This window comes from Theropithecus gelada, chromosome 3 (genome assembly GCF_003255815.1).
Source record: "Theropithecus gelada isolate Dixy chromosome 3, Tgel_1.0, whole genome shotgun sequence".
In the NCBI taxonomy this organism is placed as follows: domain Eukaryota; kingdom Metazoa; phylum Chordata; class Mammalia; order Primates; family Cercopithecidae; genus Theropithecus; species Theropithecus gelada.
Genome location: NC_037670.1, coordinates 168,207,064 through 168,259,727, shown reverse-complemented (window position 1 = coordinate 168,259,727; position 52,664 = coordinate 168,207,064). Strand labels below are relative to the sequence as shown.

The following is a 52,664-nucleotide window of genomic DNA, read 5'->3' as shown; positions in this document are numbered from 1 at the left end:
CAGTGGTAATGAGTTCCCTCAGTTTTTGCTGATCTGGGAAAGACTATTTCTCCTTCATTTCTGAAGAAAAGATTTGCTAGGTATAGTATTCTAGGCTAGCAGCTTTTTTTTTTCTTCTAGTATTTTAAATATATCATCCCATTCTCTCCTGGGCTGCAAGGTTGCTGCTGGGAAATCTGCTAATAGTCCAATGGCAATTACCTTTTATGTGACTTGATGCTTTTCTCATGCTGCTTTTAGTATTTTTTCTTTGACTTTTGGCAGTTTGGTTATATGCCTCAGAGAGGATCTCTTTGGGTTGAATCTCTGGGATCCTTTGAACTTCATGGATCTGGATGTCCATATCTCTCCAAGAATTGGGAAGTTTTCAACTATTACTTTGTTAAATAAGCTTTCTTTGCCTTTCTTCATCTCTTCTTCTTCTTGTCAAAATGCAAACATTTGTTCACTTATGGTGTCCCATAAGTGCCATAGCCTTCTTCATTCCTTTTTTTTTTCTTTACCTGTGACTGGACTATTTCAAAAGGCCTGTTTTCAAGTTCAAAAATTCTTCTGTTTGATCTATTTTGCTGTTGAAGCTCTCAATTGCATTTTTAATTTCATTCATTGAATTTTTTGGCCCCAAGATTTCTGTTTGGTTCTTTCTTATGATATCTCTCTCTTTGTTGAATTTCTCATTCAGATCATGAATTGTTTCTCCGGATTGTTGAATGATCTGATTGTGTTCTTTCATGCCTCACCAAGTTTCCTCAAGCTCACTATCTTGAATTCCTTTTCAGGCAATTCATAAATTTTTATTTTTGGTTGATGTCAGTTACTAGATAATTATTGTGATTCTTTGGTGGTGTCATGTTTCCTTGCTTTTTTATGTTTCTTGTATCCCTGCACTGGCATCTGTGCATCTAATGGAATAATCACCTTTTCTAACTTTGTAGAGTAGCTTTCATTGGAAAAGACTTAACACCTGCCAATGTGTCCTAGCATGTTGGTTGGGTAGGGTACATTTGTTTTTGTTCTGGATGGATGCAGTAGTGTAGTCTCCATGCAGCTTCTTTAGCTGTAGTTAATGTCAGTATTGCCTGCAAGTACCTCAGTGGCCTTGGCTGCAGAAGTTTGTGTGACTGGTATGCCTACTCAGATGCTTGTCCCCTGAAGGCTGGGCACTGGGCTGTTCTGTTTTCTGAGGATCCATGGCTGGTAAGTTCTCCTTGGGTGCTTATCTTTTGGTGGCTGCAAAGTGAGCTGGTCTGTGGTCTAGGGAAGTGCAGGGCTTGTTGTCCAGTAGCTCTGTGGTGTTGCTCCCCCTTGTAGGCAAGGCACCAGACTGGTTCATACTCACTACCAGGTTTTTTGTGTCCTACTATCCCTAGTTTCTTGGTAGCTGTTCCTTCTCCATCTCCATTAACATTTCTGTCTGAAGGTAAATATTTGTATAAAGACCTTTTCTTACCTGAATTAGCATCTGTCCTATTTTCTATGTATTGTAATAGAGATTTATCCTCACAAATGGGAGTAGTTTCCAGATTGTTCATGTTATCACAGAAATAACCCAAATTATTTTGTCTTCTACCATACCACTGAGTCTGAATTCCTGTAAAGAGAAATTGAAATATGTCATGAGTTTACTTTCCTCTGTTGTCTAACTCCCATAGTCAACTGGAGCTCTCTGATGAGTATTGGCCTTAAAGCCAATATTCAAAGCAGTATTTATCAGAAATATTTCCTATCTCCTCTTCACGGGATTAATCTGAAGCAATGTCCTCACCCAAGGTCAAAACCTAAACTAACATATGTCCCTAACAGGCCAACAGATAACTAGGGATGGCTTTAGATGTTGACTCTTTTTTGCCAACAAAAGTAACATACTCTATCCCTTCTTTAAAGACTATTTCCCTCCTCTATTTTCTACTCCTTACAAAGCCTCTGTACACCTGCTTGGCTTCTACTTTTAAAATGATTTCTTTCTTTGACCCACATCATTGCAGTCAGTCTTCGATAGGGAGGGGGCAGAAGGTGATCTTCAGCTTCTCAGAGATCTTTCTTCTAACTACACAAAAAAACAACTTACCTTACAATCAAGAGAACTAAGAAATGCTTCCTATGCATTTGGATTCTTGTGCATCTGAGTGCTATAAAGAAACATGTCTTTGATAGGAAAGTTTGAGTAGCTTAAGTTACTGATGTTCTAGTCTGAGACTGGATGCATTTCATAGGTGCTCATTATATTAGAAATAAATAGAAGAAAGGGATGAGTAAATAAATGAAAGATAAGTAGAGGTTGGGAAGCAACTGCACCTTTTTGTAAAAATGTAGTGACCAATGATGACAGTCAGGAACGAAGGTTTATTTTAATTCAAATATGTGTACCTGAGGGTCATTAAAAAGTTACTTCTAAGGAACTCAAATATACATAATTGGTTAAGAAATCTGTACATGTACGTACTAAAAAATATTTCCATGAATTGCTTAGTGACATAAAATTCACTTTTTACATACTGCCAAAATTATTTAGTATATTTAAAGTCTGAGATAGTGCCCAAAGGGGGTTAGGGGAGGACAAAGTGATCAAACATACAATGTAAAAACAGTCTATAAAAGAGTCTAGAAGAGATCTCACAGGTTTAGAGAGAAGACCCCTCTTCTTCCTGAACAGACCCTGTAGGCCAGGACCCAGCAGGCTTACCCATTGTCTGTGAGCCAAAAACCTGAAAATAGGTTCTAAACCTTTTCTTGACCCTCCACCAAGGCAAGTGGAGCTTTAATAAAACAGAGTTTTTCCTTTTGTTCTTGCTGCTTGTGTAGCCTGGGAGCCAAAGTATTACAAAGGAGAAAATAATAAGCCTTAATTAAGGCTTTTGACATTTAATCACAAGACAGCTGGCACTCTGAGCTTGTGGCTTTCAACACCTACAGCAGACTTAAATCTCAGATCCTCATACAAAACTCGTGAGATAAACTATTTCAGCTGGCAAAAGCATTAAAAGGCAAGCCACTGACTTGTGTCAGTAATGTTAGAGGGACCTTTAACAGAAAGCCTGGTGGATCTGTAGCACTGGAAAAAGTACTTTTGGCTGTAGGGCATTATTAATATTATTAATGCATTAATAGTACATAATATTATTAATGTCCTACAGCCAAAGACCAACAGAAACACACCTATAATTAAACAAGTTGAATCTACTGTTCATTGCAGCTAGGGAAAATGCACACCATAGGGAACTGTGGGTACCTCAGTAAAAAGGTGTCAGAAAGAACCTATTACAGGCTGTGGGCTTTGGTTGGATAATTTTGGGAAGTGTCTGACTTTATTTTGGATGACATACTGTCAAGAACCAGAAGCAATTCTACGACTAACATCTCAATAAATTTCATATATAAGGAGAGCTGACTAAAATGAGCATAAAGGCTAGCCGCAGTGGCTCACGCCTGTAATCCCAGCACTTTGGGAGGCCAAGGTGGGCGGATCACCTGAGGTCAGGAGTTCGAGACCAGCCTGACCAACATGGAGAAACCACATCTCTACTAAAAATACAAAATTAGCCAGGCGTGGTGGTGCATGCCTGTAGTCCCAGCTACTTGGGTGGCTGAGGCAGGAGAATCGCTTGAACCCAGAAGGCTGAGGTGGTTGTGAGCTGAGATCATGCCATTGCACTCCAGACTGGGCAACAAGAGTGAAACTCTGTCTCAAAAACAAAAATAAAATAAATAAAATGAGAATAAAGCTGCGATTGGTTTCTAAAAAGTGCAATTACTCATTTTAGATAAGAGAAGGATAATCAGTACTTTGTGGGTTGCATGGTGATCTTGTATGTGCCTCACTTTGTGATGGTCTCAGAGTGACCTTGTCTGATGCTGATGTTTTCTGAAATTGTTTTTGTACAATAGGAGAACAATATGGCCTAGCTGTTAGTGCCAGACAAGTTTCTGGATGGCAGGGGCTGCTGCTTTTTTTTTTTTTTTCTCAGTTCAAAAGTAAAAAAGGGAGAAACTCTGCTCTTCTTACAGAGATTCAAATCTGCATTTCTCTTGATTGCCCACAAGGGACAGATGGAAAAAAAAATAATAGCAGAAAGTATGCATGATGTACCTTGGGAAAGGATGGTCCCTACAGATCCCCTAGACTTGGTGGAAGTCTTGGGGCAAACCAAAATGAAATTAAGACTATAAGTCTCAATATATAATGAAAAGCCTTGAGAAGGAACGATCTTGATGTCACAGGAACTTTGTAATAAATCCATTGGGAAATAATTACTTACATTTCCAAATAAGTAAAGAAATAGACGATAATAGGCACTGGTCCCGTAGGAGTAGGGATTCTGACTCACTCTCTGTAGGAATTTTCTTATATAGAATTGACCTACTATGACCCTCAATTCCCATACACTATCCCCCCGACATATTGATATCTACAACCCTTGTGGGATTGTGAATGAAGACATTTATATTACACTGATGTAGGTGCAATTAAAGAAAATTGGATCTATTGAGCACCTGTCCAATGAATCTAATATTTCAAAGACAGAAAGAGAAAAAGGACAACCACTCTCATTCCTGGGCTAACTCAGATCCACTGGCTCCCAGACAACTAAAATCTTCAGGACAAAACCAAACTTCATGTCTGGTCTGGTCATGGAAGAAAGTTTAGAAATGTAAGAACATCTCTTCTCACCCCCACCCCAGCCATGTCCCTGACTAGAGGAAGAAAGTTTCAGCACCTCTGGAGTGGCAGTGATATGTTCCAAGACATCCTCTGTGATTGGAATATAACTGGCTCTTACCACGTATGTTTCGTACACTTATGATCCAAACAGAAAAAAAAAATGTATGCCCAAGTATATTTTACAAATATGCCAAAGCAGAATATGAAAGCTTTCATAACTCTGAATTAGGGCTGGCCACTTGTCAAGAGAAGCAACAAACTCCCTCGTTGCTTCAAAGTTCCACTGTTTTCAATGAAGAGGCAGGCAGGAACTTGCCCTTGGAGATAGACCATGCTATAATTGGAATGAAAGTTATTATAAATGTGCTAAAGTATGAAACTTAATGGGTGAGTGTTTCATAAATACTCTCAAGTTAGTAACTTTGCTTTTTACTCCCACTACAACACAATTTTAGTAATTATGCTTGAGAGATTTAAAGTGAGGAGATATAATTATGACAGTACTTGTGTTATTCTGGGTCCTCCAAGAAGCAAATCCAAGAGAGGATCAGATAGGCAAGAGATTTATTAAAGGAAATGCCTGTGAGAGAAAATGTGGAGGGAGCCAGAGGAGGCCGGGAGAGCCACCATTAGACTGCAATGTAGGTTTAACCCTTGGGAAGGAGAGAGCAAAGGAAAGAAAGGCTTCCACTGAAGTACAGGTCTCAGAGAGTTTCTTTCAGGATCATGAGGAGTCCTTGAGCCAAACTCACCCATCAGGAGAGTCCCATGTTTTCCAGGAATGGGCCTGCCTTAGGATCCTCACTACATTTAATCACCAGCCTGGAGAAGCCCTTGGCAGCATGGCCTTGGCGCCAAGGATTCCAGAGCACACCAGCTGGGGCCAGCTGGCAATTTCATACCCACCCCCTGCAGCTGGACATCCGAGAGGAACATTTTCATCACCACCACAGGACTCATTCTTAAAGCAGCTGTAGACACCTGTTCTGGATCATCTTAAATAGTGACTTAGTAAACCTCCCCAGTGACTCATAACAGTAAATGTCCATAGGTGGATTCATCCATCTCTGTTCCTAAATTAGAGTGTGCCTAATTCTTTCCAGATTCTTAAGGTCCTTAAAAGAAAGAATATATGGTACCACATTAAGTTAAGCTCATGACTGAAAATAATTTAAGAAGGAAGCCAGTGACTATTAATACTAGCCCACAATTAGAAGGCACATGTATGAGTTATCCCTGCATTTGGCGTAGTGATAAACTGCAATTACTGCAGCAATTTCTCTCTATTTGACAAAACATGGACTGATGTACCAGTGGTAAAAATAATATTTCTGATTTCTGTTTGCCTCTTGTATATGCTGGACAATGAAGTATAATATTGTTTATGTATATTTATTTTGTATAACCCAGAAAGAGTCTGTCATGGAAGCACAAAAAGTATGAGTTAGCCTGCCTGACTTAAGCAAATATAGATCTACCCTTGGAACTGGAGATGACTTCATTGTTCCCTGAATCTCATAAGGGAGAAGTGGATTATCTGATTAAAAAAAAAAAACAAAAACAGATTTTGTTAGAAAGGACAATAGGAGTAGTGTAAGGAATAGATGTTGAGGAGGCAACCACAGTGTTTACTAAATGGTGCTTTCAAAAAATCTTCCTCCAAACCATAGAATGGAATCCAAACTCCCTAGTATGGCATCCAAAGTTCCTCTAAACCGCGCCCAAACTTCTCTTTAGAGCTAGCACTATGCAAGTTCTGCTAACAAGTTTCAGTCACTGTGAATATTTTGTCTTTCTCAAATTAAGCCTTTCACATTCATATCTCCGTGCTTTCGAATATTATACAGTCTCACGTTGTAATACCTTCCACTCTTATCTTCCCACAAATATACATTTTTCTAAGCTGAATTTCTGTGTCACCTTCTCTGCACATTCTTCTCTAATCCTTTGATCAGAAATAATTGCTGCTGCTTTTATGTGCCCTTGCACCTAATTTGTAGCCAATTTTGGTATAGTTGTTTTCATGTCTTTTTTCCTCTCTAGATTTACTGACCATAAGAGCATTTCTATCTCCCAGAGTGCGTCACAGAATAAGTCCAGTAAGGAGATAAATGGCTTCTGTTTTCTCCCAAGTCAAAGGAAACATCTGGGGCCTGCACTTTTGCTTAAGTAGTAACCATTTCGAAGCTTATGCAACCTGCCTTATTTTTGTTGTTGTTGTTGTTGTTGTTCTGTTTTGTTTTATTTTAGACTTCTAGCAGCCTGAACTCATGGTTTTTAGTTTCTGTCTCTAGTGAAAGAAGAAAAAAGGGATGAGGAAGGGGTTTTACTCACCCAACCAGAAACAGAAACTAAGAACCCATGACTGTATTCTCTGTCAGACACCATTTAGGCAGAACGTAAATGCTGCTCCCTCCCTCCTATCCCTCCCTCCCTCCCTCCCTCCCTCCCTCCCTCCCTCCCTCCCTTCCTTCCTTCCTTCCTTCCTTCCTTCCTTCCTTCCTTCCTTCCTTCCTTCCTTCCTCTCTTTTCTTAATGAGCCATTATGTTGATCCTATGTTGTTAGGTTCCATTCCTCAGGCAGCTCCTGCTCCCAAATGGCAGGTACTTTCTGCTCTCTGAACCTGGAAAATCACCTTTGTTTAAAGCACTTTCTTCTATTAGAGCAACACCAAAATACTCTCAGGAGTTAATTTCGAACAATAGTGGTGCTTTACCATGAGGAGTGAGGTTGATGGCTGGAGTGCAGTGGCATGATCTCTGCTGACTGCAACCTCGACCTCCCGGGTTCAAGCAATTCTCCTGCCTCAGCCTCCCGAGTAGCTGGGATTACAGGCCTGCGCCACCATGGCCCGGCTAATTTTTGTATTTTTAGGAGACGGGATTTCACCATGTTGGCCAGGCTGGTCTCAAACTCCTGACCTCAGGTGATCCACCTGCCTCGGCCTCCGAAAGTGCTGGGATTATAGGCGTGAGCCCCTGCACCCGGCCCTGAGTCAGCTTTTAACGTGGAAGTTTACTGACCCACTTTTTTGATGTCCATCTCCCACTTCAACTCCCAAAGGTCTGTTGTTCCCTGATATGAAGCCTAAGAACTCAATGTACTTCACCACGCGCTGGATTTCTAACCTGAATTATTCCAAATTCTGGCAAGTCTTATCCACACTCTTTTCTGTGTAAGTTTCTCCTTGCTATTTGTTTCTGAAACCTGAATGTATTTGGTCCTCTGCCAATCAGATTTCCACTAGTCCTCCAAAGAGTCAGTTATTAACTCACTATTCGACAGATATATTTGGACGTTCACTGTATCCCTATTTATTTAGCATATATTTAGTTATTTATTAAGAAACTAAAGACTATTCTATGTCAGAAATGAAAATAGGCCATGAGGACCCAATGGTAGGCAAAATGCAGACAGACTACTCTTTTTTCCCTCATTCTAGCATAGTCATCACTTTCCTAGGAAAGACGTTCCTAACCTCCAGACTCCACCAAATCCTCCTCCTGACCACACCCTTCCACCTTGATTTTCACCTTCTGACCTCTCTTGCGTAGAAATTCGAGCACTAGCCACTCTATAGCTTTAGCTTAATTTCTCCAGCCATGCAAGGACGAATCTGTGTTAGTGATGCCACAGGCACGTTTCCTTCCCAGCAAGAATATCACTTACTGGGCAGCATTTCTGTGGATACTACCAGAGAAAAATGTCCTCCTAGTTGAGCGCCCGCCCCATGGCCGTAAGCATCCACCGGGCTCGAAGTGCATGGCCCGCCGCTGACCACTAGGGGGCAGCCCTCCACGCAGAGGCTCGAGCGACGGGGGCGACGCAGCGGCCACCGGCTCTGCTGAGCCCACCCCAGAATCAGAAGGAAGGGAGCCTGATTCCACGCGGGGCCTCCCCCGTGGCATACGTTGTTGTTAGGCAACTATTCGCCCCGAATATGGTTTATTGGAGCCTTAGGGTTTGCTTTTCTTATCAAGTGCGACAGCAACCTGGCTGGGTCCCCTCTCGCATTCAAGAACCCGCAGAGACTCTGGGGGAGCCGGTTTGAGGCCCCATGCAGGCCAAAGCATCCCTCCGAGAAGGCGGGGTCGCTCACCTGGTAGGTGCCCCGAGAGCCCGCAGCACGGCCCGAGGTGGGGTCCACCGATGGAACGGGAGACCACGGGCGTGGCTCAGGGCGCGGTAACCGCTCCCCCGGCCCGCCTCAGGGACGGCTCCGCCTCACCCCAGCCTGTGCCCCGCCTCCGGGACAGCCCGGTTTCCGAGACCTCCCAACCTCCGAGACAGCTCCGCCCCAAGAACAGCCTGGCCTCCAGGACTGGCCTGCCTACGGTACAACCCGCCTCCGGGACAGCAGGGCTGCACCTCCGAGACAGCTCCGTACCCAGGGACGGCCCCGCCTCCGAGACGGCCCTACCTCCAGCACGGCCCCCACCTCCAAGACCGCCCCGCCTCCGGGACCGCCCCGCCCCGCCTCCGACACGTCCCCAGCGCTCCACTGCAGAGCCAGTCCATCCGTCCCCAGGGATCCGCACTGCTCAGGGGTGAGTTTTCCAATCCGAGCGGGTCCTGGGTGGGGGCGGTGGCTGAGCACCTAGGGCACAGGGAGTCGCCGCAAAGTACTAGAGGCCCCAGGCCATTCCCGGCGTCAGGGGGCGTCCCTCCCTTCTTAGGTCCAGGTCTGGTTTCATTTCGTTTTGTTAGTCTGGTGCTATTTGCAATTTGTGTCAAAACACATTTCTCCCTCCTATTTGAACTTGTAAATTATGAATTTGACAAAGATGAGCATGGTGTGTGCGTGCACGAGGACACATGTCCTTGCGGAATGCTGGGTCAGCTTTCCGGGACATATTACTCATCTGAGGTTTTTTTGTCTGTTTTTGTTTATCCTGTCAAACTGGTTCTGCCTCAGAAGTGAAAGACGTCGCTTGTCTTTTGGAAAGTAGTTAGCAAGATCTTGAGCTCAGGCTTCCGGATCTCTCTCTCTGCTGCTTTTTTTTTTCCACTGGTAACTTCTAAGGCTGAGATCATGTACCCGCATTCTCAGTGCTCTGCCGAGTATTGGCTATCTTTTGTGAATTTCTTTCCCTCCAGCATTAAGAAAAAGGTGGTGGATAGGAAGGGAAGAGGGGAAGAGATAGAATTCTACAGGAAATGCAGGGCATGCTCAGAATGCCAACCTTTCTGAGCTTGGAGAGATTTCGTGGAAGAAAGTAGCAGGGAAAACGTCCAGTAATCACTGGCATGCCAGACCCTGGAGAAGTCAGGCTGAGGCGCTCTGCAAGTTTCACCTTAGAGAGAGTGGACGAAATGTAACGGTTCTTGTTAGAGTTCTTGTAGAGGACGACTGTGGATGAGAATACATCCCGGGGACTAAAACCAGATTGGTTTAGTCTAGAATGATTGCCAACTAAAGGGACTGATGTTTGAGAGCGATGGTGAGAGATTAACAAAATGAGGTGGTTGACTGCGTATGGGAACAGGAGGAAGAGAGGAAGGAGGCACGTGTGGCTCAATGGCTTGGTGTGTGTTTTAGTTTAGATTCTCCCCTAAAGCAAAGCCTTATGCAAGGGCTTACCTGCAGGTGATTTTTTTGCGGTAAGGGAGACCAAAAAGCCCAAATGAGGAAGTGGAGAGAATGAGACAAGGAAAAAGGGACAGCTGGGAGGGGCATGTGGCTGAGGGTCTTCCACGTGGCGCTCCGTTCCTTTGGGTGCCTTCCCAGGATCTCTGTGATGGGCGCCTCTGGAAAGCCATGGGGCACTTTTCTATGACTCCCTGCTCTACTGGGCGAAGCTCACCCTGGTGTCAACTCACTGCTACTTCAGGGCTGCCCTGTGCATCTGCAGAGGTGAGAAGCCATCTGAACACACAGGAAAGTCCCTCACAGTGGGCTCCTCCGAGATGCGCGTAGGGAGGCGACACAGGCAGCCAGGGGACTACTGCAGGACTGCAATCTACAACACTGTCCTCATCAATCCGGGAAACTAGAAAGGACAGCAAAGGGACAGACACTCTCGTTTATTCCTTGCCCACTGTGTGTGTACCAACTCCAGACAAGGCATTTTTAGCCGTATTCTTTGTTTTGTTCTATTCTATTCTATTCTATTCTATTCTATTCTATTCTATTCTATTCTATTCTATTCTATTCTATTCTATTTTTTGAGGCAGAGTCTTGCTCTTTTGCCCAGGCTAGAGTCCAGTGGTGCGATATCGGCTCACTGCAACCTCCACTCTCGCCAGGGTTCAAGAAATTCTCGTGACTCGGCTTCCTGAGTAGCTGGGATTAGAGGCACACACCACCATACCCAGCTATATTTTGTAGATTTAGTAGAGACGGGTTTCGCCATGTTGGCCAGGCTGGTCTCGAAATCCTGAGCTCAGGTGATCCACCCGCGTCAGCCTCCTAATGTGCTGGGATTACAGGCATAAGCCACCGTGCCTGGCCTATCCGTATTCCTTTAATCTTCAAAAACAATCTTCCCAGGGCTGTATTATTCTCTTTTTGTAGATGGAGAAACTGAGGCTGAAGTCATTTATCCAAGAGGATCTGCTTAAAGGGAAAAATAGGCTCAGTTTTAGGCACAGCAAATTTTAAAAGACCTCCGGAAACTGCAGAATGCTACCAAATAGAGGGAGGCCCTCTCCATTAGGGCAGACTTTATAAATTGGGGGGCACTTTCCAACTTATCAGAGCTGTCAGAAGATATGCATGTTTTGACAGGTCTATGACCTTTCTATTCAAAAAGATCAGGTACTGTGTCAACTCAGGCTCACGAACTTAACTACCACCTGGATCTACCAGCCCCACAGGATCTAGCCCCTCCTTCCCTCCTCCTAGGGTCCTGCTCTTCCCTGCCTCTGGCTCTCAGCCACCCCAAAATGGTCTCTTTGCTGGAATGCTCTTTGTTCACTGCATTTCAAGTTTCAGCTTCAATGCCAGTTTCTCAGAGGCCTTTCCTATCACCCAATCTAAAATAATCTTCCAGTTCCTCCATATCACATCATCATGTTTTATTTTCATCATAGTGATTGCTGCATTTTATTTATCTTTCTATCTACCTATTTATTCTTCTTTCTTTCTCCTTCTAAAATATTCAACTCACAAAAAGGGAAACCTTATCTGTTTTGTTTCTTGTTGTACTCCCAGTGCTAGAACACTGCTTGGCCCACAGTAGAGAATCCAGTAAAATTTGGAGGTGCATGCATTTAGTTGTTTGCTTTTTTCACCTGTTCCTTCGTCTGTTCTGACCAGCAGTGCATATCAGTATCTCTTAAATACATGAAGGTCTTTGCTTCCCCCTGCAGCAGCTGATAGAACCATGGCGACCACTGCCGCTGCTGCATTCGAGGCCCTCATGGATGGAGTGACATGCTGGGATGTCCCCAGAGACCCCGTCCCCAGTGAACTCCTTCTTATTGGAGAGGCTGCCTTCCCCGTGATGGTGAATGACAAGGGCCAGGTGCTCATTGCTGCCTCCTCCTACGGCCAAGGCCGCCTCGTGGTTGTGTCCCATGAGGGCTACCTGTTGCATGCGGGCTTGGCTCCATTTCTCCTCAATGCAGTGAGCTGGCTGTGTCCCTGCCCTGGGGCTCCCATGGGAGTGCATCCATCCCTGGCACCTCTAGTAAACATCCTGCAGGATGCTGGGCTTGAGGCACAGGTCAAGCCAGAACCAGGAGAGCCCCTAGGGGTTTACTGCATCAATGCCTACAATGACACCATGACTGCAACACTGATCCAGTTTGTGAAACATGGAGGGGGCTTGTTAATCGGGGGCCAGGCCTGGTACTGGGCCAGCCAGCACGGCCCTGAGAAGGTGCTCTCCAGGTTCCCCGGGAACAAGGTGACAAGTGTGGCCGGAGTGTACTTCACCGACACCTATGGGGACAGAGACCGGTTCAAGGTCTCTAAGAAGGTGCCCAAGATCCCACTCCATGTCAGGTGAGTGTCGGTTCCCCTCTTAGGGAGTCTGACTCAGGGTAAACAATAGAGTTGGTTCCCCTCCTCAATGAGCTTCCATTTTTCAATACAGGTGATTTTCCACCCAGTTTGGAACCACCACAAATCAAAAGCAGGATGATTAAAATGCACCAAGACACAAGAGAGGCTGGGCCCTCACTGCCACTCCCTCCTGTGGCCAAAGCTGAATAGAAAAGCTTGTCTTACTCACCACTCTATCTCCACATCTAGTGCATAGAACATAGAGAGTGCTCATCGGTACCTCTTAAATGCATGAAAGAATAGTTGTTTGCATGAGCACCTACTGTTGGTCACGCCTCATTCTGGATAATGGGGGTCTAGCAGAGATGGAGGCAGGCAAATCATGCCATCATGAGGTTTGTATTCCAGGGGAGAGATAGGCAATTAAGGAAACTAATGCATATGTGCTGTCAGGCATTGCTAAGATCCATGAAGGATGATAATGTAAGTGGATAGCGTGACAACTGGAAGGCTGATGGAGGCTATTTTATTTAAGGTGTTCAGGGAGGTCCTATCAGTCAGGCCAAGTTGGATTGGTCAGGATTTGTTGGCATTGCTAGCAGAAGGGATTTAGTGTGGGGAATTGACTATACCCATGATAGAGGAGCTGAAAATACACACAGGGGACAGCAAGAAACCCAGAGATCAGCAACAGCAGAACCAGCAGAGGGAGATGGTGGTATTACTGCAGTCCGGGTGCTGCGGCCACCGGGTAGAAGCTGAAGCCATGCTACGCCTTCCCAGCAGGTGCTGGAACACAGATGCAAGGTCTGTCTGCTGGGAGCTGGAGTCTCAGAGAAGACACTGTGGTTACCAGAAATACAGCCTGAAGAGAGAAGCAAACACTTAGCCTCCTTCCCTCTTCCTTCCTGATTTCAGTCTTCTACCTCTGCCTCCCATGGGCTGGACCCACCAGGATCCAGGGAACAGGGGAGCCACAGAAATGCAGTTTTCTGCAACACAGAGGATGACCAAGATGAAAGGGGAATGGAGATGAGTACAAACAAGCCCATAGCTAGCTTGGAAGGCTGGTCTGGTAGGTGACACTTGCAAGGAGACCTCAAGGAAGTGAGGGAATGAACCATGTGGGCATCTGTGAGAGGACGATTCCAGGCAGAGTGAGGAGCGAGTGTGAAAACCTGGAAGGGAAGCCTGCTTGGTACGTTCCAAGGGAAAGGGAGTGGCCCTTCTGTAACGTCAGAAGGCTCTACAAAGCCCTGGGGGAGAATAGCTGAGGCAGCTGTTCTGTGACCCTGAGGCAGAGGGCAAGGAGTAGGTACAAGTGAGTGTAGGGGAATTTGTCTTGATCAAACTTGTTTGAAGTTGTACAGGAGCTGACATTTGAACATCTGCACGCATGATGTTCTCTGAATGAGGAACAATAAATGTTAGTCATTTACGGATCGTGTAGGCTCCAGGCTTTCGGTATTACGCCTGCAGTAAATAAAAGCAAGCAGCTTCAGCTTCTTGGAGCTACTCTCTGGCCACTAGAGCCAGGCAGTCACCTAGCTGTTCTTACACTGCATACCTGTGTCTGAGCACTCATTTCATCCATCAGCCAGGGACACACCTGGCAATCAAGGAAGCCAGAATGATGGGAGCTCAGTGAATGACAGCTCAGGTCATGTAAGAACTGACAGGCCAGGAGTAGAACTTTAGATCTTATTTGCAGTGAGATGGGAAGGCATTTTGTATTCTCTACAGATGATTGCTATGATGTGACTTAAATTTCAAAAGGAACCCTGTGATTGATGGTGGAGAACAGACTGTGGGAGGCAAAGGTGGAAGTAGCAGACCAATCAGGAGGCCACTGAGATAGACCACAGGAGAGATGGTGGTGGCCCAGACAAGGCTGGTAGAAGCTGTGGAGCTACTGAGAACAGGTTCCCTTCTGGAAACACCTCAAAGGGAGAACCCAACAGGCTTGGCTGATGGATTGAGTAAGGAGAAAGAGGATTTGAGACTTTTGGTCTGAAAAAGACAAAAAATTAAACACAGGTGCTGCTGTTTAGTGATCTGTGAAAGGACAATGAGAAGATGGATTAGAGGAGATCAGGAGTTTCATTTTGGATGTTTTGGGTTTCAGATATTAGTGACTACTTACTTATGTTTGCCCACGTGTAGCAGAAGCCTTAGTATAGCAGATTAACCATGTAGCTGTTTATTTTTTCTATGAAACATGAAGTACGGGTAGGTAGTCCAACTCTGGGGCAGTGACTCCATGACGTCCCATGGTCGGTCTCTGTCTCCCTATCACTGCCTGCCCCTGTCATGCTGTGTTATTTTATCCTTATGGCTACAAGATTGCCACTACTACCCCAGGCACCATAATTACACCCATGCAATAATAAATTGGAATGGATACACCTACTTTAAGTTTATACAATCATGTATTTTCTGGAAGTCCTAGACTTCTATTTATATTTTAGTGGCCAGCCTAGTTAAATCAGTAGTTCCTAACCTTTTGCTCCCAGGGACCTGTTTTGTAGAAGATAATTTTTCCATGGACCTGGCAGGGGTTTCAGGATAATTCAAGTGCATTGCATTTATTATCCACTTTATTTCTATTATTAGTACATTGTAATATATAATGAAATAATTATACAGCCCACCATAATGTAGAATCAGTGGGAGCCCTGACTTCCAGACCTAACTACCAGAAGGTCTGAAGGGTTGGCTGTTTTTAAATGGGCGCTGGCGTCTCTGAAGAAATCAAGATTCTGTAGAAAGAAGAAGGGGCATTCAGATACTAGTGAGCAGCTGGCAGTGCCCCGAACCCCCAGCCCCGAACTCTGGACCTCTTTGAATTCCTTCCCTTCTGAGAGATTTGGGGAGGGGATGAGTTTTTTCAGAGACATTAGAGTGGATCTGATTCACTTCAACTTTTTTATTCTAACACTAAGGAGGGACAAACAGGTGAAATCTCATCACCATAATGCCTCTTAATTGCCCCAAGGGACTCTCCTATTTAGCTAACTCAACCTGCTTTTCTTCATCTATACCTACATTTTTAATCCCTGCCACCAATTCTCAGGTATATTTTGTGTGTTTGTTATTCTAACTCTTAATTACTGAAAACATTAAACATATGCAAAAGTAGACAGAAGAGTACAATGAACCCCCATGTAGCCATTCCCCATCCCCAAAATAGTCAACTCCAGTTCTATCTTATTTCACCCATAGCCCCACTCTTCCCCACCCAAGATTATTTTGAAGCAAACAGCAGACATCATGTCTTTTCATCTGTAAGTATTTAAATATACATCTCTAAAGGTATGAAGTATTTTGAAAACATAAATGCAAGTCACCATTATCACACCTAAAAGAATAATTCTTTAGCATCATCATTTATTTCCATGATTGTCTTATTTTTTAAAATTTGTTAATGTTGGGCCAGGCGTGGTGGCTCGCGCTTTTAATTCCAGTACTTTGGGAGGCCAAGGTAGGTGGATCACTTGAGGTCAGGAGTTTGGGACCAGACTGGTCAACATAGCAATACTCTACTAAAAATACCAAAATTGGCTGAGTGTTGTGGTGCACGCCTGCAGTCCTAGCTATTCGCGAGGTTGAAGTTGGAGAATCACATGAACCCGAGAGGTGGAGGTTGCAGTGAGCCAAGATTGTGCCATTGGACTCCAACCTGGGCAACAGAGTGAGACTCTGTCTCAAAAAAAAAAAAATATGTTGACATTGACATTTAAATAAAGCCCAGATATTCTGATTTCCTGATACAAATTTTTTATCTCTTTTAAGATACACTTTTCCTTTCCAACTTTCTGTTTCTTGCAGTTTTGTTGCTATTGTTGAAGACACCAGCTACTCCTTATCAGTTTCCTTCAGTCTGGACTTTGAAAGTAGACCTCAAGGAAGTCAGGGAATGAGCCATGAGGGCATCTGTGAGAGGAGGATTCCAGGCAGAGTGAGGAGCAATGGTGAAAACCTGGAAAGGCAAATTCATTGCCTTCCTATGGTATCATTTAAAACAGGGGTGCCAGTCTATGGCCTATGAGGAACCAGACCACACAGCAGAATGTGAGCAGTGGGTGAGCAAACAAAGCTTCATCTGTATTTACAGCTGCTCCCCATCGCTTGCATTACCACCTAAGCTCCGCCTCCTGTTAGATCAGTGGCAGCATTAGAGTCTCATAGGGACACGAACCGTGTTGCAAATTGCTCATGCAAAGGGTCTAGGTAGTGTGCTCCTTATTGAGAATCTAATGCCTGATGATCTGTCACTGTCTCCCATCACCCCCACATGGGGCCATCTAGTTGCAGGAAAGCAAGCTCAGGGCTCCCACTGATTCTACATAATGGTGGGTTGTATAGTTAGTTCATTATATATTACAATGTACTAATAATAGAAAAAAGTGCACCATAAATGTAATGCACTTGAATTATCCTGAAGCCCCTGCCAGGTCCATGGAAAAATTGTCTTCTATAAACATGTCCCTGGTACCAAAAGGTCAGGGACCACTGATTTAACGTATTCATCTTTTCCTTGTATTTTCTGTATAATACAAATTAAAAGTTAGATCTCGATTTTAGGTCAGGATTGACAAACTTAGACCAGCCCCTGTTTTTGTGAATGAAGTGTTGTTAGAGCACAGCCGTGCCCATTCATTCACAAACTGTGACTGCTTTCAATCTCCAGTGTTTACCGTTGTTGAGTAGTTTTAGCAGAGACCACGTGACCCATATTTGTCTAACATATTTGTCAGGCCTTTTAAGGAAAACTTTCCTAACTCCTAATCTAGAGGTTTGATCAGATTCATGTTTGAATTTTTGACCTACTTTATAGGTGGTAGTATGCACTCCCATTGGATAGAACACAGTGGTCTAACTTTCTCTCTTACTGTGAGGTTGGCAGTCCTTAATAACCATTGCTTAGCCCTAGACCCATTAATTTGTGTTTATAAAATGATGACTTTAAAATTTTAATATTCTTTTTATTTGTTATTTGGAATAGTTGTGTAAAACTTTCCTTCACCAATTACATACTCTATGGTATAATTTATATAGGAAAGGCAAAATAAATACTTAATTCTCTCTTTCTCATTTTAAAACCAGTTTCCAATATTGAGTTGGTTCCCTAGCATCTTCCAGAGGTCACCAATGTTTTTAAATTTTTCTTAGAATTCTTATGAAATCATGATTGGAAACACAATGTGTTTCATTTATTGTCCTTACTGATGTTGAAATTGTCCTGTTTGGCCATTGTGAGCCAATTCAGGATGATTCCTGAATCTTTTCCACCCAACCATAATGGGCTTCCTGATTTTTTAATATAACAGGAAGGTTCAATTTGGTCTCATGTATTTCCTTCTCAGGCCCAGGAGCTGCCATTTCTCCAAAAAGCCCTATTTTTTTTCTTTCTTCTATTTTTTTTTTTAACATACAGCCCTTATTTCTGGGAGTCCTAATTTGCATTTAGAAACCCCAATCTTGGTGTTAGACGTGTGCATTGTTTGATCATTGTTTCTAGGCCTTCTAAATAGGCACAGCTAAGAAATGGATCTTTTTGGTTTATACTGATACTTCAGATCAGATTTGGGGCTACAGGGTTTTAATTTGATTTCAGCAATTTACCTCTGCATCTCCTATCTCTCATGATGAAAAATTCTGGTTCTATAAGACACCAGTGTAATTACCCATTTGCTCTATCCCATGATATACAAACAACAGTTGCAAAATATGAATAATAGCACTACTACCAGCAATATGATGATTATTGTAGCAAAGATTACTTGCAGTTTTTTTTTTGTCCCAGTGAGATATATATATATATATATATATATATATATATTTTTTTTTTTTTTTTTTTTTTTTTTTTGAGACAGAGTCTCGCTCTGTTGCCCAGGCTGGAGTGCGGTGGCGCGATCTCGGCTCACTGCAAGCTCTGCCTCCTGGGTTCACTCCATTCTCCTGCCTCAGCCTTCCAAGTAGCTGGGACTACAGGCGCCCTCCACCATGCCCAGCTAATTTTTTGTGATTTTATAGAGACGGGTTTCACCGCGGTAGCCAGGATGGTCTCGATCTCTGGACCTCGTGATCCGCCCGCCTCGGCCTCCCAAAGTCCTGGGATTATAGGTGTGAGCCACAGTGCCTGGCCCCGATGATATATTTTATTATATATCAAAATACTATCTTTAAAATCACTTCCAATACTTCCTCTCTTTGTGGTTATATTGCTAAACAGATGTACATGTCAATTCATTGGTTATTTTATTTAGTTTTGGAATTGCTTGTGTAATTTAATTTTGTTTAAAATTATGTAAAATAATAATCCGGGTCCAAAGTAAAATTTTAAGAAACCTATATGCTGTCCCTGTTTCCTTCAAACAATTCCCTTCTTCCTTCCCTGCTTTTTTTAATGGTTAATGCTCCATGATTTGTTTATATATCCACAAACACACACATATTAGTAGTCTTCTCTTCACTGGATAAGGCAGTTACATACTCTATACATTTTTTCCTCCTTACTTTTTTTCACTTGACATTATTTCCTGGATATGGCCTCAGAATAGTATGTAGAGATACACTGTATACTCTATTATACCATGGTATATGGATATGATATTGTTTATTCAATAAGTCCCTTATTGACAGGCACTTGAGTTTCCAGTATGCGTTATTTTTCTGGTACTTCTACTGTTACACATGTGCTGCACTGAATACCTTTGTACGTGCATCCTTATATTTTGTGATATCATTGGAAATGGGACTTCTGAGTCATGGGGTAAATTCATACGTAATTTCACTAGGCACTGCTAAATTCCCCTTGTTGCAGCTGGGGTTCCTAGGAATCTGACTCAGAGACACAGACAAATGTGTGGGAGGTTTATGAGGTTGTGCTCTCAGGATCAGCAGCTGTGGAAAGGTGAAGGAAGAAGCATTGGAGACAGGGAGAAGTCGGGCTATGAACCAAATATTTTTTACCTATATTTTCACTGTTAAGTGAAATGGTGGAAGAAACGTGTGTCTGTAATAGAAGATTGCTTAAATATTCAGATATTTTCTAGTTGAGTACTGGGGGGTTGGCGATAACATATGTTATCCATACACATCTTTGAAGTATTTTAGAACTGTCCCTCAATGTAAAGACCACAACATGTAACATTAGGTTTCTTGTTTTATAAAATATCAAGCTTTCTCTCAGCTCTTGAAAATCCAATTTATTCTTCTTAATTCATTTCAACTCAAACACCCTCCTCAGAGCAGTCTTCCCCAGTGGCCATACTGAAATTAGGACTTTACATCCAGTTTCACTTCATCACATTTCTCCATTTATTCCTTAAACATTATCACTCTCTATAACTATCTCTGCTGTTTCTTGCTAGGGCCTCTCTAACCAACCAGAGTATAGAGTTCTGTGATCTTGCCTGTTGCGTTTACTGCTTTATTCTCAGTGCCTGGAGTATTTAACATTAGAGATCAACAAATATTTGTAAACTATATAAATTAATGAAAAAATAGGAATGAATACATATCCAAATCCATAGCAAGAGAAAAGGCAGCCTCACATACTAGTGTTAATCCTGCAGACAGCTTCCTGCTAGGGAATATGGGGCTAGGGGTTGCGCCAGAGCCTTCCAGCCTCAGTGAACAACACAGCCAGAGCTAACCAATTCCTTGAGAGTCTCAGAAGGTCAGAGTCTGAGTCTCTGGCTCAGATTCTTCCCACCTTCAGAGCAAGTCCCATTAGAGGTTTTCAGTGAACATTCCTGCCAACAAATATTGGTCAAAGGCGCTTGGACTGACCCAGCAGGTTCCTCAACTTCAAATCTCGGCTGGAAGGCCCTGGAGCTTCTTAAGAGAACTGATTGCTGGCCTGCCCCAACTCTGCCTGCCAAGGAGTGGGGCAGTCTCTAAAACCCAACAAAAGCTCCTCTCACATCCTATCTGCAAGGGCACACCTGTGTTTATATAACAGGAGGATAGTGCAGTTGCTTTAATATTTAAAAGCAAATCCAAAGGCACTTGCTACCTTTATACCATGACAGAAGAGTCTGGAGGAAAAGTTAACCTCAGATGCCAACCAGCCACCCATTACACTTACACATGGTATAATCTACAAGCTCTAAAACATATTAGCAGCTGCCCATATAAAAGTAAATATGTACCTGGGCATGCTGATGCACATGTACTCACATACTCGAGAGGCTGAGGTAGGAGGCTCTCTTGAAGCTGGAAGTCCAAGGCTGCAGTGTGCTATAATTGCACCTGCAAATAACCATTGCCCTCCAGCCTGAGCAACATAGTGAGAACCTGTCACTATTTTGTAAGTAAAGATTGTAAATATGTACTAGTGGCTTAAGTTTATGACTGTCTTGAGAATTATTTATTATCTCTGTCCTCAACAAAGTCCTGTAGAGTAGAAAGTCTTTGTCCAAGGAGTTCCAGATGACAAGCACCACATACCTTTGTGTATGTATCATTATATTTTGCCATATCACTGGAAATGGGCTTTCAGAGTCACAGAGGAAATTCATACGTAATTTCCCTAGGCACTGCTAAATTCCACTTGTTTCAGCTTGGGTTCCTGGGAATCTGACTCAGAGACAGAGATAAATGTGTGGGAGGTTTATAAGGTTTATATTCAAGATCCGTGAATGTAGTTTCCAGGTAAAAACTGTGAAATGAGGCTAGATCCCAGAATTGCTCTATCAAATTTGACAAAATGAATGAAAAATAATTAATAAATGACTGGATATCAAAGGTTTTTATGATGATGACATACATTCCTATACACTGGCCAAGGAGAACAGGTGATTGATGAGTGGCCCAGGATGGAGTATCTCCTAACACCAATTAACCTCCCATGTACAATGGAAAGAAAATAGTCAAAATCACAAATTCAATAGTTATCGTTAATGCTTTCTAATTCATAGAAACGTGAACAAATTGGGTGAATAGACAAGAAAAAAAACTTTCAAGTATAAACTCCCCATGTGAGTTCCATCTGTGGTTTGGTGAAGTGGGCATAGCTTACTAGGTCCCCTAAGAGTGGGGAGACCAGGCCTAATCAAAAATCCAAAATCTGAAATGCTCCAAAATTCAAAACTTTTTGAGTGCTACCAACGTTAACGCCAGAAGCGTAAATTCCCACTTTTGGGACACCTTTGCTTTCTGATGGTCCAATGTACACAAACTTTGTTTCATGCACAAACTTATTTAAAATATTGTATAAATTACCATTAGGCTCTACGTAAAGGTATATAGGAAACATAAATGAATTTTGTGTTTAGAGTTGGGTCCCATCACCAAGGTATCTCCTTATGTGTATGCAAATATTCCATAACCTGAAAAAAATCAAAATCTGAAACACTAGTGGTTGGTCCCAAGCATTTTCCATAAGAGCTGCTCAACCTTATATTATCTCCTTCAGTTCTAACAATAATCTTCCAATAATATTGGAAATGTAGTTTATTAAACCAGGAGAAAGAGTAAACATTATGACATTCATAGGAGTGTTTGTATGTTTAAGCAGGGTTTTGGTCTGACATATAAATATGGATATATCTGTGCTCACAGTCAAAATACATCTGTATTCTGACTATTCCAAGTGAGTAATTTATGTACCTGCAATTTGTTACAAAAGTGAGTTTTCCAAATTATTTTCTTAAATCTGACAGGTTAAATAGGTTAAATAAAATTGTGTGTCTAATAGGCATGATTGAGACCTAAAGAGATTTTGCCCTGTATTTACCAGCTTAAAATAAAAGAAAAAAATACATTTACAATTTCAAGGCACCTCTCTGACCATCTATGCCCATATTGTTCAGTGATGATGAAGACAGTTTTAAAAGTTTTGTTATTTACTATGGTTTATCTGTATTTAAGGAATTAAAAATACAAAAAAAGATACTCAAGTGTTGGGGCTGCAGATCTTCAAAATGTTTTTTACAGCATCTGATCAACATAGTGCTCTCTAGTCCTTTTCTTGATGTTACAGATCCTAAGAAAACATCATTTCTAGATTCTAGTATTTCTGTCCTGTTCATATTTATCAGACAGTGAAATAAATCCAGAAGAGTATTTTTACATCCTATACAATCTGAACAGAAAAACAAAACAAGCTAAGTGAAGATATATTTGATTACTACCAGTAGACTTCATTACTTTTATGTTCAAGAAAAAATATATAAATTGTTAGATGTTTTACCTTCAATATGGTGAAAATGACAGCAGCGCACTTCACACTTACTGTTTTATTCAGTGCAGTACCTTCCTAATTTGGCAGTTTTTAAATTGACATTCAGAAACCTATCGCCCATGTTTCCTGTCTGCTCAGGTGTGGTTTGTGAACATTTCCTAACCATACCATCATATCCCTTTCTTTTTGTCCTCAGTGGCTTCCCCTACACTTCCAGCCCTGAAGTAACACATGCTTTTCCTTTCTTAAACACAGTATTATTCGCACCTTCACATCCTGTAAAGCTTCCTTTGCACAACATATACCTGTCGATAACCATGGACCCAGATGTAGGTTCCGTCAAAGCCTCAGTAATTGAGTGACAGAGTTCTGGTGTGTAGACATCAGTGGCTTTGGAAGAAATCCAGCCTGGGTTTAGTAAAAATTAAAGAAATAGATAAGAAACATGATAGATGGCTTGACAGTCAAGGACAGGTTTAATTTAAAGAAAGCAAACATGAGAGGGGCTTCTGGCTAAATTAGGTCAGAGGCACACTTCCTTACAGACTAACAGTTTTTAAGGATTCAGGGTGGGAGAGTTTATCAGAGACTTCGACTGCTTCTTTGTCTCTTTGTTGTGCTTATCTGGGAGGGAGAGTTGTGTCTCTGTTCCCATAACTCTTTCTGCAGATGCAGGCATACCCCACTTTTAGCTTCTTATCTTTTAGCTTCCCTGACAGTGCACCCAAAGGGAAAGGAATGTGCTTATTAAGGCCCACTGTTTAACTGGGGCCCATTGTGTGAGGATGAAGTTGGGCAGTTACCCAAGAGACTTTGCCCCCTCCTCCCTCTGTGCCAGAGCTGTCTTATCTGTGTTTTACTGTCTGCTCTTTCTGGCTGCTGGTAGTTAAAAGAGAAGTGATTTCCTTGAAATGCATGAGGCTACAAAGGGAGCTGGAACCTAAATTAGTGATGTGTGTCTGAGGTGTGCTCCTACTCTGTCAGGTTTGCTTCCTGTCCTTGCCAGTTATTAGCTAAGAAACATGGGGAAAATTGCCTAGCTTTTCCAAACTCCATCTTTAAAGTGAGAATAGTGACTTTCAGGTTTATTATAATGATTGAAAGAGATAATACATATATTAAATGCCTAGCATATATTAAACCTCATTTAATAGCAGCTACTTTCATTGTTTTCCACACTTAAACATTATAAACAAATATTATACAAGATTTAATATTGGTAACTAGCGGTCTGAGATCATTAATATTGCCCTTAGGATACTGTCAAATCATCTGCTGAAATTTACCTGATATCCTAACTGCTATGCTTACTCACTTTTCCCTCCCTCCCTCCCCACTTCCCACCTCCCTTCCCCTCCCTCCCTCTGTCATCCCCTTCCTTCCTTCTTTCCTCCTTTCCTTTCTTTCTTTCTTTTTCTTTTTAAGAAATGCCTCTTTATGAAAATATTTCAAAAGGAATTCAAATTTATTGTGAAAAAATATGCATCAATACAGAAATATAGAGAGGAAAATGGCAACTCATCCTCCTCCCCACACCACCAGCTCCAGTCTCATGCCTCTGGACCGAGGTAGCCAATCCTAAAAGTTTGATATGGATCATCTCAGATGCTTATCTATGTTTGTGTGTGTGCTCTGCGCATTGATTTTTTAGTTAATGTATCATGTTGGAGAATGTCCACCTTTTTACTTTATATTTATGCAATAACTTAGCAGAGCACAACCTTTTAGGGTCTCATTTTCTTGTCCTCAGCATGCAGGACAATTGTCTTCTGGCTGTAAGTAAGCATGTAAGTCATTCTGATCAAATCATCTCCATCCTTTTTTTTTTCCAATGGATGCTGAGAATACATTACCATCTCCAAATGTCAATTCATATTTTAATTTTCTTTGTAGCAGTTCTTGCTTTTAGTATTGTGTTTTTGCAGGACATAAAAATTAATAAAAATTTTATTTTTGTTAGAGTATAACTTTTATCCATAGAAAATGTTCATTTTTAATTTTTCCTCTTTGAAATTATTGCATCCCTTAGTAATGCTGGCATGTCTGCTTTTTTGTTTTTGTATTTTTTGAAATAAAACTTTGTTGATTTTGTCATTTTCAATGCTTTTATGTCACTTAGTTTCAAGGGTATCTTTTATAAGCAGCTTATATCCAGATGATTTTAAACTAATCTAACAGCCTCTATCAAATGGAAATTCAGTACATTCATATATACTGTGATGATTCCAATGTATTTCTTGCTCTTACCCCCTTTTAATTTTATTTTCTATTTTTATGCTTTATTTCTTTTTACATGTTTCCTTGCTTGCTACTAAGTTTTATCCATTTCTTAAATTTCCTCAACACATTTGTGGATTATACATTTTACTTCTATTTTTGGAGCAGTTATCTTAACATTTTATATTTAATTTTGAATTACCTGAGAAATATAATTGTACATTCTCCTTATTTGAAGAAATAAATCATTGAGGCAAAAGCCCTTTTGATCATCTCTTTCAATGTCAGTCCTTTCTGTCTATCCCACAATCCAATAGAAAAATTCTTATCAGTTTATTGTGGTTGTTTCCTGACATTTTGGACATATACTGACGTATGTTTACTTTGCTTTATATTGGTCTTCCATAAGTAGCATCACCAAGTTCTGCTATTTTTGAAATTGTTTTACTCAACAAATGTTTTGAACATCTTCCCTTGTTAATTAACATAGGTGGACCTATTCTTATTGACTGGTAAATAGTAATCCATCGTATGATTAAATGCCAATTTTTATTTGCATTCATGTTAGTGAATATTTAACTTCTTCATACTTTTTCACTATTGCCAGCAATTTGCAATGAACTCCCTAGTACTGCCTCCGTGTATACTACTATAGGCTATTTCTATTTTTAATGTTATTGGATACTGCCAAATTGATCTCCAGATTTTATGAAAGATTATTTTTCTCCACACTCTTGCCAGCACTTAATATTGTTAGCTTTTGAAACTTTCACTAATTTTCTGGATAAAAAACGTTATTTTATATAATTTGCATTTACATGATTATATCTTTTCAAACGTTGGATATTTCACTTGGATTTCATCTTTCATGAGCTGTTTGAGAATGTAGTTTAAAACTATTTTCAGTTTTTTTGCTTTTCTGTTTATTCTTAGAAATTACTCATATATTCTGATTCTAATTTTGTATCTGTTCAATCTGTTGCAAATATTTTTCTCTCAATGATCTCACCTTCTTTATTTATGCTGCCTTTATGCTAAGAAGTTCTTGGGTTTTTTTCTTTAATTCTATGTGGTTATTGCAACTTTTGTCACCCATTCTAGTCACTTCCTAGATTCCCAATGCTACTGTGGTTTGTATGTGTGTGTGGGCACGTGGATGAATGTAAGCAATCATTTCAATTAGCTGTGGAGATGGTATCTGCAGGTAACTGCAGCTTTCCATATTGAAGGTTTACTGCCATTAGCTGAGACTTTGCCAGGTGCCTGTGAGAAGATGCTAAGCACACTTAGAGTGGAATGTTTTATTATTAAGTCTTGTAGCTCAATGTCATTAACTCCCCAAATTATCTTGAGTTTCAACAGGTAACAAAAAGCCACAGGCAGAACTGATACCTGATAAGACATTTACCATGTCAGCCTGAAAATGGGATGGCAAAACTAAGACATGCCATCTCCTCATTTTCATGCTGAAAAGAAAGAGAATCTGAACAAGTGTTACATTTTTCAATAATGTTTTACTACCAGAATAAATGAACTATACTTTTAAAAAATATAACATTTAATTTTTAATTATAAGAGAAATAGATGTTAATTTTAAAATTTGAGACAATAAAGTTTTATAAGATAATTAAAAGGACCTAAAATCTCACCAGCCAAGACGACCACTGAAGACTCTTTTTTTTTTTTTTTGAGACGGAGTCTCGCTCTGTCGCCCAGGCTGGAGTGCAGTGGCCGGATCTCAGCTCACTGCAAGCTCCGCCTCCCGGGTTCACGCCATTCTCCTGCCTCAGCCTCCCGAGTAGCTGGGACTACAGGAGCCCACCACCTCGCCCAGCTAGTTTTTTTGTATTTTTTAGTAGAGACGGGGTTTCACCGTGTTAGCCAGGATGGTCTCGATCTCCTGACCTCGTGATCCGCCCGTCTCGGCCTCCCAAAGTGCTGGGATTACAGGCTTGAGCCACCGCGCCCGGCCAAGACTTTTTTTTTAACAAAGATATTTTGATAAATATGCTTTAGGTTCTGCTTCAATGTCTGGTTTTATGGTTTTTGATTTTTTTCCCTAAAATTTGGCTTACTTAGACCATGGTATCCTGGAATCTAATCTTAAAAGTTTTTCCATTAAGCATTTTTCAAATTATCTGATAATTATTTTCATCACAATATGGTTTGCAATCTATTGTTAACCATAACTTATTTAACCAACCTCCTATTGCTTGACATTTACAGTATATACAAATTGTTTTTAAAAATTCTTGAAATACAAAACCTTTTCTTGATTCATTACATTTTGGCTATTCCTTAATAAAAAGAAGTGAATACTCTAAACAGATCTAAGTGAATTTTTAAAAACAGTGTGTGTTTGTGTAAATCTTCAAGTGTAGTGTTGAACAATTTACTTCTGATGTGTTCCTAGATCAGAACTACCCTATGGAGAGTCCAAATTTGGTGTTTTTGCAATCTTCCTTTGCAGAAAGTTAGCTCGAGTAATTCATAAGCAGTACTACTTTCTCTGGACATAATAAACTAATTTTTATAACTTAATTTGTTTATATGTTTAATTATTTTAAAAGTCAAGAAACTGAAGCCACAATATTCAACACTTAGTTGACTAAATGGGAGGAATTCCTGGAGGTGTTCATTTAGAAAATGTGGATTTTAAGATATGCAAGTAAGGGCACTCCCTCTATAGCGTTTCCTGAAATCTATGACAACATTGATTGTGAAAAATGCCATTATTTTATGTATCACTGAGAAAGACCATGTTGGACGTGGTGGTTCACGCCTGTAATCCCAGCACTTTGGAAGGCTGAGGCGGGCTCACAAGGTCATGAGATCGAGACCATCCTGGCCAACATTGTGAAACCCTGTCTCTATTAAAAATACAAAAATTAGCTGGGTGTGGTGGCATGCGCCTATAGACCCAGCTTCTTAGGAGGCTGAGGCAGAAGAATTGCCTGACCCCGGGAGGCAGAGGTTGCAGTGAGCCGAGACTGTGCCATTGTACTCTAGCCTGGTGACAGAGTAAGACTCCATCTCAAAAAAAAACAAAGACCAAACATTGCCAATTAAATGATAATATGCCATCAGTTGTTAAAAAAAAGTGAAAAAATATGTCTTAAACATGATAAAAATAAATGATGTTAACATGCTGAAATCCTAATATTAGTAAGAATGTGAAGATTGACATCAACAATGCAATCTTCCTACCTGCACATAGATTTCTCTATTCAATGAGTTTGATTCAGTAGCTCATTAACTGACTGTAGACTCACTGTTTCTCCTGTCTCTTCCAGGTGTGGGGAGGATGTCAGGCAGGACCAGCAGCAGCTCCTGGAGGGGATCTCAGAGCTGGACATCAGGACAGGGGGAGTCCCCTCACAGCTGCTGGTGCATGGAGCCCTGGCCTTCCCTCTGGGGCTGGATGCCTCACTCAACTGCTTCCTGGCAGCTGCTCACTATGGCCGGGGCCGTGTGGTCCTGGCTGCCCACGAGTGCCTGCTGTGTGCTCCCAAGATGGGGTCCTTCTTGCTCAATGCGGTGCGCTGGCTGGCCAGAGGCCAGACAGGCAAAGTTGGGGTGAACACAAATCTAAAAGATCTGTGTCCCCTCCTATCGGAACATGGCCTGCAATGCAGCCTGGAGCCCCATCTGAACAGCAACTTGTGTGTCTACTGCTGCAAGGCGTACAGTGACAAGGAGGCTAAGCAGCTACAGGAGTTTGTGGCTGAGGGTGGGGGGCTGCTGATTGGGGGCCAGGCCTGGTGGTGGGCCTCCCAGAACCCTGGCCACTGCCCCTTGGCTGGTTTCCCTGGTAACGTCATCCTCAACTGCTTTGGCCTCAGCATCCTGCCTCAGACTCTCAAAGCAGGCTGTTTCCCCGTTCCCACCCTTGAGATGAGAAGCTACCACTTCCGCAAGGCGCTCTCTGAATTCCAGGCTATCCTGAACCATGAGAATGGGAACTTGGAAAAGAGCTGTCTGGCAAAGTTGAGAGTTGATGGTGCAGCCTTCCTACAGATTCCTGCAGAGGGGATCCCTGCTTACATATCCCTGCACAGGCTCCTGAGGAAGATGCTACGAGGGTCAGGCCTCCCAGCTGTGAGCCGGGAAAATCCAGTTGCCAGTGACTCCTATGAGGCTGCCATGCTCTCCCTGGCCACTGGGCTGGCTCACTCTGGAACTGACTGCTCCCAGCTGGCCCAGGGGCTTGGCACCTGGACCTGCTCCTCTAGTTTGTACCCCTCAAAACACCCCATCACTGTGGAGATTGACGGAATCAACCCAGGTATGAAAACAGGAGAGAATGCCCAGAACATTAAAGACATAGGGGAAAGTGGGATTGGCTGACACTACACAGGACATTGCAAGTACTTACCTTCAGGAAGATTGACCCCAATCCTTTTTTTTTTTTTTTTTTTGAGACAGAGTCTCACTCTGTCACCCAGGCTGGAGTGCAGTGGCGCAATCTCAGCTCATGCAACCTGCGCCTCCTGGGTTTAAGCAATTCTCCTCTCTCAGCCTCCTGAGTCGCTGGGACTACAGGCACACGCCACCAGGCCCGTCTAATTTTTGTACTTTTAGTAGAGATGGGGTTTCATAAGCAGTAAGAGAAATAGCATAAATGCATAATGGTAAGGCTGGTCTGGAATTCCTGACCTCAGGTGATCCACCTGCCTCGGCCTCCCAAAGTGCTGGGATTACAGGCATGAGCCACTGGGCCCGGCAGACTGCATTCTTTATCAGGTACTTTCAAGAAGATGGGGGCTGGGACTCTGCTTAAGGTTTAGGAGGGATGAGTCTAAGGAGAAGTGCGGATGACTTGAGATACACAGGGGAGAAGCTGTACCACTGGGAGAGGCTGGGAGGCCCCAAGTGGAGATAGGGTCACATGGGAAGGAAGAACTGAGCCTTCTCTATGACTTTTGTCAGGCAACAGTGATTGCTGGGTAAGTACCGGGCTCTACCTCCTGGAAGGACAAAATGCAGAAGTTTCCCTGTCTGAAGTTGCCGCCTCTGCTGGCCTCCGGGTAAGGTCTGAACACCCACATCTGCCGCCCCTCAAAACCCGAGAGCCGTGACATTCTCATCCACTGTCTAGCTCCAGCTCATGGCAATGCTGCCAGGAGCACAGAGATGGATTATTCTGCCCATTTTACACATTTTACAGATGAAGCAGCTAAATTTTAGGCCATCTAAGTGAGTGACTGAAGTGCCTAGTATTATCAAGCCAAAGAAGCTCACTGCAGAATGGACTGGAAGCCAAAACTATGACACTTGAATGTTTCATTTTAAAAAAAAGCATTTTATTGCAATTGGACTAACAAGGAGACAGGAGCCCAGCTCAGATCTGTCCCATTGTACTTAAAGAGTTACTTTATTAGAAAAGGTTTAGGGAGTGGATGATGTGATCAGCAGGTGACTGACAGAAGGAAAAGGAAGGGCTGGGAATCCTCGGGCATGGGCAGTTGCCTCTTCATGCCTCCTCATGGGTCCCACGTGGAAATTCAGAGGGAGTTAGTATGAAACATGCGGTAGAAATTTGGGCTGGGTGTCAGCAAGCTCATTCTGCACAAACTCTGGTTTTATCTCTTTATCTTGACATCTGAAGGGTGTGAAAATCCCATCACTCCCCAAAATATGCCCTACATGCAGAATTTAAATTCATTCGGCCTTCTTGACTCTGAGGGCCACTTCCTACCACAGCTAGGGCCTCTTTTCTGTCAGCGTTCTTTCTGGAGCTTGCTTATATCAAACCTAAGAAAAGCAACTCCAGGACTCCAGACAAAACAGATCTCCACCCATCTGGCAGCCAGAGAGGGAAGCTCTGGACAAAGAGGGAGAGAGAATCAACCTCATTCACTCTGGATGGGCCTCCTGTGTGTTCACAGAGGACAGAGCACAGTCCCCCAGCTCATCCCCAACATCAGCGTCACCAGACTGGCTTAGGTCCTGTTAGAAGAGCCCAGGATTTTGCCAGGCAGAAAGACAGAAGACCTTTGCCAGGATTAGCCTGGTCTCTCACCAATTCATGTCAGGTGAAATTTATGGTGGAGCTGTTTAAATCCTTGGAAAAATGATTTTACATGCTTTGAAGTCCAGATGACTTTGGACTGCTAAAATTGAGAAGTTTCCATGCCTAGCACATAGATAAGGGAAGCTGGGGTTTCATGGGCATGTTTGTCTTAATATCTTCCATCTAAACAACCTCACACGCACATCACAAGGATTCTAATTCCTCCATCACTTGGTGGAATCACCTGTCCAGGTACAGATTGGCTGCCACACCGATGACCTAACCAAGGCCAGGAAGCTATCTCGAGCCCCCGTGGTGACTCATCAATGCTGTATGGACAGGACTGAACGGTCAGTCTCCTGCCTCTGGGGTGGCCTCCTCTACGTCATCGTGCCCAAGGGCAGCCAACTAGGCCCTGTGTCTGTCACTATCAGGGGGGCTGTGCCTGCCCCATACTACAAGCTGGGTAAGTGGAACGAACATCTAGGGAGGAGGAAGAGCGGCAGATGCCATGGAAACTGTGGGATGGTTGCTAAATGGGAGAGAAATAAGGTTTGGTGGAGAGAAAGAGGAAGAACTGTTGGGGGAGAACGTGGAGGCAGGAGATATGGAATACCCTGTGTCTATGGATACTTCCGAGCAGACAAAGAGAAGAGTCAGGAAGCGTTTTCTTCACTTTATAGCCTATAGACCCCTGTGATAGGAGTTCATTATTGCAATGTTCTTCCAGAGTTCAGGTGGTATTTTTCAGCTCAAAGGAAGTTGGGGAAGTGGGTGTGGTAGGTTCCATGATATTTATTCCCAGGTAAGACATCACTAGAAGAGTGGAAGAGGCAGATGCAGGAGGACCCAGCTCCCTGGGGAGAACTGGCCACGGACAACATCATCCTGACAGTGCCAACCACAAACCTCCAGGCCCTGAAGGACCCCGAGCCTGTGCTCCGCCTCTGGGATGAGATGATGGAGGCTGTGGCCAGGCTGGCAGCTGAACCCTTCCCTCTCCGCCGTCCCGAGAGGATTGTGGCTGATGTGCAGATCTCAGCTGGTGGGTGCTCCCAGGGAATCCTCCTAGTCAGTGGAAACCGTGTATCTATTACTTTGCCTTTTATGAACGTCCAAGATGTGTAAGCATAATTTTATTAGTAAAGCAAGGGAAAAAGATATAAAAGACATTGACCACAATGGGGATGAAAGAATGTTTACATGTGAAAAAAAAACAAATTATTGATATCTACAAGGTGAGATTTCACCAGATGGTAGAACAATCTCAGAAAAAGTTGTACTGCGAATTCATAGATGGCAACCAGAGTCATTTCAAGGACAGCATAGAAAATCAACTATTTTCTTCAAACATAAGCCGAGTTGGAAATGAAAAGAGGAAATACATAAGGAGGTTTATGGTAAGTACTGAGTGATTAAAAAGAAGGAGGTGCATAGGAAGAGAAATAAGGAACTCCAGATCCCACATGGGGAAAGTTCATACCTCAAATTTCATAGCTTCAAATAAGGACAAAAATTACCTCTATCATAGAGTGTAAATTTGGACAAAAGTAGTTTACATGGGGAAGAAAGAATGACACTGTTCTAGCCCTCAAGGATCTCAGATCCAGTCATAGGACATCATATATCAGACTGACATGTAAAGGACACTCACACACACAAAATGAAGGTGTCGAATTACAGCAAGAATGACTATGTAAAGTGTAACCGTATTCTCCGGGGCCAGAGTGAGGAGGAGGCCACAACTCAGGTGTGAGAGGCTAAGAAGGAGATTAGGTACTATTCAGTTTCTGACCAAGTAGGAGAAAGCTATTTGCTTTCCAATCAGCACAGAGATTCTGCAATTATTGGGGATAACCAGGATGGTGAAGAAAAGTCCCATAATGGAGAAGAATGAAGGAGACAGTTTGGGCAGACCCTCCTCAATGCTCATCTCTTCCTTCTGTGTTCCCAGGCTGGATGCATTCAGGATACCCCATCATGTGCCACCTGGAGTCTGTGAAGGAGATCATCAACGAGATGGACATGAGGAGCAGAGGTGTGTGGGGCCCCATCCATGAGCTGGGCCACAACCAACAGCGGCATGGATGGGAGTTCCCCCCGCACACTACTGAGGCCACCTGCAACCTTTGGTCAGTCTACGTGCATGAAACAGTCCTAGGGATCCCCAGGGCTCAGGCCCACGAGGCTCTGAGCCCTCCAGAGCGAGAGAAGAGAATCAAGGCCCACCTGGGAAAGGGAGCCCCTCTGTGTGGCTGGAATGTGTGGACAGCCCTGGAAACATATCTACAGGTACTGAGCAGAAATTCTGGGAGAAGGGGATGACCAGACCCTTCAGTTATGTAGCGACCTGGATCTCAGTAGCTCTCCAGCTCCTTCACCACCCCACTAGGTCCAGGGACCACCACTTCCCCTGGAAATGAGAGGGACTGGGCCGCATGGTGGTGCTTCTTGAGTTATACCCCTCTAAGGCAGAGAGAATAGCATCTGTCTCATTCACCTTCTGATTTTGAGATGTATGAGGAAATGAAAAATATTATGAAAAAATAGAAATATAGCATAAGTTAAAGAATTTAAGCAACCTGTCCAATATCCCCCATTTAAGTGAAGGACCTAGAACTTAAAATCAGGACCTAATGACAAGCCCCAGGCTTTCACATTGCCATGCCCTTTCTTAGTTTTTTGTGCCTTTCACTAATTTTGTGAAGAGTGAATGTGAGACAGTCCCAGTTAATGAGGTAACTTTGTACTGCATTCATTTCCATATCATTAGATAGCCAGTCTGGGGGTATATAGGACCACTGACCACAATGGTAGGTTGACCCTAAACTGTAAATTTAAGCCCTGATTCTGTCCTATTCTGCTACCGACTCACTGTGGAGCCCTGAATATCATTTCTCAATAGCTCTAGAGAGACCAAGTCTGGGACTTGGCCTCAAGACAAACAGGCACCTTCTGACTCCTCTTCCTACTAGAGGGCTTCTCCCCAGCATCTGTGCTGCTGCTGCCTTAGCTCAGGCCTCGTTAGTCTTCCCTCAGTGTATTCCAGTAGCCTTCTAAATTGTCCTAGCATCTTGCCTCAATGCTCTATGATTCATCTTCCTTACACTCCTTCCAAAATAATGTGAATACTCTGTCTATAAAATGCTTACAGTGTTCTCTAGCACATATAGGGAAAAGTCAAAGCTCATTAGCAGGGCATAGGAGGCCCTTCATGACCAGCCCCACCAGTGCCTCTAGCTATATCTCCTGCTGTCACCTCTACATTTACCCTCCGGCATGCCAACCTGCTTATGCTTACGGACACGTCTTGCTGTTTTGGCTTCTGTGCCTCCCCGTGTTTGCTTCCTGCTGCTGAATCATGCTGGAACATCTTGTCCATTAGCTGTCAAGTCCCTTGTCCAAATTCAGCTCTGTTGTCCCCTTCTCTCCTGGACATCGCCTCCTTGATAAACCAACATTTTTAATAATGTGTTTATTTACATGTGTTTCTCCCTTTGGCCAGTGTTCTCTAGAAGGACAAGAGCTCTTAATCATGTTTGCCTAGCACAGTAGCTGGCAGGGTCTGGATGTCTAATACATGTTATATGTTTATTAAATGCTTAATTTATTGACATATTCATTAATAAGTGTCAAAGAGCAAGCCAGTAAAGAACAGATGAGCAATAATGAGGGTACAGCAGTGAGACTCTGAGGGAGGCTTGACTTCGATAGTGTTATCTATCCTTGGGCTTTTACAAGCTAGAGTCAGAGAATGCTCATCTATTAAAGGGAGAGTAGAGATGGAAACCCCAGACCCCTGCTAACTAGAAATTTGTATAATCTTAGTGAACAGGGGCCTTCTTCCAAGGGCTTTCCGGAGGGCTGCCCCTTAAGAAGTATGAGCCACTCTCATTTGTAGCCCCTCAAGACAGGCTGGAGTATTTTCTTTTTCTGCCCTAAATGCAGTGTTCTACAGAGCAATTTTGTATCATTGCAGATAGTCACAGGTCCGAGACGTTTATTTAAAAAATAAGGATTAGTATCATACCTGGAAAGTATAGTATTCGAGGTTTGCAGCTTTTTAGAATCTCAATAGGCCAAATATGTAGGAAGTGAGGGTTTCTCATCTCAGTCAGGTCCAAACCTGTCCTGATGCCGAGGAAAACACTTGAGATCTGGGAAGACAATTTTTTAAATTAAAGATACTAATAGTGGACATTTATTGAGTGTTTACCTCTATTCAGACATTAGGTTTCCCCTGAGCACCCCCCACTAGATTCAGGGGGTGGTGTTTTGTGGCTGAGAGGTGGAATGAGCAATGAAATTGCATTATTGTGCAGGGGTAGAGTGGGGAGATAGGGACACATACCCAGGATGAAGGTAACGATTGAGGGGAGGTGATCATGTGAATGAAATATATTTAAGAACGCACATGTCGCATCACTTTTGCAAACTTGACACCTCATTCTGTTCCTTCTTTCCCTTGTCAGCTCCAGGAGGCCTTTGGGTGGGAGCCATTCACCCAGCTCTTTGCTGAGTACCAGACCCTCTCTCATCTCCCCAAAGACAACACTGGCAGGATGAACCTATGGGTAAAGAAGTTCTCTGAAAAAGTGAAGAAGAACCTGGTTCCCTTCTTTGAGGCCTGGGGCTGGCCTGTCCAGAAGGAGGTGGCTGACAGCCTGGCCTCCCTACCAGAGTGGCAGGAAAACCCCATGCAAGTATACCTCCGTGCCAAGGAGTGAAGGATGCCCCGCAAGGCGGGAGAGAAAAAGCAGGGTCACGCCGGCAACTCCACCACGAGGCTTTGGCCATGTGTGCTCAGTATCTGAGCCTGGATCCCGCTTCCAAGCCTGACCACTAGATGGTGGCCAAGGTCATAAGAAAAAATGGAACCCCTTTCTGAAAAAGGTGCCTTGTGCTTCTTTTTATTGTTTTTCTGCTTACACTATTGCTTTCCCCAAGAGACTCACCTCACCTCTTAGTCTCCCAGAGAGGATCTTTCATCCTGCCATCCTGAGGCTTCTATTTTTGACCAATAGCTCTAAAGACCATGGGTTCCCATAACAACTTGATATCTCTTTCTCATCCCTGCCGTCCCTGAACAAGGCTTCTAATTTATTATGCTTTAAGAAGTTTTCGTATAGCAAGCGAGACACACTGGAATAGTGGAGAGAGCCCTAAACCAGCTTTGGTTCTATGGAAAATCACTTCACCTCTCTGTGTTTCTGTCTCACATCCATGACATGAGCATACAAATCTTTTCCTCGCACAGCTGTTGTTTGATAATGGTGAACGTGTTTGTGCACCACCACATGCAGAGACATTACGTGTCTATAAGGGTATTCCTGAGATTTCTCCTGGTCCCATAGTGGACTGTTACAGTGTTCAGTCTAGCGTGCACATCCTGGGCACTGAATCTCTCTTCAGTGTTGACCCCCTTGGCGTTAGCATTCAGTCCTTGTATATTTAGAGAATATCAGTGTTTTCCCAGACATGATAATAATGGTAGTTGTCAGCAGTATCCTAGCCCTTTCTCTATTTATTCTCCCACTTCTGGAATGATTCTCGGGTATAACCTAACCCAAAGAAAAATGCCATGTGCTCAAACTGAGGGCTGTGAGGTTGGGTCTTTGGGGTTAGCTCCATCTTCCAGGGCTTGCCCTTTGCCCTTCAACCAAAGGACAAAGTCATGTTAACAGCTGCTACTAAGTCTACATGCCTATTCGTTCATACCACAAAACAGGCATCTGTCACCATGGAATCAAGGCACTTGATGGGGGTGGGGGCTCCACAGGCACAGTGGGCTTCACTCTGGAACAGGATTACTGGGTGCAGCAGACGCAATCCTCACTTCATCAACCCACACCCCAGCACCCTGAGCTTTCTCTTAATCTCATTCTAGCCCATCGTGACTCTTCGGTTAGGAAGGGTTCTCTCTGGAGATTTGTCTCTGGGATTAATGGGTGTATGCCTAGCTACTTTCTCCAGTTTACTTTTAGACCATATTATTGTTTGTTTTGAATATCATTCCTTAGGCTTTGTGGAGAGTAGATTGACTTCCCACGAGGAGAACTAATTTAGGGCATGTCTTTTGCTGAATCCCGTCAGTCTATCCTTCCCAATTTAGATAATTTCTTTTTATTTCTCTAGTACCCTTTGCCAGGGGCTTTACACATGAAAGGTGTTCATGAAACGTTTGTCAAAGGGAAGAACAGTAATGACACGTAACACATAATGAGTGATTAGTATGTTCCAGGCATTATGTGAGCTATTTACTGTGAGTGATTTCATGTTATCTTTCCAGCAGACCTCTGAGGTAGGTACTAGTGTCATCCCCATTTCATAGATGAGGAAACTGACACTAAGGGACATAAAATAAGTTTTTTGAAGTCACGAAGTGAATAAGAGGCAGAGCCAGGGCTTAATTGAAGTCATAGCAATGAAAACATCGTGGAACTTATTCTTCATGAATGGTTTACAATTTAAACAAAATGTCACCTAGAAAATAGATGAAAATATGTTCAACAGAGTCTGGATTTTTCCAATGTTTACTACTGAATTTTCAATCAGTAACAGATTGAACTTCCAAAAAGGTGTTGGTATCTGATTTTCTGCCTGCCTCAGAATGTGATTTGTCTGCCTTTGGGTAATCCAGCCTTGGGTAGAGAAGGAATTTGAAACCAGGAAATTCAACTCCAGAACTGGTGTTCTTCCCCCCCCCCCCCCCCCCTCCCCGCCGCCTTTAAGTTCTGGGATACATGTGCAGAACGTGCAGGTTTGTTACATAGGTATACATGTGCCATGGTGGTTTGCTGCACCCATCAACCCGTCATCTAAGTTTTAAGCTCTGCATGCATCAGGTATTTGTCCTAATGCTCTCCCTCCCATTGCCCCCAACCTCCCGACAGGCCCCAGTGTGATGTTTCCCTCCCTGTGTCCATGTGTTCTCATTTTTCATCTCCCACTTATGAGTGAGAATATGTGGTATTTGCTTTTCTGTTCCTGTGTTCGTTTGCTGAGATTTATGGCTTCCATCTTCATCCATGTCCCTGCAAAGGACATGAACTCATTCTTTTTCATGGCTGCATAGTATTCAATTGTATACATGTGCCATATTTTCTTTATCCAGTCTATCATTGGTGGGCATTTGGGTTGGTTCCAAGTCTTTGCTTTTGTAAATGATGCTGCAATAAACGTATGTGTGCATCTGTCTTTATAGTAGAATGGTTTATAGTCCTTTGGGTATATACCCAGTAATGGGATTGCTGTGTCAGATGGTATTTCCTGTTCTAGATCCTTGAGGAATCACCACATTGTCTTCCACAATGATTGAACTAATTTACACTCCCAACAACAGTGTAAAAGCATTCCTGTTTCTCCACAGCCTCACCAACATCTGTTGTTTCCTGACTTTTTAATAATCGCCATTCTAACTGACATAACTGGCATGAGATGGTACCTCATTGTGGTTTTGGTTTACATTTCCCTAGTGATCAGTGATGATGAGCTTTTTTCACATGTTTCTTGGCCGCATAAATGTCTTCTTTTCAGAAGTGTCTTTTCATATCCTTCACCCACTTTTTTTTTTTTCTTGTAAATTTGTTTAAGTTCCTTGCAGATTCTGGATATTAGACCTTGTCAGATGGGTAGCTTTCTAAAATTTTCTCCTATTCTGCAGGTTGCAGAACTGGTGTTCTTTTGATGTTAGGGTAAAATGATGGATATCACTGGGTTTAATAGATTGCCTAGAGACAGAGACAATGTCTGGCTTCTCCCACACATACACACATTCCTGGTAGAAGCTGGAGTCTGTAGCTCCTTGTCTCTCATACGGAGAGACTGTGACTTCACCTCTTATTTTAAAGTTATAGTTAATTGTAACTGCAATACTCTCAGATCATTTTGTCTATTCACAGAAACTAATTTGCTGCCAGTGATAGGGATAATCCATGATTTCTGAGACATCTACTTCCATAATTTCACAGTTCTAAGTCTAGAAAAATTATTAGAAGAAAATTATTGGGTGGTCTTGGAACCAACCCAAAGAAAAATCATGTCCTGTGAACAGTAGGATAGATACTGAATCTAGCTTGTCTCACTTTGGAGCTAGCTCTTATAATTTCCCTTGGACTATATATTTTTGTCCAATCACTACTGTACAGGACATGGGTTTGGTTTGCTTTTCCCTCCCATGAGCCACTCAATTGCTTTGCTAAAAGCCCCATCACTTTTCCTTTGGTTTCCTTTGGTACACCAACCTCAACACAGAGTCCACTTGGTTTGGAAGGGGTTGGCCCACACTGGTGGCAGGAGTGGGCACAGAATCCATGCCTGGCTCATCTAATTGTCCATACCTTCCAACAAGGATTGGTTCAAGTGATGGGAAGGTGACCCTTGCCAGGGTGATGAAGTGCATACAACAGACTTTCACTGGCTGTACTGGGAAGCATACGTTTTCTTTGGTACTGGAGAACTGGTAATGACAGTGCCAAATGTTGTTTGTTATCGAAGCTGAGTGAAGGGGCTCTTGAAGGATCCTTACTCAACTTTTGCATATGATTGGAAAGTTTGTAACAAAATTGTAATGGTGTAAGTCTACTATTTATACCTATAGAAGTAAAAGAGTTTTGCTGGGCGCAGTGGTTCACATCTGTAATCCCAGCACTTTGGCAGGCTGAGGCGGGCAGATCACGAGGTCAGGAGTTCAAGACCAGGCAGGCCAGTATGGGGAAACCCCATTTCTACTAAAAAAAAATGCAAAATTAGTGGGGTGCAGTGGCTCACACCTGTAGTCCCAGCAACTTGGGAGCCTGAGGCAGGAGAATCTCTAGAATCCAGCAGGCAGAGATTGCAGTGAGCTGAGATCACATTGTGGCCTGGGCAACAGAGCAAGACTCTGTCAGAAGGAAAGAAAGAAAAGAAAGAAAGAAAGAAAGAAAGAAAGAAAGAAAGAAAGAAAGAAAGAAAGAAAGAAAGAAAGAAAGAGAGAGAGAGAGAAAGAGAGAGAGAGAGAAAGAAAGAAAGAAAGAAAGAAAGGAAAAGAAAAGAAAAGAAAAGAAAGGAAAAGAAAAGAAAAGAAAGAAGAAAGAAGGAAGGAAGGAAAGAAAGGGAGAGAAAGAAAAAGAAAGGAAGAAAGGAAGGAACAGAAAAGAAAAATAAAGAGAAGTAAAAGACTTGTTTTTTTTTAAGTTTTGAAATAGTTTCTTAGGGAGAGTAGGATTGAAAGAGTAGAGAAACGGGGGAGATAAAGAGGGAGTAGGGTTTGGGTGATTCCTGTTGTTTTTCTTATAAGCTCTTTGTTAGTAATTTAGTATTGTATTTCTACCACATATGTTTTCTACCCTATATAAGCATGACACCTTTTAAACAAGATAGATACAAACTGTATTAAAATTTACGCCACAGCTTGCATACCAACATAGTCTTCCATGAGTTGGTCTCTGCGAGTGTTTCCAGCTTTGCCTCCCACCTCTGTCCCTCGCTGTCATTATTGCAGCTGTGATGCCCACATTTCAGCTGTGCAAATGCAACCCTCATCATCATCTCTACAGACTGTTCTGTGCTTCCGGGTCATTCCTTTCTTCCAACTGGTCTTCCCTCCACTTCACAATAGAGTAGAGAAGTTTCTGATGTTTGGGCTTCCTTTTGGGTAGAACAACAAAAGTCAACTAGAAACATGTTCTTTTGAGAGTTATATTTTCAGAGTGAGGAATCATATATCATTTATATTTTATCATAGGAAATTGAAACATTTTCACTTTTTCTTTTTTCCTGTTAAATCTTTAATTATCTTTAACCAGGACTTAATTAATCTTGACTTGTCTGCAATCTTTTGAAATGTGAGTAACTTCAACCTATATTTTCTCCATTAGCTAAATTCGGTGAAATAGTGTTTTTGATAAAACAAAACCTGCCCCGTGGGGAAGGGACACACTTTGTGGACGTGCCATTTGGGTCACACACAAAGGTGGGCCACTGGGGTGCGCCATTGAGCCAACCAGGATAGCAAGAGCCACATTCTCTAATTCACGCAGAGGCATTTTATGAGCTAGTGGCGGCCTAGGAGAAGGGACGGCACTTCTTTATATTAATTCGGACTGGGGTATCAGTAATTTTGAAGGTTTTCTTTTTTTTCTTCAGCTCTTAACCCAGAGGTCATTTCCTCAAGCCATGTCTCTAAGCCTCATGCTCCCATAAAACCTGTAACTTCCTTTATATATCAGTCATCCCATTTGTAATTATTTGTTTAAAATCTCTCTTTCTCACTACATGGAAACTTCACAGGGGCAGGGACTAGACCTGCCCTATTCACAGTGTATCTACAGCCCCAAGGGCAGGGCCTGTCACATATCAGTTTTGGTGTGGGGGGCTATTGGATTAATACATTACTAACAAGAATGTATGATCATGGGAGAAGACTAGATGAGGATTTCCAACTATTGTATATGTTTGCTGTCTTTAGGCGGATCACCTGAGGTCTGGCATTTGACACCAGCCTGGCCAACATGGCAAAACCCCGTCTCTACTGAAAATACAAAAATTAGCCGGGTGTGGTGGCGCATGCCTGTAATCCCAGCTACTTGGGAATCTGGGGCAGGAGAATCACTTGAACTCGGGAGGGGAGGTTGCCCTGAGCTGAGATCGTGCCACTGCACTCCAGCCTGAGTAAAAGAGTGAAATTCCATCTAAAAAAAAAAAAAGAAGAAGCAGAAGAAAAAGACCTCTCTTATTTATCCCTATTCAAGAAAATGGTTTCACTATTCCAGAAAGAAGCTTTACTGCAATTAGAACCATTCTCCTATTTTTAGCTTCTGAATACAGGCTGCATTGTGAAAGTGAATTTTCCATTAATTCTTATTTCTCCTTTTCCTAGGGACTTATGTCAGAGAGTAGTATAAGCTATTTTCAAGAGTTTCTGTATTTTGAGGAAACCATTATTTATCTGACATTTCTTGGGCCCTATTTCTACTATATTTCTGTGTCAATTCCTCTCCTCTACTAATTAACATTTCCAGCCAAAGTTAACTACAGTGTAGACACTTTCATTTTGAATTAACATTTTTCCTATTCTGCCATGTTATTAGGTTCTGGAACAGAGATACATCCCACAATAACAATAATGAAAAATTAAGAACCCCCCAAAAACATTCAAATTATTTTATGTGGTCTCCCAACTCCAAAACAAGACAGCTGAGGTGCCTATACCTGGCACCTTCATACAGGTACATCTGATGTTAGTCTCCATTTCTATAGAAGAAAACAAAAAGATGCTATTAGCCTACTTCAAATTGTTGTCCCACTTATTGAATCTAACCTAGTTTCCTATGATAAGTTATTTATCCAGCCCCCTAGGCTGTCTTCACCAGGAGCTTTGAAATAGAAGCCAGACCTTTCTGAGTATTGCTCAGATACATCTCTGATACACTGATTCATCTAAGATCAAAAGTGCCCCCCCAATATGTCCTCAGCAGCATGTGGCAAGCACATGAACAGCAGGTCAGCCAAGACGTTAGACGTGGCCAAGGTTTCCAAAGAAGGAGAGCTACTTTTCAGTTGATGCTATCTCCTTAAAAGCATGGCATGATTGCACTTCTCATGATATTATTTTCATGAACTTGGTCCTGATACAAGATCTTTAGTACCATGCCTGGCTTCCATTTTGAAATGTCTTCTTGTGCAAGATCGGTGCACTTCCCAGTTCTCATAGGAAGATACTTTGGTGCCGTACTCAGCTTACAGAAGGTCCTACATTTTCTACACGCAGCTCTTTGTACTGATTCACTTTTCATTTGGGAAAGCCATGAGAAACTTTTTTCATAAAAATATAACCATCGTCTCTATAAACTCTTCAAGATGATAAAGGGAGAGAGCATTATTTTGAAATGTTAAGCACAGGTTGGGAAAAATGGTGTTGAGAAAAAATTAAGATAGAAATTGTAAACTATCTCTCAAGCTGGAGATCTAGAGAACAAAGAAGTGGAGTAACAGATGAAGAGAAAAAGTCCTCACCCTGAGGAGTGACCTAGAGCTTACTCTGAGGGCAGCCTCCCAGTCACCACTTCAAATATCATATTACCTCCTATCAAGGGGATAAACCCAAAGGCAGCCCCATGGAGCCGTTTGATGAGCCTTTTCTGTTTTAAAATTCAGTAAGAATGATCCCTTTGTTTCTTTTCCCTAGGCTACCAACAAATTTATAAAATATCCTTGAATGTATTGTCCTTTTCATCAAGAATAACCTGCAAAAAAGCCAGTCATCTTTATTGTGCATTACAGATGGAAGGGGAGAATTAACAACAACAAAGCCACTGCTTTTTATTCCTAGGCCCTTAATAGCCCTAAAACAACTAACTCTCTGTATTAGTTCATTTTCACATTGCTATGAAGAAATACCCAAGACTGAGTAATTTATGAAGGAAAGATGTTTAATTGACTCACAACTTTGCGAGCCTCGGGTAGTCTCAGGAAACTTACAATCATTACAAAAGGGAAAGCAAGCATTTCTTACATGGTGGCAGGCGAGAGATGGGAGAGCAAGAGAGGAACTACGAAACACTGAATAAAACACCAGGTCTCTTCAGAACTCACTCACTATCACGAGAACAGCATGGGGGGAACTACCACCATGATCCAATCACCTCCAACCAGCTCTCTCCCTCAACACCTAGGTATTACAATTCAACAGGAGATTTGGGTGGGGACACAAAGCCTAGCCATATCACTCTCTGTTGCTAAAAAAGAAAAACTTAGGTGGAGATTGGGAAATTAAAGTCCAGTGTAATTGGCCTCATGACGGAGAACCAAGCCATTTTAGGACACTCACAATGATTAAAAACAAATTCTCAGCACTTAGGTTTGACATTCAGTTGGAACAATGCTTTCCTGGGTCTGCAGACTGAAACCTAAACAGCTGTGTGCTTCACTTAGATAAACATATATTCAATGCCTGAGACTGATTCACCCTCACAAATGATACTTCTTTTAATAGTATCTTGCAGTCTACCCCCAGCCACATAGTTTTTGTCTTAAATAACCAATCATTTGAACAGGTAGTTAAAATGTATGGGCTTTGAGGACTGTTCAGGTTTGAATTAGTAAAGTTACATATGGGAAGATTCAGTTCAGTCTGAACTATTGTAGCAGACAGGGGAGTTATAACAAAAAAATATATTGGGCATTTATATGATTATATAATCCCATTGAAGCGGTGACCCTAAAAGTCTATTTTCCAGACCACATTTACTCCCAGGGATATCAGTGTAAGTATAACTGCTGCTTTTCAGAAACTGTTTTAAGTGCTTTTATATGGATTTATGCTCACAACATTCCTACAAAGAAGTACAATTACTCTCTTCATTTTGCCGAGAACTAGTAAGCAGTGAATCCACGTTTCCAACCCTAGAATTCGGAGCCCACACTCTCAGCCAACATACTGTTCTATACAGTTACTGGATTTGCCATCACCTGTGACTCTGCCTGCATTAGACTATGTGTCTGACTACTGAATCACAGTGCAAGCAGAGTCCAACTGCCAAAACCAATCAGGTTATTCCTAGTTATATAAAAAAAGCAGTTACTTTACAGCAAAGGTCGTTCATCCAAGGAACACTTCGCTCAGGATATATAATTGATTTCTTTTCTGATACCAAGACCGTGTCCAACCTAGACTGGAGGGTTTTAAAGATTCTGTGCTTCAAAATAAGAGCTTGATGGAGTCTTAGAGAAGCAGATCTTACACTCAAGGCTTTTACCATTTTTAAGGATGCCCAACTCCCATCATTGTGTCTGAGAGCATTGGACAAGGGACCACATACGTTCCTATAGGTTATTAGCTCCAATAGCTGTAAAACCTAAATTCCCAGCGAACTGGAGACATTTCAAGAGACAGAAATCACCCTAGAATACTTTATGGAAATAACAGTGGTCACTTTTAAGTTTTAAAGCAGTGCGTTTTTGTGGTGGTGGTTGTTGTTGGTTTTGTTTGTTTTTGAGATGGAGTCCCACTCTGTTGCCCAGGCTGAAGTGCCGTGGTGCAATCTCAGCTCACTGCAATCTCCGCCTTCTGCATTCCAGTGATTCTCCTGCCTGAGCCTTCCAGATAGCTGGGTCTACAAGTGTTTGCCACCATGCCCAGGTAATTTTTGTATTTTTAGTAGAGACAGGGTTTGGCCATATTGGCCAGGCTCATCTGGAACTCCTGGCCTCACGTGATCCACCTGCCTTGGTCTCCCAAAGTGCTGGGATTACAGGCATGAGACACAGCCACCAGTCTTAAAGATGACCCTACCTTTATTTAAAATGACCCTGCCTATATTTCCTCCCTTGAGTGCCTTATAGTCCCGACTTATTTGAAAAATTAGTATTTTGAAAGAGTTTCAGAAAAAATCAAAGCGTCAGTGGTTGGTCACACTAAATGGAACCATCAAAGCTCCTACTGCTCACAAATATTGTTAAAATGGAATAACAGGCACTGCTAAAGGGAATTAAAGTCACTCCTATCTTAAATGAACCCTAGACATTTTAAGTTCTGTGTCCTCTGCTTAGAATCTTTGTTCTTTGTCTGTCTGTTGTGGCCATTTAGAAAAGCTTTCAGCTCCTGATCACCAACTGAAACAGTGAAATGGTTCCCATTGTGGCAAACACAGCCTCTTGCCCTGGTTTTAATTTAAAAGAGATATTTATGTTACCCTTCCCATGAAGCAATTGACTGGTCAGTATGCTCTCTACTTATGTTATCCATAAAAATTTCCCAAACCAATTTACTTTTAGTGTGAGAGAAACAAACTTACCTACTCTTTAGTTCATAATATTGTACTAAAATGGACTTTGACTCTTGGCGTACACCAGAGTTTTGTTTTCATCAAAAAGTATATGAAGCTATAATTAACATCTCATTACATTCGTGACTTTCATAAAATAAATGATTATTAAAAGTATAAAACCCAACAGCCTTCCCAGAATGGGATGTTTTGGGCTATAGAAATGTCTAGACTACAGAGAAATATCTTTCCAAAGCAAATACTACCTTTCTTCTCTTAGGCTCCCCTTTCTAAGAAAGAGATACACAGATTGATAAGCTACTAGAGGTAGCCCACTGAATACTTGTACTCAACCTAATCCTCTGGGATGTCCGTAAATTAATGACCTTCCACTGGAGAAAAGAAATAATTAGGTTCCTCAAAGTTCTTCAGGCCACACACAGTACAGGTGCCTTTCCATTTGGCTCATACCACACAGAGAAGGACATTTGGTCACTTCATATCTCCTCCTAGGCTGTGCCACATGCCTCCAGACCCTGCTTTAAAAGAATACCACAAAACAAACAACTCTATTCACAAAAGGACATCAGGACCTACAGACCCCTTACCAAAAACTGAGTTATGGCAAGATCCCCAGCCTCAAGATGGTTAAGGCTAATAAGAAATCTGCCAAAAAAATGCAAAAAAAAAAAAAAAAAAGTATACTAGGAAGCACAATAAAACCCAATTCATCAGGATTTCATCCATTCCTGGGTCAATAATCAACTCACCAGATGGAGTCATGACCAGAGAATTCTAACTCTACCCTTAAAACCAGAGTCTCTCTCTCACCTCATGGGTCTTTACTTCTTTTGAATCTCTGCTCTCAAGTTTCCTATAAAGGCATGATTTAGAGAAGTTGCTGCTTTGGCTCTGCTTTACAGCTATAGGATGAGGGCCTTCATCTAAGTTGGCAGCACTCAAAGCAACATCAAAGTCCTGCTCAAGATCCAACGTAGATTTGGTCTTTTCACATAGTCCCATATAGTCCCATATTTCTTGGATGCTTTGTTCGTTCCTTTTCATTCCTTTTTCTCTAATCTTGTCTTCTCCCTTTATTTCATTAAGTTGATCTTCAATCTCTGATAGCCTTTCTTCCACTTGACTGATTCAACTGTTGATACTTGTGTATGCTTCATGGAGTTCTTGTGCTGTGTTTTTCATCTCCACCAGGTCATTTATGTTCTTCTCAAACTGATTATTCTAGTTAGCAATTCATCTAGCCTTTTTTCAAGGTTCTTGCTTCCTTGCATTCCGTGTTAGAACATGATCCTTTATCTCAGAGGAATTTGTTATTACCCACCTTCTGAAGCCTACTTCTGTCAATTCGTCAAACTCATTCTCTGTTGGGTTTTGTTCCCTTGCTGGTGAGGAGTTGTGATCCTTTGGAGGAGAAGCAGCATTCTGGTTTTTGGAATTTTCAGCCTTTTTGTGCTGGTTTCTCCCCATCTTCGTGGATTTATCTACCTTTGGTCTTTGATGTTGGCACCTTCAGATGAAGTCTCTGAGGGGACATCCTTTTGTTGATGTTGATTCTATTTTATTCCATCTGTTAGTTTTCCTTCTGACAATCAGGCCTCTCTGATGCAGGTCTGCTGGAGTTTGCTGGAGGTCCACTCCAGACCCTGTTTGTCTGGGTATCACCAGCGGAGGCTGCAGAACAGCAAAGATGGCTGCCTGCTCCTTCCTCTGGAAGCTTTATCACAGAAAGGCACCTGCCAGATGCCAGCCAGAGCTCTCTTGTATGAGGTATCTGTTGGTCCCTACTGGGACATGTCTGCCAATCAGGAGACACAGAAGTCAGGGACCCACTTGAGAAGGCAGTCTGGTCCTTAGCAGAGCGTGAACCCTGTGCTGGGAGGTCTGCTGCTCTCTTCAGAGCCATCAGGCAGGGACGTTTAAGTCTGCTGAAGCTGCACCCACAGGCACGCCTTCTCCCAGGTGCTCTGTCCCAGGGAGACGGGGGTTTTATCTATAAGCCCCTGGCTGGGGCTGCTGCCTTTTTTTAAATTTTTAATTTTTTCAGAGATGCCCTGCCCAGAAAGGAGGCAGTCTGGCCACAGCGGCCTTGTTGAGCTGTGGCAGTCTGGCTACAGTGGCCTTACTGAGCTGTGATGGGCTCCACCCGGTTCAATCTTCAGAGCGACTTTGTTTACGCTGTGGGGGTAAAACCGCCTATTTGAGCCTCAGCAATGGTGTATGACCCTCCCCCAACCAAGCTTGAGCATCCCGGGTAGAGCTCAGACTGCTGTGCTGGCAGTGAGAATTTCAAGCCAGTGGATCTCAGCTTGCTGGGCTCTGTGGGGGTGAGACCCACTGAGCCAGACCACTTGACTCCCTGGCTTCAGCCCCCTTTCCAGGGGAGTGAACGGTTCTGTCTCACTGGCATTCCAGGTGCCACTGAGTTATGAAAAAAAAAAAAAAAATTCCTGCAGCTAGTTAGGTGTCTGCCCAAATGGCCGCCCAGTTTTGTGCTTGAAACCCAGGGCCTTGGGGGCATAGGCACTGGAGGGAATCTTCCAATCTGCAGGTTGTGAAGACCATGGGAAAAGTGCAGTATCTGGGCCAGAGTGCACCATTTGTCATGGTGCAGTCCCTAATGACTTCCTTTGGCTAAGAGAGGGAGTTCCCCGACCCCTTGCACTTCCGGGGTGAGGCAACTGCCCACCCTGCTTTGGCTCGCCCTCTGTGGTGACCCACTGTCCAACCAGCCCCTATGAGATGAACTGGGTACCTCAGTTTGAAATGCAGAAATCACCCACCTTCTGCGTCAATCTCACTGGGAGCTGCAGACTGGAGCTGTTCCTATTCGGCCATCTTGCCAGCCGGAGCTCGGATTTTTTATTTTTCTTCCTTTCTCTATATATTTTTTTCTGTTTTTTTCCCTTTCCCTTTCCTCCTCTCCCTAGAGGGTGTAACGGAGGATAATGCTGGGTAGGGTCTTTTGGCTTTGCTTCCATAACCTTATGCACTTTTGTCTGCATGTTTTATATTGGGCTGGGTACTTTGACCTACAAGCCAGTAGATGGCGTTTATGGGTAACAGCAGGTTGCTGCCAGTGTGGCTGGGTATATACTTGATCCTTGTTTACCGGGAAAACACTAGGTGGGGCTGGACCTGGCAAGTCCATCTACAGGTCCCCCAATGATAGGCACAAGCACCAGCTCTGATGGAGAGTCCACTGGGCAGCCACCAAGTGTCCAGAGGCGTGCCTCGGCATGGAGGTAGGAAACCTCCTTGGCCCCAAATTCTCTGCATAGGAGTGTCAAAGGCAGCCTAATCTCTTAATCCAGGAGAGTGGCTGCTGCAAATGCCTGGAGATCTGCCTGGTTGTGGGTGGAGAGGGTCTCCTTGCACCACTATCACTGCACAGGAAGGATGGAGTGGCTCAGGCAGGTGCTCCAAATACCTGGAAATCTGTGAAGCAGAGAGGGTCTCACTGCACCGCAATCTCTGCACCAGAAGAATGGAGCAACTCAGACTGCTGAATCACGCTAATGGGCACTCTGAATCCCTGGATATCTGCCTGGGCATGGAGTAGAGATGGTCCCCTTGCACGAGGATCTCTGCACAGGAAGGATGGGGCAAGCCAGGCTGCTAGCCCATGCGAGCAAGTGCTTTAAATGCTTGGAGATCTGCTTATGTGTAGAATGGAGAAGGCCCTGCTACACCACAGTCTCAGGAAAGTAGGCTGGGACACCCAGCAATAACACACACAGACCAGTTCTAGTTCATCAAGCTGGCCCTGCCTGAAAGTCTCATTGCCCAGGAGAAACCACAGCTGTAGCAGCTCTCCTCCCGCCCAAGACCTGTGACTGGGGAAAGCACAATTCCAGTGCCTACTGTTGAGATGTTTTCCATGGTTCTGTCTGTGGAGGACCCTACCCTGATCCAGAGCAGGTGCTCCAGTCTCTGTCCCAATACTAAAATGCCTGCATGGCCACGCTGCTGGGTTGCCAAAGAACGGCTGACTTTAGATGCACACGAATTAAAAATGGTGTCCTGTTCTCTGTCCTGGGGCTGGGAAAATGCCTGTGGCTTTTTCCAGTATCTGTCTCTGTCAGTGTTTCCAAGCCTCTCGTGAAGTTAGCTCCAGGATTTGAGAGAAACAAAGTGCTCTCTCTCAGCCTGGGTTGCTCAGATCCTCAGTGGAAACGTGAGTCACAGAGGGAAGCTTCTACCTCTCATGTGCTGGGACTTCATCCACTTTTCTCAGCTGGACAGCATTATGGTGGCTGTTTGCCAGCATTCTCCTCCTCGGGATCTGGAGTGTTCTTCACAATTCCAGTGGATCTCCATTTTCCTTCTTGAATTAAAGCTCACAGTATTTATCTTTATGTACTGCCTTGCTATTTCCAAGTGGCTGTGGCATGCTAAAAGCCTCAAATTGCCATCTTGAAAAAAAAATCTACCAACGGTGTTTGATATGAGTTGGCCAATACTCAGCTGAAAATAAGAAACAAATTTATGTGCAAGGATAGTCTCTGAGGTTGAGCATTTTTGTTCAGTGATGAGGCATTTGAATTATCAACATACTTAATGCTATGGAAATCTATAGAACCAATTTCTTTAGGAAACAAATTCATATCTTAATAAAGAACATCCTTTTTATTGTTTAATTGCTGAAACAAGATGTCAGCCTATTACCCTAAGTAACCAGTTCAATCCTAGCCATTTACATCATCTAGTACCAAGTGGTATTTTTCAGAGAAATGAACAGGAAGAGGAAAATTCCTTGACTGGAAAAAAAAATTGATACATATAATCATTACAGAGCTGTATATTTATATAAGACTAACTGTGAGATGAATGAAGAAATCTCTGAGATTCACTGTTGAGTAGCTTAAAATTTCCAAGTCCTCTGCTAGACTTGAAAACTATTTAGTGTTGAACAAGAATAAGATACTATATCTCACAACTCCTATGTAAATATTTCCATTCCTACTTTCTTTCTGCTTTCATTTTCACTGTGATCTATAGCCTCTCTTTCAGCCTCCTATTTGTATTTTACAACATGCATAATTACAGATTTATTCTTTAATTATCTCATTTTCATACGATTTTTATATCTCTTGAATGATTTCTTGGAAACTTCTGCCTTTTTATTTTCCAGAGCAGCAGAGTATTTTTAGGCAATAATATTTTACCTTATCATGTCTTTCAACCATTAAAAGAAAAAGGGAAAGTAGTAAAATAAATAAACAAATACAGACAGTCACCAACTTACAATGGTTTCACTTAAGATTTTCAATGGCACGATGGTGGGAAAGAAATATTCTTTGAGTAGAAACCATATTTCCATATTTCAAGTACCCATGCTACTATTATGTTTTTCATTTTCAGTACAGTACTCAATAAATGACATAAAATATTCAACAGCTTTCTATAATATAGGCTTTGTGTAAGATTATTCTGCCCAACTGTAGGCTAATATTAGTGTTCTGAGCATGGTTAAGGTGGGCTAGGATAAGCTATGATGTTTGGTAGGTTAGGTTTATTAAACATATCTTCAAGCCAGGTATAGGGGTGTGTGCCTACAGACCCAGCTGCTCAGGAAGCTGAGGCAGGAGGGTTGTTTGAGCTCGAAGAGTTTGAGAATATAGTGCACTATGAGCACACCTGAGAATAGCCACTGCACTCCAGCCTGGGCAACACGACAAGAGTCTACGTTAAAAACAAAAACAAAAACAAAAACAAAAAACAGCATCTTCACCTTAGAATAGTATCAACTTCTGATGGGTTTATTGGAACATAATCCTATCATAAGCTGAAGAGTATCTTTATATAGCAGAATATAGTAACATACTACAGACTTGTTTTCTCAAAGCATAAAGATAAGCCACACCAATGATCATTCATGGGAGAGGGACACCCAGACAGTGTCCTGCAAAATGAGAAATACTTGTAAGACATACTTCACATTCCTCACTGAGTCTCTTTCCCATGAAATAAAATCATTAAGAAATTTTTAGTAATATTTTAATTAAAATTTTGAGTATAGAAAGAAGGTTGTATAGCATTACATTAAAAATAAAATAGATAAAATTAAAAAATAAAAAATTTTACATAAAAGTAAATAAAAAATGTCAGGCTTATGTACTAAAGTATCAATAATTCGTTTAATTATGAATGGTCTACCAATTAAGAGACAGATAATAGAAGAGTGTATTTAAATGTATGACCCTTTTGTATATGTTTCTTGTATGCTGTGTACAAGAAACTCACTTGAAATTTACCAACACAGGTCAGGACAATTTAAAAGGATGAAAAAAGGTATATTGCGCAAGCATTAATGCAAGGAAAGCAAGAGTGCCTGTATGTATATCAGCTAAAGCAAAGAAAATTACCAGAAACAGAGAGATTATATAATGATCAAAGATTTAATCCATGAAGAAGACAGCAATTTTAAAAGTGTGTTCACCAAAAAACAGAGCTTCAAAATATGTGATGAGAAAACTGCCAGAACTAAGGCGCGTGGGACTCGGACCTGCGCTGCCTCAGGATGTAAAGTGTAACTAGGGGGCAGGGGGGATGAGGGGACAGCAGCATGGGCCTGTGAGGCCTGTGCGGTGCCCGCGTTCCCAAGCTCCCCCCGCAGCTGGCTCCGCAGTGGTCCGCTCCGCTTGGTGGCCGCGTGCGGATTCGGATTCCAGACCCCAGGCTGCCTGTTCTCCACCGCTTGTTGTGGCCAGTGTTACTGCGGAGACCCCAGAGCAGCCTCGGCGCTATGGAGGAGTCCGGCGCTACCCCTCAGCCCTATCTGGGGCTGGTCCTGGAGGAGCTACGCAGGGTTGTGGCAGCACTGCCTGAAAGTAGGAGACCATATTCGAATCCTCATGGTTTTCCATGG

The 52,664-nt window shown here is 42.6% G+C and overlaps 1 protein-coding gene across 1 annotated transcript; it reads left to right on the top strand.

Annotated features, from left to right (window-relative positions):
- The first annotated feature begins 9,143 nt into the window (after window positions 1-9,143).
- TCAF2 (TRPM8 channel associated factor 2) lies at window positions 9,144-35,949 on the top strand. The gene is made up of 8 exons (XM_025380886.1): window positions 9,144-9,208; window positions 11,973-12,609; window positions 28,312-29,303; window positions 29,948-30,045; window positions 31,284-31,497; window positions 31,837-32,076; window positions 32,986-33,323; window positions 35,504-35,949. The coding sequence occupies exons 2-8, from the start codon at window positions 11,987-11,989 to the stop codon at window positions 35,756-35,758; spliced, it is 2,760 nt and encodes a 919-aa protein (XP_025236671.1). The 5' UTR covers window positions 9,144-9,208; window positions 11,973-11,986; the 3' UTR covers window positions 35,759-35,949.
- Window positions 35,950-52,664: the final 16,715 nt, after the last annotated feature.

What these genes read in the sequence shown, in the direction of transcription:
- TCAF2 (XM_025380886.1), top strand. Translation starts at nt 11,987, where the DNA reads ATGGCGACCACTGCCGCTGCTGCATTCGAGGCCCTCATGGATGGAGTG. An exon ending in CCGCCTCTGCTGGCCTCCGG is followed by an intron (nt 30,046 to 31,283) that starts GTAAGGTCTGAA and finishes TCACCTGTCCAG; the next exon opens with GTACAGATTGGCTGCCACAC. An exon ending in CCCTGGAAACATATCTACAG is followed by an intron (nt 33,324 to 35,503) that starts GTACTGAGCAGA and finishes TTCCCTTGTCAG; the next exon opens with CTCCAGGAGGCCTTTGGGTG.